Source organism: Rhopalosiphum maidis, chromosome 2 (genome assembly GCF_003676215.2).
Source record: "Rhopalosiphum maidis isolate BTI-1 chromosome 2, ASM367621v3, whole genome shotgun sequence".
Classification (NCBI taxonomy): domain Eukaryota; kingdom Metazoa; phylum Arthropoda; class Insecta; order Hemiptera; family Aphididae; genus Rhopalosiphum; species Rhopalosiphum maidis.
In genome coordinates this window covers 33,882,314-33,947,145 of record NC_040878.1, presented here as the reverse complement: position 1 = coordinate 33,947,145, position 64,832 = coordinate 33,882,314, and the positions used below count along the sequence as shown (strand labels likewise).

The window sequence follows — 64,832 nt, the reverse complement described above, 5'->3', positions numbered from 1 at the left end:
AAAAGAGTTAAAATATATTTAAATATTTGAACGTAAATATAAATTAATAATTTAAAAATTTGATAAAAAATTCAAGTACAATCTACCGTAGGTAATTTTTGAGTAACAACATACAAACAAAATTTTGTTATAAAATGAATTTGTGTAAAAATTCTATTTTTCCTTATAATAAAAAAGTACTGAACATTTTATTTTAACCTCTAAGTCTCCAAAGTACATATTATATTTAATTTACTATATCCATATCCAACCACCCCCAAAGTTGAAAATTGAAGAATTTTGTAGACTACTTATCGTTTCGTGTACCTACACGAAAAAAACCCCGTATCATATATTGTAAAATCAATAGTCAATACATTTATCGCTCTGCTCAGAATCAAAAATTGGTCCGGGGGCCCCTGAGAATAAATGGTAAATGTATTTTAAAAAGTAAAAAATAATTAAACAATACATATATTATACTAAAAATTTTCAATGGAAACTAAGACTGTAGTTTATATTAATATTAAATAACAAATCAACAAGAAGCATTAAATAAAAAAAAAAGGTGAAGGAGATAGCAGATATAGAAGATCAGGGGCATCCAAATGCGAGGTTAGATTATTATGAAATGACAAACAGTAAAACTGTTTTTTTACAGTGAAATCAACGCCGGATTGAGACTTTTTGGCCTACCGAGATTTGAAATTTCAATCGGCCCATTTATAGGGGGAGATTTGATTAAATTTTAGGTAAGGCTCAAATTGTATTATATATGATAAGCTACGAAAACTTCAGCCATAATATTCAATAATTTGGGGGTTTTGAAAATGTATGCTTCCCCATTTTTTGGTTACTAGCCCAAATTTTACACGGCCCACCAAGATTTTTTCGGTAGCTCGCCGGTTCAATCCGGGCCTGAATGAAATGTAGTTTTTTTTTTTTTTTATAATTTTGTATGAGTTGGTTTAATAATTTTTGTTGTCTTTTTAATTTATTATAATGGAAATATTTTATAATTAATTGTGTATACTTTGTAATTGCATATAAATTTCTCGTCAAATAAATGGGCATAAAATAATTCAGCATTTGTTGATTTTGTCAATTTGGAAAAAGCTTCTGACCAGCCTTTAGGTGAAAAAATTGATCATTCGTAAATTATAATCAATATTTATATTTTTTAAATAATCATAAAAGTATCCATCGGTCAATGTATGCAGGCTTAGTGTTGTACAAGTCAATACATACTACTTGCCTACTTAATATTTTCTGATTAATTTTTATAATCAGTTTCGAGTTCAATAAATCTTTCAATTGTGTCTTGCGCTTCACCATGCCTGTGATAACGACAACTAATCTAATTTAATTTCCATCTATTGTAAATTTGTAACATACAATATGCATTTCTTATTTTTTTTTTTTTTAAATCAGTAGCAATTTTATTTAGTTAGAATTCAATAGCAACTTAATTACATAATTGTTTATTGTTTAAAAACTTTTTTTACAAATTATTATCTTATTTATCTTTTAGCAAATAAAATATTAAAGGAACATATTATTATATAATAAGTTACTTACTTATAATAATAAATCGAAAAAATGACAACAATTATTAAACTATTAAAACTACCAAGAAGCATGAAGATTTAATAATAGTTATATGCATTTTACAAATTATAAAATATAAATAAATATAAATGGAATATAAATTATCTTTATTACTTCTTTAAGAAAAATACATAAGTTATAAGTATAAAACGGTAACAAAATGTATTTTGGGAAATTTACAGTACATTAAGGGAGTATGTATTTATCCTAAAATTAATAGGTACCTATTGTTCCATATCAAGAACCTAAAATAATTAAATAAATATAAAAATGTATAAATGTATTATGTATAAAAAATGAAAGAACTAGGTAAGTTATTATCAATTAACTAAATTATTAAATTATTTATTTATTCAATATAGTTTGTATTTTTAACAAAAATAATAACAATATGTAGTATATATAATTATAATATATACATACCTATATTATAGTTATATACCTACAAGTAATTTAGATGAGCTATGATATTACTATATTATAATATAGGGGCAAGGACGCTTAGGTCTGTGTATGTATAATATATTATTTTAGAATTTTCTAATATAATTTTTCACCTTTACATAAATTAAATAGAATTAATACTGCAGTATAATAGTTTACTATATAATTAATCAATATATTTTTTTTTATTTTTTACAAAAAATCCATGTTAAATGCTTGTCGGAGTACTCGGAATATAGTTAAAATTGTAACTTATTGAGTTTTAATTGTATCTTATTTCTTATTTCAATTAACTAAAATATATTATAATATTATACTTAAAATTGGCGTATGTATTTTAAAATATATTTAAAGTATTGGTCATTAGGAAACTGGAAAACCATATAATTGTTACAATAACCTTTGATATAAATCTAATAACTAAATAGAAACAAATATAAACAGCGTTTATATGCCCGTACATAATATTTTACTTATTCAGTAATCCCATCATATCATTTTCTACCTTATTAATTAGAATTGTTATTTCACTCAATTTATTGGACGCGTGACATATTATCATTTATTTTATTTTTTAAGTATTATTCCGTGTTCAACATTAATTTTATAATTTATGTCCCGTGAGCATAAACTTGGTTATCATGTACAATTAATTAATTGGACGTGTTTAGTATTTTTAATATAAAAAATATAAATGATGACAAAGATCAAGGAAGCAATTTTCTCATCGAAGCAGAACAAATTATTATTGAAGTATACTCTCTGTATGTAGCCCAAGCTAGTCTAAGAAGACTATTAAAGTATTAACATTGATGATTTAGTAGGTTTAAATCAACTTTTTTTTTTTAAGCTTTTTAGGCTTAAATTAAACACTAATATTGACATAAACTAAATTATTATATTTATTACGAAAAAATACATTTTATTAAAAATAAAGTAATGTTAATATAAACTTAACAGTTAACAGTTAACAAGAAACGAAAATAATGTTTTGTAATACGAAATACGAATACGAGATGTATTACTGTATTAGACATTAGTAAATTATATTATACCTACCTACTTATTACTAATTACCTATTTAAATAAATATAATATTAATGATGAATTATAAGATCGTGAAATTGTGGATTATTCTCTGGTCACTCACATTAAGCAGAAGACAATTAACAATGTTACACTGAATAGTGGCGTATATAGAGGATGTTTGGGGGTTCAAACCCTCCCTGAAATGTATGTTTGGTACGGACATTGATTTTGATTATATAATTAATTGGAATTTAAGAACGGAAATTTTTTTTAACCCCCCTGAAATTAATTTCTATACCACTGCATATGCCACTGACACTGTACAACTGAACTGTCTGGACTTAATGTTTAGTTTAGTTGTGATTGGTAATTGTAGAAAAAAAAACACACCAAGAAAATCTGCAAATTCAATAAAAAAAACTAAATTTGTATTTGACAGCGCTATCTAGCGGCATATATAAATAAAAAAATATAGACAGATTCAGATAATAATATAATAGTTAATTATTAGTTATACATTTTTAATTAATGGCACGAATGCACGATGTAAGGAACTAAGGAAAAATTTTCTCTACTCCGTAGTTTCTGATATTAAGTATAATTTAATAATTAATAGATATTAGGCATGTCGCACGTATACAGGCGTCAGGCACTCAGGCCAGGTCCCCCGCCGAAATAATTTCGAGTGTCGAGGAAAAAATTGTTGTATAATGTTGCGGCACAATTTGTATTGCAATATATTTTGGAACCACCCCCCCCTCCACAGAAGTTTTTTTTGTATACGTGAAATAAGGACTGACAACTCGTGGAATATCATTCTCGGTGTAAGACATTTTTAAATTTTAAAATCCTCTTACTAGATATCTAGATAGCTAAAATTGAAATACATATCATAATAAAACCTTCAAGGTACTTTAGATAGTTAAATAATATTCTAACCTAAATCTAACCTTTTTTCGAAACAATGACAGTCAAAATAGGTATCAAGAGGTACGAAATATCGACAGACCAAAGTTTATTGTTATTAGTTTATTACCAAAGTAAGTATTGACAAATTAAATGTAATGTGACCAAAATACTACTAATAATAGTGTATTATATCCAGTCGCGAACGTAGGAAAAAATTTCGGGGTGGGGGGTATCTTGAAAAAATGTATATAATTATTATTCATACTATTTATTTATAGGTCAGGTAATATTTTTTGTTCCTGATATTTCGAAAGGGGTTTAAAAACCCAACCCCCCTGCGTTCGTGCTTGAATATAATATAATATATTATTTTTGTATATAATATTATGAAAATTGAAAAGTATAATAATGATAAATTAATAATTAGGGTAATAATATAAATAAATATATTAAATATATAAAAATTTAAAATATTATTCTGAATTTACTAAAGAATTATAACTTAGATTTTTTTCTTTGATATCTCTTTTGCAAATTATTGTAATCTCACTGAAATTGATTAATTATAAAATAATTTTTTTTTTTAACTATATTTAATATCATTAATGATGGTATTTTTATAAATCTGGCTTGTTCTATACTTATTTTTATTCTTGTTAATTTAGAAAACCCTAAATATTTAGCAATCAGGTTACTAGAATAGTTAAATATAATCTAAGAGCTATTAAAGTCTTAAGTATTCGGGATTAAATCTTATGATTTATAAATTATACTACCGTTATTATTTGCTGAAATTAAGAATTTATTAAGATCGAGTCATTTTAATTTTGAAATATTTGTACTCAATTTCCAAAGCAAGAAATATAAATGTTTTTATATCCGATAACTAGTGTAAACTGTAAGACTAAAAACACTAAACAATAATACAGAAGTTTAAAAAGCACTTCGAAAATCAATAAAAGTGCTGAACTAATATACAAATCATAATTACAAGACATTTTAAATTAAAATTTGCAATGAAAATTAAATATTTATGTCTATAAAATAATTATATGCGTATTGAGTAATGTTCAAAGGTTTAACATTTTAACAATCAATATTTTTGAAACTACAACAAAATAACTAAAATCGTAATTTTTCGATTAAATATTCAATTTTGTCAACATTTTATACATACCTAATAAGATAAAATGTATGCATTTAATTTTCGATGAATTTAAAAGTTTATACGTTTATAGAAACAGATTGAGAGCAATATTGTAATACAATATTTACTATTCCAATATAAACCCAAAGAAATGTTATTTTTATTAAATGTTTGATACGGTTAGGATGATAAGGCTACAGAATTATGCCAATTGTGATAACATGAAGTGAAAATTTAAGGGAGTGATAACAGGCGTGTCAATAGTGAAAAATAAAAATAATAATATTAACTTTCAATTTAGGTTTTTCCATATGTCTTATGTCCTTTTCTTAATTCTTATACTGTTTTAAAACAAATTGTGACTCAAGAAAACTTACTGTATATTGAAGTAAGAATTGTTTATATATTAAATTATATTATAAAATCAATATCTATTTGAGCAGCAATTTGACAATTTTTTAATTACCTTTCATTTTAACTATTTGAAAAATTATTAACAATTTATAACTAGTATTATACTTTATTTACTGGGGGTAAATAAGTTAGTAGGTATGTAATATTATTGATTATAAATAGTAAATAGTTGTATTTATAATCAATGGTATTATCTAAAATAAAAATGAGCGCATAGAATATGTAGTAACTATTTTTTATTTTAACACTTTACAGTCAGTTAACATTATTTTAATATTATTTTACTACATGGAAGTGTTCACATTTTATTTTAACTTTATAATTTATAAATAAAAGTTCATTGCATAAAATAAGATTTTATCAATATTTATAATTTATAAAAATTTAATAATACTTTAACTGTATACTATTATATTTTTTTATATGCAACACAAGTGCACAATTCATATTTTTAATGACTAAGTTTGTTATATACTTGATAATGTAATGTACAATTGCAAATTAATTATTTTGTTTATGTTATAGAGAAATCAATTTGAAAATAATATGGCCTCTAGAAGTCTTACTGACATATTTTTGTTAATGCGGACAAATTCCATCCAGAGTAGGGGAATATATTCATTTCAAGGATCTAAACATAATGATTATGATACAGACAGTGATGAAGGTATGAATGACAAAGCAGCGTTAATGGAAGCTGGTCGTTCTATGGTTAAAACAAATTCTATTGAAATGCGTTCTCAGGAAAAATCTCCACCAACATGGATTGGATTACTTGAAGATGCTCAATATTCTATTACCAGGTTTTAACCAAATAACTCTTTTTTTTTTTTCAATAATATACTTAAAATTATTTAATCTTAGGTTACAGAACAAATTAAAAGAATTACAATCATTACAAGATGCACAGGTATTAAGGCCTACCCTTGATGATTCTAGTTTACAAGAGAAACACATCCAAGATCTCACATTAGATATTACAAGAGTATATAAATTATTCATATATTAAATACATTTTATTAGTTATTAATACTAAATAAAACTTATAATATTGCAGATATTTGGTTCAACAAAAAAAATAATTCAACAAATCCGATTACATTCAAGTGGATTATCTGGTAACAAAGAATCCCAACTTTCATACAATGTGTCATCTGCTTTAGTGTCATCATTACAAAATTTATTCAACGAATTTCGAAACTCACAACAAATTTATCTTAACAGTAACTTTAAATAAGTTATATAATTTATGTTATTATTATAAATACTTAAAATACTTATATTTTTAGAAATCAAACATAGAGAAGCTATGTCATCACAAATGTGTTTTGAAACCGAAGAAAACACTTCAAATTCTGATTTACTAGATATGTTTAGTAATGGTTCATCTAATTCTTTTGGACAACAGTTACAAATGCAACAGTCAAATCAAACACAAACGTTTGCTGCTATTCTTATTGAAGAAGAAAATGCCAAAATGGCAGTTCAATGGGAACGTGAAGCAAATCAGATATCCAGTTCTGTTCTTGAACTTAATAATATATTTAAAGACCTTGCACATATGGTTGTTCAACAAGTTAGTTTAAATTTCATAGTTATTTTTATTTAGTTTCTTTTAATAATATAAAAATCTAATTGCATAATTGGTTTCTGTAGGGTAGTGTTTTAGATCGAATAGACTACAATATTGAACAGACTGAAATCAGAGTTAAAAAAGGTGCAGCAGAGTTAATTAAAGCAGAAAAATATCATCGAAGTAATAGAAAAATGAAGTGTATTTTAATTCTAGCTCCTATTTCTATTATGTTGTTAATTCTTTTGGATATAACAAAATTTTAAGGTATTTATCTTATTATGCTTTACTCCTTGTTTACCAAAAGTACTATTTATTATTTATCGTTATTTTAATATAAATTTATATGATGTTATTATGTTTACAATAAATACAGTTGAAACAGACTGTTAAATATATTATTGTAGCTTAAATGTATTTTGCTTAATTTTAACATTATATTAATGACAGTTCGTGCCAAACTAAGTTAACATTTTGATCTAAATTTATTTTTGTTTAATTATTTCATATAATTGTTCTTAAATGAATTATTTTATTAAAATTTATCTTATAGAGTATATTACAGATTTATTTTTCTTCTATAAAATGTATTAAAACTGACTTTTGTAAGAACTATGTTAAAAAAATTGTGACTGTTTTTTTGTTGATATTTTTTAATTGAGGTATGAACTGTTTAAGTATTAGAAACTTTATATTACAATTTCAAAATTTTAAACTTATAAAACTGTATCAAACATGATACATACCTAATATACAATTGAAATAAAAATAAAACATGTATATACATAGCATTAAAAGAACCCAACTATTATTAATTACATCATGTCTATAAAATTGTAACATAAATATTTGGTGAAAAATTCAAGTCTACTGTTTTTTATTTTTAATTACATTAAATAGTAAAAAAGATTTTATGTTTTGTTAAAACAGGTTTCACATAAAAATTTTGTGTTTCTTGATTATTTTGATAAGTACTGAGCATTTTTTGCAATAAAACAATTTGCTATTAAAAACCTCTTTCAAAATAAATCAATACTTAATTACTCCAAAAAGTGTTAAGATAAAAAATAGTCACTAAGAATCTTAAAAATACATTAACTATTATATTTAATTTAAATATTCTTATAATTTGTAGAGAGGCAGGGTTGGTTATTAAGTCATGTCAACAGAAAATAGGTACTTACAAATAACCTTCACTAGTTCACTATATATGTGTTACATATTATTATATTTATTAGTAATTTACTGATTACTCATCAAAAGACACCAATAGATAATTAAATTTTCCCACCTTAATATTTAATATGAAAAAACAAACATCATTGTAAGATCAATACATGGTACCTTCCTATAGTTGTTCCTTTCTGAAAATTGTATTACTTATAAATTATAATTAATACCAATTTTGTTTAAAACTAATGTTAATGTGTGTTTTTGTTTGGTAGTTTTTTATAATTATTAGGAAAACTCTAAAATGCCTAAAATTCAAAACTTTTGAATTTTGTTTTAATTTTATATAATAAAATTTAAAAAAACTGAACCTGTCACTATGTATGATATTTGGCAGATGTATCATACACGTTAAGTTCTAATAATATTTAACATAGTCTATATAGTAAAACACTTATATTTTAGTTGATTATAGATTATTGTTGCTACAGTTAGTATATATAAATATGTACAGATAGTGTGTCCATCAACCGTACAAGTTTATTAGTAAAATATTCTAAAATTATTCTAATTATTAATTAAAAAAAGTTAAAGTAATATTCCTATGAGCGTATCCAGCACGAGCATACTTATATAATATTCCAATTATTTATAAATATTAAAATATAACGGAATGACGACATCACCTATATTGTATGATATTTATTTATTATACTTGTTGCGTAGGTACATGAACCATGAACGGATAATCGATGATGTTTTTTTCTCGTGCTACAAACCTCGAGTCCTTGATATTATCCGTTGAATGACATTATCGTGACTACCGCGGGTAAACTTTAATTACGTAATTAATCCATACTTATATAAGCGAATGTAACTTGAAAACGGGGCCAAAGGAATTTCTCTTTCTAACGACTAAAATTGTATGTATTATATATTGTTATTTCGTTATATCTTCCCAAACATTCAACATCACGGATCTTCTGCAGATGCAGAGGCCGATTAAACGATAGATGCCGGGGTTCGGTGGTGGCTACAAAGATAGGCTCAAAACTAACCGAAGAAACTTAATAAAAAGAGGAATAAGCGCACAACGAGTATGTAACTGAACTAGAGAGCTATTATGAATGGAGCTATACGCGCTGTCGACAGGGTGGTAGCGGTAGCATTCATGACGTCTGTGTCGCTGCAGGAAGAATCTCCGAACGTGTATGCCTAGGATTTCCAGTTGATGGTAGAAAGCCCGGGCAAAGACGACGCCAGTCTATGGATACACATACTGATACAATATATAGGACCAGCAATGAGTAACCGACATGACCGCTGCAACGCTTCTGGAATCAGTTCTGCGGTGGCCGGTGGGCAATCCACGGACGCTAAAGAGAAAACAGCCGAGTCCATTAAGGTTGGCTGGATTATACATCTGACAGTGGAGTAAGTTACAGCAACCACGGCGGTATTATCAAAGGTGGGAGAGACTCGGTTTTGGGTGAACTTCAAAGTTCCAAGAGTATGATAATGGTAAACTCATCCTATTAAAGTAAGACTGTACAAGAATTCCTTCCTAAGATCCTTATTCAATACCAATTTCGATCCGGCATATAAAAAAAGGTATGCAACAGTTCCATCCACGAATCATGGACCATTATCAAAAAAAAAAAAAAAATACAAAATATTAGTATAGTTCTATAGTTTAAACCAGGGATGGGCAACTGAAAGATATTAGAGGGCCAATTTTTAGACAATTAAAATGTAGCGGGCCAGAGTATAGAGCAAAAAAAAGGTCGTTCAAAATATGTATTTTAATTTATCATAGAGTATAGAACTCTAGATGATTGACTTTGAAATTGTATGATGTAATTTGGAAATGTAGCGCGGGCAAGATAAAAAAGTTCGCGGGCCGCCTGCAGTTGCCCACCCCTGGTTTAAACCAAGGATAGGTAGTTGGTATTCAACCTTATTTTAATGTCCATGCCACCTTTTATATTATACCGTATAAGGACACACTCCCACCCCTTATAAGGTTGAATTATACTTAGAATATATGATATTTATTATATATACGTCATAAATTTAATTAATTTAATGAAACTAATGCAAGGATATTGGATCGATATAAATACAATTTTTAATCCTTAGTAAATTTATTTTTATAAAAATATAAAAAACTATTATTCATATTTAAAGTTTTCATGTTAAATTATGTCTTTTAGGTTTAAAACATTTTCACGCGTTTCTTGAAATATTGTCGCGTGTTCCTAAGGAGCAGTATGCTCAGGTTGAGAACTGCCCCTGGTTCTTGTTTAATCGATCATAAATGTAATAATAATAGTGTGTAGCACTATAGCAGGGGTCGGGAAACTTTTCGTAAGAAAGAGCCATTTTTTCAATAAATTACAAAACTATGATATCTAGGGAGCCGCACAGGTTTGAACAACCTTTTTTTTAATTGTGGTGTATAAATTATTATTTTATTAGTACATATATTAGAATAAAGATAGTATTATTATTTTATTGAGAAAATGGTAAGCAATAAAAACAATATAATAATACGTCTTAAATTTAGAAAATATAGAAAAACTTTATTTATCACTATAATAATGCGGGTATAATATAATTTATATTTTACGGATCTCGATTGATAATTAACCAAAGAGCCGCAGGTTCTCGACCCCCTGCTCTATACTATAGAGGGGTCAAGTGCCAAATTTTCCCAATCAAGGTTTTGAAAATTTTTCACGTGCCCAAAAGAAAATTCATTTTTCTTAGGATAAAATAAAGTTACCGATTTATTATACATTATTTTATTAAGTAAGAACACATATTTTTAGTAATTATAATTTTTAAATGTATATAATTTGTTTCTTTGTATTTCTTTTAACAGTTATAATCAAAACTTTATAAACAGCATAATTTTTAATTATTTTAATTATTCACGTGCCATTGAAATTTAATCAACGTGCCACCTTTGGCACTCATGCCCTAGGTTCGCCATCCCTGGTATAGAGTATACTGACGAGCTGCCTGCCGAGCCGGAGCCCAGTATAAAATAACGTACCTATCCAACGAATCGATAATCGGTGCAGTGGTTCACCGATTTTTTTGCTCCGGAAATCCGCGCACAGCACTATTGTTCCTACCACCTACATATTCACAAGTCGTCGTCGCTATTATCGTCTATCAACGGTCACCAATCACCATCTACCATCGCGCACAGACAATCCGCCGTCTGTTGCAGTTGGGTGACACCAGCCGGTCTCGGTCGTCTTGTGCCGAAAATTCACGTTTACCCAAGACCCGCCGTTTCATTACACACCACGCCTTGTAAACATAGGGATACTATCTGGTTTTTATTTCATTTCATTTTTTAAATTAATTATCGTTGTTGAAACTATATGTTTTATTGATTCATTTATAGCATACCTATTACCTACTTATTAACCTATATTTGTGTTCACAAAAAAATTTTGTTTTTCTTTCACACATTTGTTTTGTATTATGTATATAGGTACATTTGTTTGAGCAGGGTAGTAATTAAGAAGGAATGACGAAAATATTCTGAAAACCAATGCCCCAAATAATTATTATTTTTATTATTAAACAAATAAAATAAAATTCGTCTAAATATTGTCTCAAAACAACGGTCTATCCCTGATTCACTTTGTTGACCAATCCCTTAAAAATCAACATCTCTTATCAGCCTACTCTGGTCCTCCTTTATTTCCTTAAATTAAAAATATTTATTTATAGGTACAATGCAAGGAAAATATATTATACAAAACTTTTTTGTATAGTAAATAGATATTATTATTAAATTAAATCTGAAAAAATAAGTATTTTGTTTTTTATTTTATAATGGGAACCCCTAAGTTGAATGATAATTTTTCTGCTACATAATATGTTGTAAGTATTATTTTTATATTTTCAGTGTTTATTTTAAAGTTAAATACTTAGCCATATATATAAATAAATTGAACATTAATAATACATCAATATTACCTTATATTAAATTAATTTATCCAACTCGGATTGTTGGAGCCGAAGGGGGATGTTTTAAATCACTAATAACCCGTACTTCGGTAAAGGTATAATTTATTGTTAGCGTAAAATACAAATACTTAAATAAATAATTAATATTGAAAATTAATATAAAATATTATAAACAATACATATGATAATTGATATAATATAATTCTATATGTGTGAACGCTCTACTAGCTATGACGCTACTAATGGTCGATACAATTTAGGTCCGTAGTAGTTATACTGACCCGACCGTGAGAAGACACAGATAATGATATTAAATAATAATAAGATAACGTTTAATTGCCGTAATATCGGTCTGTCGAATAGTTGACATTAAACGTTATATCGACTTCAACACCGATTTTTGTCTGTATGTATACATAAATATTAAATAGTAGAAAAAATTTCGATATTCAATTTAGAAGCGAGTTTATGATAACAAATTTGGATCAAATTAATACTTTTAAAAGATAAAAATTGAATCAAAACATTGAAAACGAATTTTTACAACATTTTTCTAAACGTCTGATGCTTAGTTTTTGACAAAATACAATATTTACGTCGAGTAAAAAAACAATTTTCTTATTTTGGTTTAACTCGAAAAAAAAATAACCATCTTTGCATAGATACTTGAAATAGTTGAAATTTTTACTAGATGATAATAATATAATAATATGGTAAAATGTTTAAAATATCTTGACTCTTTTTAAGCAATTTATAAAAATTTGACATATTTTTATTTTTTTTCTATAAATATCGATGAAAAAATATTCTATATACATAAGTATGAGGGTATGAACACGTAAAACATTATTATATAATATAAATGTTGAATACAAAATCATAGCGTTTTGTAAAGTTCATAAAAAAAAACACTATAGTGTTTATAACGTGACTATATCACGTCACCGTCATAAAACCGTCATGTGACCAGATTTCCTTGTCTGTTAGAGATAGTCCAATAGTCGTCATATATGTATACGATATACACAGATGTACTGTGATAGCTTTTGTTTCGTTATTAATTCTTATTATTGTTCATTAAACGGTACAGTGTATTACTCAGTGTTTTAACCGACGTTACCATGACAGGCGCTTTGGACGATCCACGGATTAGGTGAATTGATTACGACGTCTACAGCCCGTTGTGCGAGCACACATTGATCGTCTAACATAGCGTTTCCCAAACTTTTTCTCTGCTGGACCCCTTAAATTAAAAACAATAATAAATAATAATACTAAATTGATTGCTTTATTTTCTGAACTAAACTTATTACATTCTCAGACCCTCTCTGGTATACTATACTCGTACGTGTGGACAACAGTTTGGGAAACGCTGGTCTAGCAGTCCAGCGAATGCCAAACGCATCTGGTTTCAACAAATTTAGCTCGGTAAATATTATTTAATTGGAGTAAACAAATTGTAGATAGAAGAACAATATATCAAAACCCTATATAAATTGGTAATAAACATAAAACAAATAGTTCTGTCTAAACACATTTTCATATCTATAAAAATATCTTGAACTAATTTAAATATATTAATGCATATATATTTACTTTAAAGGTAGGTAAGCAATTATTTTTATTTATAGAACCGAATTTTTCTGTCGATAATCGATACACATTTTATTTTAATAGCATTAGGTATATTATAGGTCCCTCCAATAATTGTTTAAATCTGTTTGGCTGTTTAACAAGTAAAATAGGTAAATAATTAAGAGTAAAATAGTTATTACTTTATCAGGTTAAACAATGTTCTTAGATTCTTTATATAAGAAAAATACAATATTTTTTAGACCATTTTATACTAAAGACTATCTCTTTCAATACTAAAAGTTATTTTTACAATATATATAACGCTGTAAGTTTCAGTAGTTATCGGTTCATACAATCTTTCTAAAATGAAATTGCATGTAAAACGAAGCAAATATTAAAAATGTGGACGGCCGTCGGCCATTTTTTTACCCGAAAATGGTAGATATCTAAACTCTAAAGACTCAATGGTCAGTGTACCTATTATACATATTTCGATAAACTTTAAATCTCCTATGAAAGTTAGGAAAACTGTTTCAATATAAGAAAACATATCATACTACTGGGAATAAGATTCCACTTTGAATATTGGCATATAAAACTTTCAAAGGCACTTCACTTAAACAAATACTGAAAATGTCACCATAATGTATGAAAATAAATATAAGTAGCTGAATTTAATAAATGTGTTTAATAAAATATTAATCGTATTATCTAAATATAGAAGCATAATATATTACATACATTATTAAGTTTATAATAAATATAAGCTATCGTTACCCACAATCAAGTTCACAAGTTCGAAAAACGTAAAAAAAAAAAAAAACAAAAATAACAAAAGTAAAAAACGAATAATTCGTCGAAATGTTTTCATGATTTAGGTATATATACATTAGGTGTATTACTTTTTTACACTATTTATAAATTTGTATTATTTCTTCAAACACACAAAGATCCGGTCCATTACTAATGGACCAGTAATGGTTCATTATTTAATATTTAATCATCATCACGTCAGCCTTAGTCTGTAGTCCGTACAGTTACTTACCAGTTACTAACAACGAATTCGAAAAACATCATGATAAATATAATACAAATATTGAAATACCTAGTCAATACTTGGTAGTATTCATTTTAAATTACAAAAATCATTACTTATGTCTTATACTTAGAATTGAGCGAAATATTATCTAGATGATAATTCAAATAATTTTCAAATATGATTATTTAAATAAAAATGTATTTTTTGTATATAAAATACAAATATATTATAAGATGATTTATATTTATTTTTGTACTATTTAGTATACTAGGTCTAGGTGATTCTTCTATTACAAACTATAATCGTTACTTCAAAAAGTATTGATGTTTTTGAAAATATATTTTTATATGGTTTCTAGTTGTTACTTGTTAACCGCTCTAATTCCACACATTCTAAAGCAGAATATTATATTATTATTGTTTTTTTTTTCATTAAATAAGTAAAATCCACAACATTAATGGCCATTGGACAAACAGTATATTAGTAGATTAACATGATTGTTATAAACACTATATTTTATACATTTTAAGATTTTAGTATTGTATATTAGTATTTCGATAATTCGACACATAGAAATCGAATTTAAGACACGTAGTTTATGAAATATTATTATTATATTTTATTAAGCATTCGCACATTCACATGCCATTCATATTTCAAATACCATGAAATTGTAGCTTGCAATTGGATATTAAAGTAAAATATACCTATTATCGTGTATAGCCATATAGGTAGAAGTATACGTAGATTGGATTTCATATTTTTTTATAAGTTTAAATAAAGAGCTGTTCGGATCAAACTTCGAATATACTTTTATTCAAATCTGAACGCACTGTATTTTGAATGTAGAATAATTTACTTATTTATTTATTTAAAATAAAGAAAAAATGTATACACTTAATACCTATTTGATAATTTAGTTAGTTCTATTCACGAGTACATGTGAATGTGTGACAGTTGTGTTTGATTTAATTTAAAATATCAATTTATTTCAATATGAATTCCTTGGAATTGCATGATTTTATAATTTCAATACAATAGTTAACTGCAAATACTGAAATGTATGAAATGACAGATTCTGTGTTCATTTTAGGTGGTAAGTTTTTTAAAATAAAATCTAAAACGGACAAAAATAAATAATTGCTACATGCGTAATATGTCAGTCACGTTGTGTTGAAATAAAAGGATCATTATCTTAAACATCAAATTTTAAATCTCATCTCAAAAGAAGACACGATCAATCCGTTCTTCATTCATATGAAAATTATATAATACAATTTTCATATATTTATTTAGCAATAAAACGATATTAAAAATTAACGATTCTAAAAATGAAAATTCAGTTAGTATAGATTATAGAGTACATTGTGATAAATATACGCAAGACCAATTTGAGAAAAATATAGATAACTAATTTTATTATAGATTCAATTGTTCCATTAAGAACTGTAAAAAACCAATTTTTCAAAAAAATATTTGAAAATATTGAAATCACTAAAAAAATTAATATTTTTAGCCGATGAAATCTTAGGAGAAAAGTACACAATTTATTTGAACTTTGAAGATACTAAAGCAAAAATTATCAACGATACAAAAGATATAAAATACGTATGTCCCACAACTATGTTTAAAAACTGATATATGGTCATCAAAGAAAATAGGTTTTTTGGACGTGACAGTACGTTGGATTAATGTCGATAATTTCCAATGGCGATCATCAAGTTTGGCTTGTCGTAGATTTCAAGGAACACATAGCTATGACAAAATTGCTGACTTATTACAAGTTATACATTTAGAATACAATTTGAATTCCGATAAGGTTAGTATATTGTATAAAATATATTTTTTAATAATGTTATGTGTATTCTACAGACACTACAGCAAAACCTGTTAATAACGGACAGTCATGAAATCATTGTATAATTTTTTTCAATATATTGTTTCAATGTTACAAAAATTATTTTATTAATAAAAAAAAATTATTTAGAAGTATGCGATAAACAAAAATTTGAATGTTTAAATATTTTCAAAAAAAATTTAACTAATAAAATATGTTTTTCTTATGAAAGAAATGTCAAAATTTTTTATCATTATATTTCCCTTTGTTATCCTTTGATCCAAAATAATGATACTGGGAAAATAGAGTATTTATTTGAATTACACCACACAAATATTTATTTTGTACATTTTCAAATCCACCACTTATACTTATTGTTAAATTATCATTTAGAGAGGGTGTAATATATAGATACCTAGCTATAACCAATGGTTATTAACCATACAGGTATATAATATATATTTATATAAAAAAAATAAGTAAATTAAATGACAACTATAATTTAAAATTTCTCTTATTTTAAATATACTTCTTTTACTTAAAGTGTTTAGGATTGAAGAAACAAGTTAATATTTATAACAACAAATTTCCAAATTTCTAATCGCACATACTCAGTTGTTAAATATACAGGTATATCATATGTACATTGGTATATAGGTACTATACCGTCTTAATTTTACTTTGTATAAACTATAAATATAGATTTTATTATTTTTACTTATATTTTTTAAATTTATTTAATTAGTAATTACGAGTACCTGTGTAATTAGATTAGAAAATTTAGAAATATCTATTATGTAATTGTGATGTGAACTATGGATGAGGCTAGCCCAGTAGCCCTCTCCACCTTTTGATCGGTTCCTAATTATTGTAGTATTGCACTATTGCCACTATTGCTGTTTAGCAATTTCTTACTATTTGAAATTCAGGAAATCTAGAATGAAATGTAACTTGTATGGAATACTAAATACTATATACACAACACGCACTTGCTTGTGGTCGTGAATTATGATGATACACGTGTTTACTTTCTCCTAATCCTAAATGATATTAAAAACGAGTGTTATTTGTTTTCAATTCTCGCGAATTAAAAAAAAAATATGAAATATAAAATATGAACCTATATGATCGTCGAAAAATTAATAATTACGTATAGAATAAATACAGATAATAACTTACCTATATTCGATTTTAACGGGTGTTTACGATTTCTTCATTGTCAATATTAAAATATGGATAATAGTATACAGTATACATAGTATGTTGCATTCTACTCTGAGCTGTCCAAACATGATATTATTGTAATTTTATTGGTGGGTATATTATTATTTCGTAGGAAAATTGTTGATGTATTATATTATCTACGAAATTAACTGAAATATAAGATATACCTTTTTTATCTAACCTTATATAAATATTAAAAACTTGCAGTAAGGCTATATGTATTTTAAAACAAATACAATCGTTTTACAAATGTCTCTTATTAATTAAAATTAAATCAATGTGGTATTGTTGGTACCTAAATCGAATAAACCTGCAATGTTTGAAAATAATTAATAGTTTCAGTTTGTGTTCACGCGTATAAGAACTAAGAATTATTATCGCTGCTATTTTCGTTTGGCAGTAATTCAATAAGAAACCTATATTTATGGGCTGTATAAAACACGAGCGTTTGACTTATTATTTATGGTTGACTACTAAATATTGAATTTCATTTGCTAGAGCCTAGAGATGACCATTGATTAAGAACTAATTTTAAAATTTGTATTTGCATAAATGAACATAGTGAACATAATACAAATTATCGTACGTTATAATATGAATTCAGATGATGGATTTTTATAGTGTGCACATCATAATTATAGTCTCATATATTGGTATCAATACGTCGTAAATATATATAGTAATTAAAATGTATGTATAAATTATAGTACTTATATTATAAAGTGAACAAAACGGTACCTATTTACACTTATGTTTAGGTACTAGTACGTGATGGAGACGTACGCTCGCAGGTGATATACAGAATTGGTTCTCGGATAAAGTACAGGTGTTTACAAATTGCAAAAAAAAAGAATACTTAACACTTAACAACTATTATCATATAACTGTTTTAGTTGAGGGCGAATGTAAACACTCGATTTTAATGATATGAAACTCTCCCAGGTTTCTTTTAGTATTACCTGAAAGGTATATTATATATTTATATACTTTTTTGGTATACTTCTATATTGCTTTTACTCGTGTATAGACTGACTGGGAACATGTTAAATCTTATTTAGGAGTATTAAACATACTCCCAAGTCTGTGTGAAATGAGAAGGATACTGATGTTGAATGAATATACAAAAATTGTTCAATATAGTTAATAATAATAATATACTTGAAAAAATTAATTTTGATATAGTTTTATTTTCATGATGGAAGTTCATTGGAATTGATTTGCAAGTTCGTATGTACACCTATAGATTACCTGGAACCAATTTAGTAATTTGGCCCCAATTCGTTAGCATCCACTCGTAGACTGTAGATAATGATTATATATTATATAACTAGGTAACTACTATTTTAACGTATACTATTTACTAGTGTAATATTTCCAGTCGTTTGGTATAATATATGTATAATGTATTGTGTTATATTCAGATATATATATAGGTATACTTATCATTAGAATTACTATTGCAAACTTCTGTATGACAGCAGATGGAGAATATGGGAAAAATTCATAAATTTATAAATCAGAAAATCTTTGATTGCGTCCACATAGGTAAATTTAAATGATATGGTATTAAAATTATAAGTACATTATAATTTATATTATTGTGACGTTAGGTATGAATAAAAATAATATTTATACGTATGCACTATGTATTTTTTATGTATAAATACGAATTAAATAAGGATGTGGAATAGATGAATTATACAGGCTATACAGGTGAAGTTATCAAGTTATGTTTGTCTTCGGTACATAAGTAATCATCAGATATTTCAATAAAATATTTGTACTAGGACTAGATAAAGTCCCGTCCAAATTGGACGCCAGAGAAGAGTGTGACGTTTAAGTTTCATTGTATAAAACTGTTAATTGTATAAAAATAGTCATCCTTCAAATTGTATGATGTGAATCGATGGATATAAACTGGAACAAAATTTACGCTATCACTCTCTTTTGGCCTTTTCATAAGAACTTGCTCTATATATAGTATCTCAAACTGTAGTGGAACGACAATTATATAACACAATAATTAGCGTTTATTGTTGTATATTTTATATTATACCTTCATAAAATTTTTTATACAATTAAATGGTTATCAAATTATACCTGTTCAATGATTGATTACATGATAATTAATTAGTTAAACGTAACAGTCGTAATACGAAAAAAAAAATAGAAATTGATTTAGGTATTCAATTAAAACAAGCGTAAATAGAAATAATTACTCTCTTAAAAAATATAAACTTCTAGATTTTATATATTTAAATTTATATTCCTGGCTAATAACACTTTTTCAGTATTTAAATAAATGTTTGATATTATAGGCAAATTGTGTGTACCTATTTTATTTTTTTCACTATTCATAACATAACTTTATATTTAGAATTTGAATCTAAAGTGTTTAGTAAAACAAAGTCAAATTATTATGAAAATCAGAAAATGTACATATAAAATTATGCTAATATACCTTTGTTAATCAAAACAAATCTAAGTAATATACAGTACCTATATGTACATAAATGGATTTTAATGATTTCAAAGAATTTATGTATACCGTCATATACGTCTTATAATATAATTTGGTATTATATTTTGTATGTATATTATATAGAAAAAAAATTTGAATATCTTTAAATTTAAAATATTAATGAAGGGCTTCGGGGCTTCCTGTAATATATATAAGCAAGTCCATTTTTTCGGAAAATTACATTTTGATCGTTTTGAACGATATGTCGATATATTTTTTACACCAACATATAATTCAATCCAAAAACGAGATACTATATTGTATACCCAATTGATTTTATCGAATTATTATATGTTGATGGACTTGTCTTGGTCACGACTCGCCGCGATATTAAGTGCAAAAAGCAGATAAGTCCGTACTTCTCTGGTTATTTACTAACGGTAAAATGTGAAAATGTTTTCCAATAATAACCCATTAAGATTTGCTTATAGATTTAATTCCGTATAATAATTAGGTATATAATAGTAACTAGTAAAGTAGTAAGTTTAGTAACCGATTAAATTAAAATACGAAGGGGTCGAAAAAATCATTGAAAAAAAATTTGAATTTATCTAAATTGTATTAAAATAGGATTATAAAATCAGTGCATCGATTATAAATACGTCGCGTTACCGGTTTGTTTAATACATAAAATATAATCATTATAGGTATAGATAAGATTTTCTTTATATATTTAGAAGGATACCGCGACATTTGCTGTATCTACTGATGTGGAAAAAAAGAAGAATAAAAATTCACCATGCACCAAAACCTTCACCCACCAGTTCTATATTACTAAAGGTTGTAAATACGGCATGTAGTTTTCGGTGTAGGTACTGTATAGTGTTACCCACTGCATGAATAATGTGAGTGGGGAGATACGACCGGCACGGAACGAGCGGAACTCGGCTACGGACCTACCATCAGTTTATGTTGAACCCGTCGCGATTCGTCCTCGTTTATTCAATTCGCACCGCTGGTTCGTGTTAACAATGCATTTTCTTTATTGAAAATAGACTAGTCCGCGAATCTAATATATTCAAAATAGTTGTTTTGCTTATCAGTTGATTCCTGTTCGTGTGAAGTGACTTGCAACGGCAATCGGCAGGACAGATAGTTTGTCACTTCGTTACAATAATTATTCTTGCGGAATTCTTATCATGTGAGTATCATTTTAAACATATGAACATTAAACTATAATATTTCATTGTTTTGTCGTTACAATTGTGATAAACGTGTTGGTTCCTACATATAATGTTTTTACTTCTGGTAGATCTGTTGAAGTTATGTGTTTTTGTTTTACCTACATTGAAACTGCGAATACCAGTTACATTAGAATTTTTAATTTTCGCAACTCGTTTTTATATTTTATGTAAATTGATCGAGTCATGACAGTTAACAATTAAAAAAATAATAATATATATTTATATATTGTATATACATATATATGCATTGTGTTTAGTAATAATATAGCGCAGTGGATTGTGCATACAAGAATTAATAATTTAAGATGGAAGGTCCTAAGGGAATGAATATATTAATATAGGTAGGTATTTATTGATAATTATTAAATTATAATAAATTTTAATATTAAATAATAATTATTAATTAAAAAAAAAAAAATCATAATGTACTTTAAAAAAAATCTATTTTTTATGCTTTTAAGTTAAATCCGATTAATAACTTAAATATTAATATAATACCTTTTTTTTAAATATAATTAAGTAAATAAATTGTTATTATATAATTTATGAATATTGTCATTCAATTATTGGTGTTTTGAATTTTAATAACACTTATAACTAAATTTTAAATAACTGTTCCAAATAGTTACCCTTATTTTGTAATGTTAAAATATGTAACATTAAAATTTAATGTTCAATAATAATTTATAACGGATGCAATAAACAATTTAGTTATATTGTTATTTGCATGTAAAAGTATTTACAATGTACCCATCATATAATTTGATGTTTCGAAGTTCGAATTACATTATTGTTCTTTTTTATAATTTTTATACAAGATAATGTATAATTTAAAAGTGGTCGAGGGTGAGATTACATTTTTAATTCATTTTTATTGTTTCACGTTGCAATAGTAAATATTTAAATATAGGTACGTAGAAACGCGTAAAATAGTGTTTTAGTTCAGGTACTCTCGCTACCACGCATCCATAAGTGTTCGCACGTAACTATTATAAATTATAATTATATATACCTACCTACTTTAAACTATCGGCAGTATTAGTTAATTGATTACTAACGGATGGTGGATGGTCAATCATAATGATAATATATACTCAAACGGTTTTTATACCATATGAATCTCTGCTATCTAAAGTTTCGAAATGTTTCAATACAAATAGCACGCGTGCATCACGTCCTATATAAGTATATATAATGTTTTTCCATGCAATTCACGCACTTTTTTGTTTGTTTGTTGTTGTTTTTTTTTTGTTTACATACATGTACCTAATGATATTACGCGCGTATAGGTTTACAATATTATATCCACAGAATAATGAACCTTATCGATCGAATCCGTGTATAATATCGTTACAAGGTCCTGCATACTGTTGCAGTCGCGTACCACAAACCCAGTTTTATCCGTCATAATTATTGTTATATACCGGCTTGCATTATCAAACTCGTCGTGTATGAAAAGTATAAAATGACTTTTTATCGGGTTTTATAATACTATTTAGACCGCGTGTGTGCCTATATGCACGACTATGCCGACATAAAAACTGACGACAGCACTGACTTTTTCGTGTGTTGTGTGCGGATGACGCCATCGTATATAAATGCAGTAGGTACCTATAAACATAATGTAATGCAGAATTGGCGCGTACAGGTAATTATGTAATTACGGATAATCGCGTACAATAGTCTGTTTATATGGAACACAATATGATATTATTTATTTAAATATTATCTAAATACATTGCCCATCTATATAGCTTCCAAGCGCATATTTTTAATTTGCATGACCTGTACCTATATGTTATTTATAATATTATGTTTTAAATTCGTTAGAAATCGAAGATTCCGCTCCATTACGATTATCCTAAGCATTTCCCACGATAGGTATATAATATATATGTGCACATCGTGATCCTGGCTGCGGGGGTATCATATACCGTAGTGTAGTTATGCAATATTGTTCAATCGGAACGTTACGAGAAAGACGCTTCAGAAATGAGGGGAAAACGGCTGAATTGCGCGTGGTTAATATTATTATTTTATTGTATCTAAATACGTTTACCTACGATGGGTACAGATCAAAACGTCACGGAGACAACCTCACGTTATTTGAAACGAAAAGCAAATTCCATTGTTTTAGACTGAAGGTCGGCGTTTAATCCGCCGCAATTACAAGCGCCAACAATTCCGCAACTAGTAGTCTGTACAACAATATTTTTATTAGTACACTTTTAATTTTTTATTCCTAAGCAGAATTTTTTTTTTTTTTAGAAAGAATATTAAATTTTCTTCGATAAAAGAATCGGTATACCTTACCCAAGTTACCCATATAGTAGGTATTTATATAGTATCTATGACTATGTTTTTCAGGAATCTCAGTATATTTTTTTGAAATCGAAAAAAAATAATCAATAATATTTACCTATGCCGGGCTATGCTTCTTATTATGGTATTAAACTATTATTACTATTATTATCAGGTGACGGGCCTGCTGCTGCGATTGCCTCGCGCGCGTTTCTATGTATACGAAATAATAACGGTTATTAACGCCAATATTGCTCGACGACATTTTACGGTTACAACACTGCACCGGCCACAATAATAATGTATAGATAGCTGTTTAGGTATTTTGTCAGTACTACACGGTCTACACGGCTGCACTTTCGCCTTCGAATGTAATTATTCAAAGAGATGTGCTGCTGCAGTATTTGTTCGTGTCTATAATAATAGTTTGCAGTTTTCAGGGGCTGCTATACTTATAGGTATAATGTATAGGCATTAGTACGGAATTCTCATAGTACCGATTTAATAACAGTCATAAATCGCTGTGACTGTCGTTATTGTTGCGTTTAAAATTTAACAGCGTACACAAACAATCGAATTACTTCAATTACTGCATTTATATATCGGTAAACTGTTATTTATATTAGGTACTAGCGGTAGGTTACCTATATTTATCCACTCGGGATGAAAAACATTATAGATATTAAGTACCTACATTACATTTTTTAAATTGTACAATATAATATTGAGTACGACCTGCAATGACTAGGCATGCGTATTTAAACAAGAATTTATGTATATCTTGGAAAGTAAAGACTTAAAATATTCAGTTATATTTTACGTTACATGTGATAGATATATATATATACAATATACTATTAAGTTTTAACGTAAGTAGATGATTTAGTACTTAGTAGTTACTGGTTGCTTACGAGTCCGACTACGCGGACGACACTATGACAGGCGACAGTATTGTTCTGTACGCAAGGTTTGTGATGGGAACAATAGTATATCAACCTTGACCGCCGTTGTGTGTATTGTATAACAACGCCAACAGCTGTCTCTTGTAAAGGGCCACGGACCTGCAGTCAAAGTTGTAGTCCACGTGTAAAGACTGTAGACAGTTATATAATTACCAAACAATACACATTTCATTAGTTGGTTTGTTGAACAATTTATAGGTTAGTTAGGTATACTTGAATTAAAGCTTATTAACACGAAGATATGATGACATGATTTACCTGTTTATGTCTCGGGAAAAATCTTATCACCGTGAGTATAAAAATATACTTGCAGGTTTTAGTGCATTTTACTTACCATACACAATATGATAATATTATTTGATATATATATATACCTATATATACGCGTCATTAGCTTTTTAGAACAAAGGATAACACTATTTTTTAGCCAACGATACTAGATTAAATTATATTTAAATAAAATATTATATTATATTTTGTGGTGTATAAGTGACCAATATGACTAGGTACCTACTTACATATGCGTATGTATATATTGTAATAGTGGGATGTGAATATGGACAAATCTACATACACCCATACAATAAATAATACGTAAAAACCATCTTAGTAGGTCCTAGGTAATATTATGATGTGTATATGGTGTATCTATACGCCATTAATTAATTTATTAATGTATTAATGTACGTTTTAAATGTTCATGAAATATATACTATATATTACTGAAATAGTACACTAGTCTTCTTTTCCGTTTAATAATTCCTCGACTTCTTCACATCGTCCCAATTTAAAACTGTTGAAGGTACTCAAAAATTTATATTAAACCAATAATCATCATAATAAATTATTTTAAGGATAAACGTACAGGTACGTAATTGAAAAATTATCTGAAGGTTACACAAAAGAACAAATCATTCCTAGTCGTCGTTTTAACGACTTCGCGTGATGATTTCATTATCCAAGTGATTAAAATGCATCGAACAAACTCAGACGTATAGGATTTGGCATAGCATTCTCTATAACTATAATCTCTAGGGCAAAGTTAATTAGTGCCCGTTCACATTTAAAAAATCAGGTTACAGTAAAACTATATAAAGTGGAGAAAAATGTCGAGACGTATAGTTTGTAGTTCGTGATTTGTGCGAAAGCAAGGGCCTACATAGTATTTATGCGTGTAGCGTGTGTGGATTGTAATTTTATTTAATAAATATTTGTACGGATTCACCTTGTTCAGACGACTCGACTGATCTATATAATATATACATAATATCTATACATAAAATATATATCACGATATAGAATATTATGTCTGCACATGTACACTATACAGTTATATACGTATTATAATATATAGGTACGCTTTAAGCATATTTGTTTTTGTTTCCGACAATGAGTTTTAAATAATATATTTTACTGGAAGTACTTAAGATCGGTACACTGGCCGCTACAAAAAATAGTGGTCTCTATAAGCATATAGTATAATATATCGTAGCTGTAAAACAGGTTATATTATATATTATACACTTATACACTGTTAGAGTCTGCAGTGGAAAATATTTCGACTCATTTTATATGTATCTGTGTATATATAATATATAGGAACACCTAAATAAAATTAAAATACAACAGCTGCAGAATGTCTCGTTCAGCGTCAGGGTTGGATAACATTTTTGTAAAGTGCACGCGGCTATTATGGTGTAAACTGTACCTAAATAAACTGTGTCTGTGTGTATACACAATAATATACAATATATTAAAATATTGTTATATGCGTAACAGTTTATTTTGTGTAGCACCATGCCCCTTTTCGGTGTGCACCTGCCAATGACTGTGCGATCCCTATTTTTAATCGAAACGTATATAATTATAATGATATTATGTAAGTGACTACTAACTACTATAATAGTAATATATAAATATATATTACATACCCACATTGACGTTTTACAGACAATAACATGAAAACGGAACTCGATTTATTCTCAGACCATGCGTATAAAAATATATTTTCATGTGCACAGTTGTGTTTCTAACGGGGTTAATAATCATTGTAAATAAAACCTAACCTATTCTATAATTTTACGACGTAGTAATAGATGCTTTTTCCCGAACGACAGCGGATATATTTTTTGTACAGACACCCGATGGCTATATAGAGATCACTAAACCATATCGTAATTCGTATAGTACACACACCTAAAATACAGATCTCTTAAAATATAGATAGGCGTTCGGTATTCAATCAATACTGTTGTATTATAATGCTCAGATGATCGCAGCGATTGTCATACAGATGCTTATTCATATAATATTCGTATAAGGCTACAACTGTATAACAATGTAAATATGTAAAATCATATATTATTATACTATGTACACATGAGTACCCATAATCTTCGCGTATGGCGTTCCCATTTTATATCACATGTACATAAATATCGATAAATATGTTAGTGAGGTGAAGATATATAGTCGGATTATGTATAGTCTCCATCAAGTATACAGTATAAGCTAATGCTTAATAGATACACAGCGTAGTTCGTTCAAATCGATGTGCACTGATGCGTTTGATTTTAATATATATATATATATATATATATATAGAGAGAGAGAGAGAGAGAAAGATTATGGGAATATTATAGTAAATTTAACTTGACCCGCTGCAGTATTTGTTGGTTTGCGTTTAAAACAATGAAATTATCCCAACAATACAGCGCAGTATATATGTATTATTATACTTATATATGCTGACTCAGTGACACTGCAGTTTTAGGTACCATGCATCTTATATTTTATAATATTGTCTCCGTCTATACGTAGGTAACAAATGTATGTATTTTCTATGCCATTACAATACAGCAACATTTTGCGTATGTTAAAAAATTTAAATTACGCACCAATATAATATATTATATTATGTACCTAGTCAATATACATTCCAGATGATCATCCATCCGAGATTTTATATGTTATGGTCCATACGACGTGTCGTTCGGCGTTCCTATTACATTACGTGGTTCAGCATTTGGCTTCAATAGTTCAATGTTATATTAAGTATACCTACATACACTTATTAAATTATTAAGATAATAGTCCTTCAAAACTACTCACTTTATTAAAATAGTATAGTATTTATTTGAATTGTAAAATTTCGATTGTTACAAGCATGGGCAATACCTACAGGCATGTATATACTATATATAAGATTTTATGAAATCGTGTATATACAATATACATATTTATGTATTTTGTAATTGGTTATAATGTAGCGCATATTTACTTTTGTTATTAAAATGTATATTAAAATATGTATTTTTAACTATAAAATAACGAATTTAATAAGTTATCACATTTCACACCTATATATTCATCTATAATACATTATATATTGCCTATGTAATGAGCTGTAAAATAAAATTTATATTGTAAATAAACCTTATTAACTATAATATTATATTAATGTATTATACTATATGGATACATGTTAATACTTAGTTGTAAGTATTAATGGTATTTGTGATAGGTGTTCAGACAATAGATTTATTCAAGCATTCAAAGATAACGATTATAATAATGGTATATGCATATATATATTATATATATGTTAGAAAAGAAAAAAATAACGGGTTTGACTATGGGAATTAAATTATAATTTTTATACTTTTGTACTGTATTATTAAACCCTATAAATATGATACTAAAGTCGTTATATTGAATTATCATATATATATATAATTTAAAGACTTCAGTACTTTTAATTAAGAAATGTACCTATCTGTTTTACATAGATATATTTTAGATTTTATCCTTGCTAGAATTGTTGATTACAATTAATTATGATATATATACTATTGAATTTAACTAATTTATTAGTTGGTATTATATTAATTTTATTACAATTTACAAAACAAAGTCCAGTATGGAAATTGTTTAGTAAGTATACAGAATACAGAAAAGAACGTAAAATGTTCACTATTCATTGATTAAGAAGTTAAATAATAAGTTAATATAATTATAGCACATTTATCAATATTGTCTATGTACAACCAAATATCTACCTATATTATTTATTTATATATAAATATATGTACATAGTTATGACCTAACTTAAATTGTTTAATTAATTTTGAATGTTAAAGGCTTAAAATAATGTTACGTATTATAAAATATAGTATTAATATAATTTAAAATAAACAAATCTCGTTTATTAGATGAAATCCTTAAACTTTAAGAATAGCTGGATAGGTAGTAGATACATAAATCATATATATTTTATAAGATGTCTTAATTTTTAAAATCTATTGTGTAGTTCATAATATTGTAATAATCATTTATTTTTATTTTTATGTAATATACTCTGCGGACTTTGACTATATAGTGTATACATATATATAAATAAAAAATAGGTATTATTAGTATTATATAAATTATAATTTATAGTATAGTAAAGAGTAAATAATATTCATATATTACATACTTATTAGTACTTACAAAATTATACCTACCTACTTAAAAGTTAAAGTATATTCAATGGCATTATTATAATCATTGAAACGGAATGTGAGGGTGTAGATTTGCATCCCACAATAATAATAAAACTGTATTATTAGATAATTATTTTTAAATCAACAATTTTTCTTATAAATATATGATTTATATATATAAATATTAAACATATTCAATAATATTTCTTGTAAATTGTATAATGTATGTATTGTGATAGGCAATAGCCGATAGGTATACAAGCATGTATCTAATTTACATTTTATAACTGTAAATATTTTAATACATGAAAACAATAATTATGATATTCATATTATAGGAACTAAAGCATTGATTATAAATTTAAATTCAATGGTACTACGGATACATACAAACTACCATAATACATTGTATTATACCTACCTAATACCTATACAAAAAAATTTACATAATATATGAGAGGCAGTCGGTAGATACACAACCGAGGTCTAGGATCTATAAGTTATAAGTTATAACTAGTAACTAATAACTAATATGTAACTAATAGTAATAATTATTAATAAGTCAAAGTAGAACAAAAGATCAATATATCGACTTATATTTATATTATATTTATTATTTATATACATTACTATTTATTAGTAATAATAAATAAATAATTTAGTTATACTAATTTTATATATTATACCAGCTAGAGCTATGACTCATATAAGTACCCAAATCTGTGTAAGTTTGAAAAATATAGTTTACCAGAAAATCATTTTATTTAAAATTAAATCATATTGAAAGGTAATAAGCTAATAAAAATATAAATTTTACTTCATATAATAAATGGAGAATACACTATACCTACCTACCGACCTAAGACATAAGTATAAGACCCATTATACATTAAAAATTATTATTATCCAACTGGTTTGCGCGCAGTAACGACGTTGAATGGAGACTTAAACGCCAGTGATTTTTTTTATAATATATATATATTATATTACCTATATATTTATATTTAGGTACCTACTCGCTGCAATAAATACATCACGCGTTGGTCATCGACTCTCGGTCGTATCCGACCTACTTAATGCATTTATTTGTATAAATCTACGGTTTTATGCAATGTGTACAAAATCGTTTTGTATGTCGTGTTTTTTGTCTTTCGTTTTTTTTCTTCATAAGGTCTTATCGAATCATCTCTTCGATCACGCCGTAAGCCAGTTTAATCGGCCAAACCTATGGTCCGAAAAGCGGTCCAATGACCCGGCTCACGTGTACATCAAATTTAATATGCAAGACGTGGACTTGTGCACCACTTAATATTATATATTTTATACAAAATTGTTATACGATAAGTCGGCGCCGACCAATACGTACATCAGTACATGTATCAACATTATAAAATCCAAAATGTTGTAATGATTATCATTTATTGGTATAAGTACCTACATAATATAAATAATAATAATGTATTATAATAATATTTTATACAAAAAGATTATTTACGTAGGTAGATATATTCTTAAATGTAATTGTGTCGTATATAATTTTAATATTAAAATGCATATAAGTAACCTTGACCAAATTTCGTCCGAATAATTAACATTTGTGTACACAGGGAAAGTGAAAATTCGGTGTACCTAGCTATACCAATATTATGTTTTATATTAAAAGTAATTTGATATTTTGGTTGCAATCATTGTATCGTGGTATTATTGGTAAAATGGTTTTGATATTGCACACGTGAAAGCCAATAATAATAATAATATGTATAATGTATACACTATACATAACCGTATACTGCATACTTTCATAGTTTCATATAATAATCATACACTACAGTAATCATTAGAGCATGTCAATAATTCCCCTCGATCTTCAGCACGCGCTTCTATTTATACTTATGAATTAGGAGTTAGGACTTTTAAGAGTTCTGTTAAATAATAAAAAAAATAATTAAAATATTTGAATAGATTTTAATAAAATTAGTTTTTATAAGAATATTTCTTTAATTATATATATTTTGAATGAATATATACTGACATGTACTTTGTTATTTATTACAATATTCTCAGGATAATGTAATTATTAAGCCGACAGCAGTGATATTAGAACTACGACAATATGATGACGAGGTACGTGTTGTATATTATGACATCCGGATCAAATCGATAAAAATAATAATCATATTAAATATATGTGTATATATGTATGTATATATATATATTATTTAGTCAGATGCATACGGTAAAATCTGATTTTTTTTTAGAATCCAAACAGTGTAGTCCGTTCAAAATTTCAAATAACCGCGAATAATAAACATAATATACAATCCGTATAACATAACAGTATAATATATACTTACTATTATATTTTTTCTCGATACCACTTTTAAAAAATTTGAATATGTTTTTTCTTATTCAAAAATGGTTAGCAATAATAATACGAACGAATAATTTAAACATAGTTAACGAATTTCCTTCATATATACTGTCTTACTATTGTACTATATATTCTATATTATAGGTTTTTTGTAAATATGTTAAAATATAACATTGAGGACATTTCCGTCTTCGCTATGGTCAGGTCACTGTGTTAATTACTTCTCGGACCATGGCTAATTTTCTAGTACTTATCATCGTGTAGGTACATCCGGCGCAGCTCAATTCGATTAACAACAAAACACGAACATGAGTTAATTATTTGGTTACAAAATCATTGAAAATATTATAGGTATGATAAATCGTGTAGCAAGTATTAATATTCATACTAAGTTTGTGTTTTATATTTGGTATTTTGTATAGTGAAAAATAAAAAGAGAAGTATAAAGAATCGTTTATACTTATACCTATATTATGAAATATAAATACTATATCGATAAATTTATAACTAACGTAAAAATAAACAGCGGAAGTATAGGTATTACTTTCGTTTCTCTTACCAACTTAATTATAGTTAAGTGATAATAATTAATATTATTACTGAATACTGATAATAATAAGACTTATCATGTCATAGTTAATACATTTCTAAATTTGGTTTTGATGTAAACAAGTATAGTACAGTATAATGTATATATGATATTTGTATAATTTGCATACAATATTATTTAAGTACAATCATGAAACTAAAATTTGAAAGATTCATTAAAAAGATATATTTAAATTATTAATACTGTATTACATGAATAATAAGCAAACGAGCAATATTAGCAGTGAATCTATAAAACAAACGAATATATCTAAAAATTGATAGAATTGTTATCTATTATAACAATAATGTAAATTAAAACTATAGCAATACTAGGTATGTTATATTTTACCAAAATGATACAAATTTATTTTATACTATGCTTCTGTCTATTATTGTTACTATTTTAACTGAAAACTGAAATGAAATATTTTTAATCAATAAACATAATGGACATAATGCATTAAACCATATTGATAACTCAATTTAAGGTTTATTAAATAATTGTATTGAAAAATTTAAAATGAATAAATTTAAATAATCGTCATAATTTAATAATACAAAGTACGTATTAGGTAGGCTCTAGCATGTTAACTTAAAATTGTAGGATACCCGTGATTTATATGAACTGAAAAATTGCTGATATAAAATATAAATAAGTAACTTTTTATCAAACAAACGAAAGTGTTGACGTGCCATTTTTTATAGTCTAATTTTTTTTAACGTTACCTATTCCTATTAAACTCGTACTTATTAGTTATTATTTATGTGCATATATCAGCACTGATCCGAGTTTTTGTAGGTTAAAAATTACGATTTACCTACGCACATAGTTTTGTAATATTACATTATGTACGTATATATGGGTATACCTCTAATATATAGGTATACGTTTGAGTATTTTCACAGAAAGGTTTCAGAAACCTCATAGCTCATACATAAATAAAATGAAATATTGTACTTTTTAGTTATTAGGTTACTTTGTCAAAGCCATCGTTTCAAAACCTATGCAGTGCTGCATATAGGTGCATTGATAGTTGATACCTCTTGTTATATACGTAATATATGAAATATGAGTAGCCTATATAGATATATAAAACGCTCAGATGAAAATGTCTTGAAAATTTTTATGGGGGATTTATTTATTTATGTTGCTAATTAGAATATTACATAATATACTGCTTCATTATAATTGTTTTTATTTTAAATGTCTAAACTATATAAACGTTAGGTTAGTATGACATGTAGTCTGATTTAGATATAATTATATGATTCCTTTGTGAAAATAAAATAAAATAAAACGTTGAAATATAAATAATGTATATTTTGTAAGTACATATTATTAACATATTATACTGTGTGTAACAGGTTTGATCGAATAAAAACTGTAGTAATAAATCATAATACACCCTTTGTCGAGAAAAAATATGAATGTTTTCTCATTGTGCAAATGTATATAGGTATACCTATAATTCATAAATAAATAGAAATACAAACGGAGTGGACAAGGTCAATGGCTATATAATATACTACATTAGGTGTCAAGACCATACCTACATCCATTAGTCAAGTGCTACTTAATAACTGGACCGTCTCAAGTTGGCGCAGCACGCGAATGTAAATTTTTTCTTCGGATCTTAATTTTGTACAATTAGCTGCAAATAGGAGCGATCCTGTGTAGAGAGTCCGAAGAGAAAGATTAATTATAATAAATATAGATTACTATCCAATAATACTGAGTTATCAAATAGTATGTAATATTTTAATAATGAGCTATTATATACTAACGTCCAACATCAACATATTTTATTTAAAGGTTAACCTTTGTAATTAATTAATTACAGCAAAATTATTGAGAAAATAATTACCTAGGTACTACTCTGAATACCAGAATATAATTCTAAATTCTTGAAATTTTGCACGTTACATTTTCTCAGTTCTCAGCCGGTTCTTACAAAAAGAACGATTTAATTCCAGAAATTTACTCTACCAATATAAATTTATAAAATATTCCAAATGTTTTCACATTTTTTAAAAATAACGCAGCTGAGAAAGTAGAAACATTTGATAATTTTACATTTTTATTTAGTAACCACAAGACTTGATTAGTCCAAAGTGTCATAACTCATAATTGAAAACAATTTATCACTAGTAAAGAAATAGAAAATCAGTTAAAGCCATCGATTTATAATATAGGTACGGTACACATTAGTAGATACGTACGTCGTACATTAGCTGTACACTTCTTCCACCCATAACTTAAATACTGCATGGAATACTACAGCAATCTTATTCCGTACCTGCTATAGTGCTATACTAATCATAACTACAAATCTGTGAGAATGAGGAAAATATGTGAAACAGGTAGTAATACATATTCGCTTTCAAATCTTTTAAAACATCAATTTACATAAGTAAAATTTATTAAATATATTGTACATTATTATATATTTATATAAGTAGTCAACTGATTCACAGTAACTACATTTTTGTCAGGCAATATGAAATTAATTAGTATATATATTAAATTCTTTAAAAATATTTAAATGTACCTATAATATATATTCAATTAATTTTTATTAATAACGTAGGCATACAATTTGTATATATTTTAACTTTATGTTTTCAGAGTTTCTAATTAACTATTTAATATATACAACCGATTAATATTATATGAATTAATTAGTTGATGAAAATAAGATAATGATAGTTTTATTTTAATTATATCTAGAAAACTGTTAATAAAAAATTTATTTAAGCTATTTTAACTTATTACTGATAGTAAATTAATGAACTGTTTGATTTTTAGATAGTAGGTAATATAAGTTGTGTATATCATAGGTACTTATATATTTATGCTGGCACCTACTGCAATTATTTTATAATAAATTACTAATTCGGTTAAACAATACTATTGATTTACTAATTAGTATTTAAGTCTTAAAAAAATTTGCTGTTTTGAATTTATTTTGGATCTATAGAAATATATTTGTTACACTTTTTATTAGAAATAACATTGTACCAATAACTAAATATAAAGTATAATAGCCTAATATACAATTAATATCTATTAATAATTATTGTGAATATCTCAGATCTTTAGACTTTGAGATAACTCGATCTACGAGTAATATATTTATATATGTAAATTTTAATGTCTATAACTTAAAATATTATTTCGTGTGCATATAAATATAAATATGACTAAATTTATTTATTTTGATTGACGACTGAAAATATGTCCTTTTTTTCGTTTAATTTGTCGTACCTATAGTGAAAGTCACCAAAGAACGAAATCGTTTTCCACGCTGCACCGGACGTTTAATTGGTTTCTGCGACTTCCTTAGTCCTCACATAGTAATATGTATGGTCGATTTCCACTACGGGATGTCTGATTTTTTGCCGAGTATTCGTAAATTGTATAGATTATACTTGACGTACCTATTTAAATATATGCGAACGTCATTGAAATATATTTTGAATTGTTGCTCTTTCTCAGCCTCTTTATGCATCATTGAAAATGTTTTAAACGAATAAATACTATAAACGGCATATAATGTATATTATACAGCATGGAATGAGATGCACTCAATGTTATAATTACATAGCGCGTAGGTACGTATGTTGTATATTGATTATACTGTCATTTGTGCAGAGGAAATTAAAATGACAAAGCATCTTAACGTTAAACTTCAAAAAATACGATAATTATGTCTGTAACATACAACATAATTATAATACATGCTATAATAGTAGATATAGTAGGTATATTATATTATGTACATCAGTACATCACGAAATCAATTGGTTATATTCGTTATAACCATTTTTGTGTTACCACAGAATAAAACCGTAGGTAGGTAGCTATTATATTTATGCAACAACAAATTAAACGTGTAATTCAATTTGTGAGTAAAGGTTATTATTATTATTTTTATCTTCTATTACAATATAATAATATGTTATGTATCTATATTCTATAGATCATATTTTAATTGTACCTATCACATCGATTAATTAAAATTGAAAATGCATTACGAACGTAAAAAACGTACCTATATATTAGGTAAGTTACGTACCGTACGTATACTATATATACTTTTTTTCGTATAAAATGTGTATACCACGGGTATACAAATTTGTGCATGTCTATAAATTTATTATAACTTACGTATAGATACGTCATTTTCAGTAGCAGAATTTTGTTTTTTTTTTTTGGGGGGGGCAAAACTTTTTATATTATTATATACTATATCATGCATAATTTTGTTAACACAATACTTAGAATTTGATGTTAGGCCTTACAAATATAGTATAACTTTTAAGGGGAGGTCTGTTACTGATCGTTTTTAATCGTGGTGAAAATTGAACATGTATATTATGATTATTATATCAAATACGATTTACTAAAATATATCGTGTGTGTGTGTGTTCAATTGATTAATAGGTGAACGGTTTGGCATCGCTGGGAAAATGAACTTGAACAAGCGCCGGTTGATATTCTGCACGTTTATTTACTCATGCGCCGCCATCGGTCTCATTGGCGCTGGCCTGGGCTCTAAACGATGGGTCGTAGCATCAGCTCGGCGTACTTCCAACACCACCGAGTCTGTGGGCCAAGTCAACCTAGGGCTGTTCTACGGCGATAAGTACTTAAATATCGGTTATGGACTGCGGACGTATAGCGTCGATGGTAAGTAGTACACTCACGTACCTACCTACTATGATAACAATATTGTTAATAAATTATTTTTGAAAATGCAATATACAAATTATAAAATATAATTCAGTCAACAATATAAAAATATCTTACGATGTAACCTACCTACCTACCTATATAGATATATATTAAAAAGCTTAAATAGTTGTTGGCTGTAATTTAAATACATTATATATTTATATATAAGTACATTATAGCAACTAGATATTACACGTAAAGGATGATAAAATTATCATTACCTACTTAACAATTTTTTTCTTCTAAATAATAATTAAGTAATTATTAAATTATTAATTTTTAATGGCACCTAACTCAACTTAAGCCATATTTATTAATTTATGTTTTGCCATTTATATATTTAAGATTAAGAGTATTTCCCTACAATTTTCTTCTTTAATAACCAATAAGATAAATATATTTTGGCTGCAGCAGATTATAATATATAGGATCTTGTTTATTTCTACGTAAAATTACTGAATTTAATTAACAAAATTGATTTTGTTTTTTAATATAATTCAAATATAAATTATTGTACACTTGAAATTTTCACCAAATATTCATATTAGAATTTATTATACATGATATAAATTTCAAAATATTTTAACTATTCATTATGTGACTAAGTTTAATTTACTAGAAGTTAAAAAATATAAACAAAATTTGTTTTTACATGATTTTTCCTTACTATTTTAAAAAGTATTGAAAACTTTGACCCTTTTGGTTTTAATTTGAAAATTAATTAATTTCTGGAGCTTCTGAAATTAAATTAGGGGTACTTTATTAACAACCTCGAGCATGCTTCTAGTTAAAATTATGTACATTCGCCGTTTATATTACCTATATAGACATATAGTATACACCTACAACATACACTTATAAATTTATTGACCTATCTAACACGTTTAATATTAAACCTTGTCAACAATTTGGCTTATATTTATTATTTTTAAATAATTTAAAAATGTGGGTTCTATAATACAATCTAGCATAGGTACTTTAATTAGTAGGTAAGTACATATTTATTTTCTTATTTGTACTCCTGTGTCTACTTTAATGTATATACATTTTCGCGATAATACTTATACGTTATACGGGTATAGGTACATATATTAATATAGTCATTGACTACTGTACCATTAATATAACACAGGAAAAGATACATAGTAATCGATCGCAGTACACTACTATATTATAGGTAGGTCGTAGGTAGGTAATCTACTATATTATATATAATATTGTGGGCATAAAATAAATGTCGAACTATATGTTGTCTAGGGTCTAGTTTTACATATGTACTATCACTATCTTGGATTATGTTCTCATAATATAGTGACTAATAACCTATAGGCGGATATATAGACTTGTATGCATTATACTTATGTGTATCCTATAGGTTCATACTTCAGCACTTGTTTTACGTATGTGTAAAAAACTAAATTTCATTGTGAGGGCTTCAAAATAACCGAATGAAAGTAGAACAGCTAAAACATAGTTTTCTCATATAGGTATAGCATTTTGAGTAGCCCACACAACACACGAATTCGAGATCCATAATTAGGCATGCAGCCATGCAGGTGCTTCACGAATGAATGAAGCTTGAAAGATTTGTAGGTACGTTTCACTCTAAACGCTCACGCAGTCGTTCCACAATGAATTCCGTGCAAATGTCCTGACACCTAGTGGATACATGATTACATGGGTTGAGAGAGTTTATATGCTACCAAATCATTGTGTATATCTATATGTGTATAATATACATGAGAGTAGGTATTATACACTTATCCATTAGACAACAAATAGCTAGTCGTCTCACGAAAGTCGGGAAGTCAATTAGGGAACTAGAGAATTCGTCTGAACGATTCTATGCTTAAAAGGTAAAAATTGTACGGGTTTTTATGCTTTTAGTGTTATTTTTCATGTATATGATAATGCACGATTTATGAATGTGCATGATATGTAGGAATACAATATGTATGACTATCACGATATTACACAGTATATTTAAATTCATGTACTAAATTGTATAGTAATGAATTAATAATTATACAGTTATTAAATTGCTTATGGGTATTTGAATAGGTTCCAAATATGTGTTAGTGATGGTAGTATGGTAGGTACAGTACCTAAATACCTTAATAAGGTACCATTGGGATTATAGGTAGCTATATATAATACATTGGAACTTACTTTTAAGAGTAATTTAAACATATCATCTATATATATATATATATATAATATGGTAACTATATAAATCTTGGTACCTGATACCTATACTTCAATTTGTATAGTATTGAATGATTGCTCTGGCTAAATTTTACTGGGGGTAAAACACAAATAGGTATAAAAAAGTACAAATACCTACCACAAACACGAAAAAGACAGTGGTGTCTTTACTAGCTCCAAGTATAATTTTATAATAATTAGTAAATATACTAACTATATAGATACCTAATATAATATATTATGCAATTAGTTTTTGGTAAAAATTAGTTCAATCTAGTATCTACTGATGATTAGTGACTACCGTATTATACTATTACCATTGATTTTAAAATATTTTAAAACCAATGCTATTACTATATACAAAAATAAATTATTAATAGCAATACAAACACTATCTCCTCTCATCATAAATATTTATATTATGTAATAAATAATGTTTAATCATTGCAGAATTCAAATTTAACATGCATCTATTGGCCATTGTAGTGACCTACCTACTCAATGAAAAGTACACTCGATATCTACTATATATAGTTGAGAGTCTTCCTTGTTTTTTTTTCAAGATTATTATCATTGAATTCCGTACTTATATATATAAAATAAAAGAAACTAACACCAGCAGGCATCAGTTGTACCTTTTTAATAAAATATAATTATCACATCGTATTTATCTAATTATAAATTATTTCATTTTTAAGTGATCGAAATGATGAAAATGGATCCGGATATTATGATGTATAGCCTTTGGGCATTGACCGTTATTGGGGTATTAGCCGGCCTCGTTATGGCCGTAGCTGCAGCAGTATTCGCAGTCATAAATTCTGCCATCACTCCTATATCTGCGCTAGCTGGCATACCGGGTCTTTACTTTTGGAACATCAGTGCAAGTAAATAACCTTCCTTCTACTGTTTGTGTTTTTTTTTTTTCTGACAGGTTTGCATCTTTTTTTTTCCAGTGTTTTTCCAACTGTTGGCCGGCAGTTTTTGGGTTGGTCAATATTTCCAGAGGCTGCAGTACAATGTGATGAATAAAGACGATCGACGCAATAAATGGACATCAGAAGGAAATGCTTCACTGGGATTCTCATTCTGGTTTGTTACACTGTTTTTCATTTTTCTATTTATTCTGTGGCACAATTAATCTCAATAGTTAGGTGGGACAGTAATGAACTAATGACATTAATTATAAAAAATATAAATTACAACTGTACGAACACTTGAAACACTGTAGTCGCAACGTGTGTTGTCGACGTTCTTTTCTTCAACCGTTACCTACAAGACACAAAAGGCACGACTCTCTAAACTCTCTCACTCTTTTCGAATCACGGGGAAGGCGAGACAAGGGACTGAGTCAACTGGATGTACGGGTCGGCAACAAAGGCTTTTTCTATTCTATTTTCCGATGAATGCACACACGTATATTCATATAGTCTCACTACCATATGGTTCACCTTTTTATTTTTTGTAATTTAAATATTATTTTTTATTTGAAATTTAATTTAACGCCACCATTTTGCAGTTGTTGTCCGTTTAATCTATTTTCGGATAATATTGTGTTCAACTTTCAACCACCCTCACTGTAAAATAAACTGTAACTCCGCGCGTTCTGCGCCCCATCTGTATTTAATATTTTTAAGTTAAATATAGAATGTACATTTCATTAATGAAATTTTAAATTCGGTGTTTATATTTGAACTCGCCTAATTTCAGTTATGGAGTATTAGATATTGTATGTAGTTATAGATTGTTAACTTGAACATAGGAAAGATAACTGTTGTAAAACTTCAAACTGAATATTTGGGGGTATACTTAGAAATTAAAATGTCTGTAATTATTATATCTAATATAAACTAAGAGCCAGATTTTAGTTAAAAATTCTAAAATAATGTTTTGATTGTTTAGGTTTATAATTCTTGCTTCCATTTTACACATGCTGAATATTTTCATTGTGTTCTGGGCAACCAGTAATCGTTCAAGAAAGTCACCATCGCCAATTATTGAAGAAAAAACCAACGGAGCAATCATGCTGTATTAACATTTAACACTGTATAATTGCCATCAATATCAATAATAATTTATAAATGTATTTAAGTGTAAATAAATTGTCTTTTTTATACTATGACATATTTTTGTAAGTTACGTTTATTAAAATTATACTTAAGATACATTTACAGTCTATACTTTATACTGAATAAATTATAATTACAAATATTCTAGATGAATTCAACAAAAACATTGTAATTATTGATGGAAATGTTTGTTAATCAGATATTTCGATCAACTAAATTACATTTTGTTAATTTTACCTAAGATACAAACAATAGTTTGAAACAAATTAATTCTACCTTTTGTCTATCCCAATACATATATATTTATTTTTTAATTCAAGTTTGAACGGTAAAATCAGAAATTTAAGGGTTCAATTTTGATGAAATAATATATTTGTATTATGTATTAAAATCAATAACTCTTGACTCACAATACTTGTTTTTGTATATTTATTTAACATTTTCTCAAGTTTTGTATGTATTGTGATTACTAATTACTGATTATTATTTGCATTATTCCAAAAACTTGTAACATTAAATAATATATTAATTGTTGTAATTTCTCTAAAAATAATAATAAAATAAATAGACAACATGAAATAAAAACATGGTTACATAAACATTTGACATTTTATTTTATTTCAACAAATTAAAAATATTAACAAAAAAACCCGACTATTAATTTCATGACAAGTGCCATCAACAAGTCTAACCCCAAAGTTAAATATACAACAAATTATTAATGAAACTAAAAAATAGTAAATACCTATTGACTATGTGTTAAAGTAAAGGCAATTTATACACAATACACAATATACTGTTTGTATGTGAAAACTAAAAATTAATATAACTATTAAGTAATAATATTATCTTAATAACTATAAACATTTTCAAGATATTTTTAAAAATATTTTTTGTCAAAATAAAACATAATTATTAGAAGGCTGAAGATTCCCAATAATAAATAAATAAATAATAATTTTTTCTTGTTCATAATGTATTTAGTAGGAATCTAAAACAATAATCAAGAGGACACTACATCTATTGGTGATGTCGTTTTATAAGTGTATAACTACTATTACTATAGTAAATTTGTGTTCAATAGAACCAACTTTTTAATTTTAGCTTTAATATTAGAGTAAATTACCTTATTATTAAAGTTAAAGGTAAAAATATTATTTAAGAAAACTTAGGTTTCTAATGAAATTATTAATAAGCAAGTTATGAAAATTTAAAAATTATAAATTTTGCATTGTTACAACTAACTTAAAAATTAAAACATCAAAAACCTATGAGATAATCTAGATAATATTCTTACTCTTGAATTTGATAATAAGTTTATTTAATATAATATTAAAGCTAATAAAAAAAATCTGGGTTAACTGAACGAAAGATATACTATATTATAAATTTGTTAGACAACATAAATAGATGCAGTGTACACTTATTAAAAATTGTATTGATTTGATGTTTTAAATAGAACCTCTACAAATTATAAACACAATTTTATATTGTCATTGCTTATATACAGCCTTCGATAATTATAAATTATAATACATTAACCTTATATTCTAATTTATTAGATTTTATTACAAATTAATATTTGAATATGTATCACATATTCTGACATTATGCAATCATCATGTATACTAATTTGATCATAAATCCAAATTTATCAATTGACACATAAATAATCCAGAATACAATTTTACTAAAAGAAATATCACTTTTCTATAATATGTAATAGAATAGTGCCTTTACAACTTCATGTCTATTAAAAACTGTCAAATCAGTATATTAATTTACAAACATAAACCTAACATGATAAATTCCTTATTTTGTTGTTAGCAATAGTAACACAACAATAATTCAATAGGTAAATACATTTTTGTCACCCAATTAACTTAGTTAATAGTTACACATTAAATCATTTTTTTTTTTTTGGATTTGGTAGAATCAATAAACAGTCTAAGTATTTTCAACGTTCATATTTAACATAAATACATGAAATTAAATGTAAAAATTTCGATTATTCTATGTTTTAATTTAGTTTTCCCAAATTATAATTGAGTATATTTAAACAAAAGCATGATAAACAATTAACCACCTAAGTAATAAATAAAATATGTTATTTAGTCAAAATCTGTATACTAGAAATAATTAAACTATATAATTTTTGAGCTAAAATTATATATTTTAAGTACAATAAATCTAATTTCATCTTATTTATTTAATTTAAAGTGAAAATACCATTTTATTATTAAATGTATTAATATAAACTGGTATAAAGTATTGAATAACTGGCAGTGCTTAATATAAGTTGGGAAATAGTGTAACCATCAGCCAGTTTGTAATCATTTTTAGTAACAATTAGAATATTTTCTTAATGTTATGTAAATTTTTAGATTAAAATGTATTTAAAAAAGAATATTAAACATAAACTAAATTGTGGACGTATAGCAATTATTAAAATAGGTTCTTTGTTAATAAGACATCTAATATGTTTTAAAATAAAGATAATAAATAATTAATAAAATTTTAACATAATGAACTAAGTCACTCGAGTCTTATGTCAATGTGTTGTCAATAAAAATAAAAAGAAAAAACATCATATTAAACATAATAAGAAAAACTTGACTAGAATTAGAATAGTCTGTTACAAACTCTAAACGTAGTTAAAGAATCAAATGAAATATAATTTTAATATTTTGATTTAAGTAATAATAGACTTGCGAATTGTGATTAGATGCGCGAGCACAAATTTAATTAAGAAAAGTAAATTTCAAAATTATAACAAAACATTTTTTCAAATTTATTAAATAGATACACACAAATTATACATTACATAATATATAAGTATGTATTAAATTATCACGAATATTTATTATTAATATAATAATAATTTTTTAAACCTACAATGCATTTAAATAAGTTACATATTTATTTTTAAACTATAAAAATATACCTATATTATATTTGATAATCTTTTCATTTTTTTTTATATATAAATAATAATAATACATAATCTATTAATATTTATGAAAAGATATTTTTCAATATTTTAGTATAGTTTAAATATTTAATGCACAAATTAACTCAAATTCATACTTATTTCATTATATTCAACTTTTTGGGAAATTTATTTAAATGAAAATTCCTAATAAATAATTTTATATACTTTAGATAAAATAATGGAGCAGCTCAAATAAATATTAATAATTTCTTTGAACCCTGTTAAGGTACACATCAAACATAAACAAAGTTTAATAATATGACTTTTATAAAAAAAAATCTAATAGTGATAAGCATAATTAATAATAAAAATATTGAGATTTAAAGTTTTATTTGTACATCATGAAATATTGTAAATATAGGAAACTCACTACACTGGCTAAGCATAAGCTATTCTTGTTCAGATTCACCTTCACTTGAATAGTCTTGTATTGAAATAGGCCGTGAAAATGGCGTGATTGTCATTTGACTAGAAAATAATAGATTAAAATCAATTATTTTATGATTAAAAATTGTGTTTAAATTGTTCTTACGCTTGCTTTCTATAATAGTTTAACCATTCTTCAAGCATTTGAGCAACCAACAATGGTCGTTTGTGCAAACGCTGTCGAGCTAATAACAAACCATTTTCTGTTAAACAAACGTCTAACCATTGTTTTAAAATATTCTCTTCATGACCCATCTATAAATTAAAGATTACACAGATAAATAAAAATAGTGGCACTAAGAAGTTAAAAATTTATTAAAAATTTTACTTCAGATTTGGTAACAAAATGTATTGGTAATAATTTGTGATCATGATCAACAAGTGGCAAGTATGTAGTACTCTTTCCCCGAGGTAATGGTTCAACAGGCACCAGTGAAGAAAAATGCCCTCGTGTATAAGCTAAGGTTATTGGAGATTTAATACAAAAACTTGATTCCCATAAAAGTGGCAAGTAAACTCCTAAAACCAAAAATATATGTTTACAATTGTTTCAATTTCATACCTAAAACATTTTTAATAATCAGAAGATATTTCTGAATAGATAAAAATAAAACAGTATTAATAAATAATTTATTCAAAATATTATTCATTTTGAAAGATATTAAATATTTCAATAGTGTATTGTATAAATATAAAAATTACTTATAATTAACACGTTGACTGCCCTGTAGCCGCTGGCTGCCACGCCATATCATTTGTAGGAGGCCATACGGCAACACAGGGGGCTGCCGTAAATTAATTTAGATTTATATTATTAACTTTTCCGCAATGCTACAACATAATTATCTAGGTCTAAAAAATGCACTGTGACGTAACGGGAATAATTGCAATTTTTGTTGATGTAATAAACATTATTTTAACATTTTTTTTTTTCAAATTCAATACCTAGTATATGTACAAATTGATTATGACACTGAAAAATGTCCTTGCCGTACCCATGAAAAATATTCTTGTGGCCGCATGGCATTCAACGTGTTAATTATAAGTATATAATATAATTATTAAATGTATTACCTTCAAAATTTGTATAACCTAGACGATCGCCACGATAATTTTTCACATATTTAACAGCATACACAATAATTGGTCGACGCAGCACATGAGCTAATGCAAATACATGAAGTTGAGCTAAGCTTGACCCAGGTCTTTCAGCTTGAGATACTAATGCAGCCCAATCTTCAGCCCATTGATACTCATCTAGACAAAATTCTAACTGTTTAGCTTGCCATGCTTCATACTCTTTCCATCTTGGATAAAACCTATATGAATTTTAAACTATAAATTAAAAAACTCAAAAATTATTTAAATGCTACTTACAACATATTGCTTTCATGTAAACAATCAGCTAAAGCTTTTCTTAATATATTGTCTTTATCAAAAATACCCCAAGTAGACTGCATTAAGGAATCCAGCAAACAATCACCAGCTGAACGATTCCATAATGCATATAATCTAGAAAATAATCCATCACAGACCTCAGATGACCAGTTAATCACTGGAGGGACTTCTTCAATTTCCAATTCATGTTGAACATTGCGATCAAGAAGTTCATCAAGTAGTTGCCTTTGAACTGGTCTTGGAAGTTCTTCAATTTCTAGAAGTTGAAAAACGTTTTTAAATTTTAATAAACTGTTACTGTTATATTATATTTAATTAATTTACCATAAGGTAGGGAAAAAGTTGCAAATTCTGTAACAAATGGACACGGCATTAAGGATTTTCTTACACGTATTGTTGAAAGGAAATGTTTTCCTATCTCATCTGCTAGTTGATGAGCGACATGAGAAGGTACTCGTTTTACAGTTGTTGAACTACTAGTAGCATTGATTCCATTCAAAAGATTTGATAAAATTTCTTCACGATGAAATCTGAAAATAAACATATGCATATAAAAAAAAATATTAACATTCAAGTATATGCACATAATAATTTTAAGCAAAATAATATAATAATAATTATAAACACTGCATAAATACTATTTACAACAGAAATTCTTAAAACAATAATACAAGTAGGAAAACATATCAAAATAACAATATAATATGTTTATTTACAGACTTTTAACTAATCATAATAATTAAAAATAATAATACTTTACCTAACAGCAAGGTGAACTAATGTGTGACCAGTATCAAATGCTGAAGGTCTATTAAGTAGTGTTACTTCAGTTGATGTCAATGACCTGGTTGGATCACCACCTGCGTGTAAATAAGCTGCAATAGGACTCCAGTCACCTTGAACTACACCTACACAAGCAGCGAGCCAAGCTCTATCATAGTTGCTATTAATATCATCCAAGCGACGTCTTGATGAAGATCTAAAATAAAACAATATTTGTTTATAGGTAAATTATTTAAAATTTTAAAAATACATCAATGAAACAACAATTTATAAATTTTACTTTAATAAGCTAGGTAAATTAATATTTAAATCAAAAATAATTTATAAATAAACATTAAACAATAGAACTAGAGTATTTGTAAAAGCTGACTCATTTACAATTACATTTCTTTATATTACATGTAATATTAAATTAATTTCAAAAAATTGTTATTCTTGAGTATCTGGGAACACTTTTATTTTTAGGGCTGAAATAAGTTTAATAATAATAATATATTTATTGTAAAGAAAACAATAAATAAATCACCCGAAGGATAATAAGCACAGTAAAGTGAAAAGCAAAATCATTAAATTAAATTATAATGAAATAAAATACATATTATTAATAAAATAAAATACGTATTATTAATAAAATAATAATATATATATATATTTATATCAATTATTTAAATTAAAAATACAAATGTTTAATTTAGAACAAGAATAAAAATAAATAAATAAAAATTACTTATTTTATTATATAATCTTAGTAAGCAACACATTAGACTATAACTAAAATAATTATTTTTTGGCTGAGGTATAACAAAAGAAGGATTAAAAGTGGAATTGAAGAAGGGAACGTTAAGGCCATTTTTTTCTAATAATTTCAGGGCAGTCAATATCACCATTTAAGAGTTTATAAACAAAATTAATATAAATTACTAACCACCTGGTCTTTAATTCTTACAACAATAGCGATGTTATTAGAATTATGATAAGGTACTAGGTTATTAATTTGTAGGCATAAAAATCTTAAAAGCTTCCCTGGACCTTTTTTAATTGATTAAGCTGATTAGGGTTCTATAAAACCATACCAAATTCAAGTGAAAATCTTACAAGTAAATAATATAGTATTTTAAGACACATAGTTAAAATCATAGCAGATACGTTTGATAAGCCCTAAGAAACATAGACCTTTCCTATACATTGAATTCATATGGGCGTTAAAGGATAAATCAGCTAATGAGATAATACCTAGATCACATACTTGATTGACAAAATGGAGAGAGATACCATTAATGTAATATTGAGATTTAGAATGGAAACATAAAATCTGAATACATTTGAAAGAATTTAATGACATACCATTTACTACTTTGAAAAATGATCTAAATTATGTTGTAAGGAAACTATATTGTTGAATAGGCATAAATAATTTCATATTATCCGTGAATAGTAAAAACTTCCTAGAGATGAAACAACTATTTAAGTCATTAATAAATAAAAAGAAAAACAATGGGAAAACATTATCACCTTAAGAAACACTCGACATAGTATTAATTATATTGAAGACAGAATTATTAATCTTGACTAATTGAGAACGATCACTTAAATATAAGGATAGCTATGATCAAAATGGATCCTTTATGACTAGTTTACACAATTTAGATAGAAAGCTGCTATAGTTCACTTTAAAATTATGTTATAAAACTATTTTTATAGTAGTTAATTGTTATATTGTGTTATTAAATAAGTTATTAGTAAAATAGATAATTTTTCATGCAGAACAAAAAATAAATAAATGAATAGTTTAAATAAAAACAAAATGACATTATGTAAAATTATAAAAATAAACTAACCTTTTTAATGTACAAATATTTGAATCTGTATTAATGGTTGCTGCTAGGTCCTTCTCTGGAGATTTGACTCGTTTTGTAATGATAGTAGGAGGTTCACATAAAGAATGATCAGGTGACGGAGATGTTTTACGAGGTCCTCTTGTTCCTATTAAATAGATTTAGGCATACATTAAGTTTTATAATAATTTACTAAAATAAAAATCTTACCACACATGATGCATTTAAAACTTTTAGGCCAATTTTGATATGTACATGCACTACAGGACCACTTGGCAAGTGCTCGTGTTTCTAAACTAGATGAAGCTGCTTCATTTTCTGGTGAATTAGCTCTATCACTGATCTTCAATTCATTGTTGAATTGTTCGTTAAGTGCATCAACCAGATTACTATCTAGTAGTTTATCACAGTTATCAATTTCTCCAGACGCTAAATGTACAACAATAATTAATGAATATCTAGTTAATAATAATTATATTATAATTTAATTTTACCTTCAATTAATTGAGATTGAGGTTCAGCAGGAAGTTCATCTCTAAGACTATATATGTCCTGAGCTTGGGACAACTGCAGTTTGGGTCTCCTACACATGACACATTTTAGTGATGAATGGTAATTATCATAAGTGCAGACATCACAAGACCATTTGGAATTGATTTGGGTGGTCATTATTGGTTTTGAATCTTTCAATTTATATTATTTAGATTCAAAAATAATATTTATTCATAACACTGTAATTTACAACAAACAAATTAATATGAAAATACAAAAAATTATGTACAAAAATAAATAAAGCAAATATTTTAATACAAATATGTGTTAAATGGTGTCCTACATTTAATAAAAAAAAGGTTTTTTGGTCTATAATTACGACCTAGTTAAAATAGATTAATAATTCTATATTTCAAAATCAAATTGAAGGTTTGGCTCACCGCCGTCAAAATGTGCCCGAACATTTTGCGACTTAATAATATCGTTTTTATGACATAGCGAAAAGGAAGAATGCGACACGATGAACCATAGCACTTACTTGTAATGCAACTGGATAATGATTTGATGCCAAGATCGTAAGTTATACGGAGACAAATTATAATGATTATTGATTGTGCGTTCAAAATTAATAATTCAAAATGTATCACCGAAATATTGTAATAATAATATAATTAATAATAATAATAACAACAACTAAAACTAAAAAACAAAAACAAATTTACTAACAACCATTACCCACGGGAAAGGGGAAAATTCTGAAATAAATTAAAAAGAGAAAGACGACTATGATTACGGTGATAAGATGTTTTTGTTCGTAAGTCCACATACTATAGCTATAAGTATATATATACCTATTATACGATTATAGTAAAACGGGAAAAAAGATACAAAGCAATCGGCCGTGTCGTCATTACGCACCAGATGTTAGAAACGTGCCAACAGCTGATATCGCCGTAACTCGTAATAGCTAGATAGTCTATTGTACATTTGGTACATGTTATTAATAAATAATTTAAGTACTTACTTTATTCACAATAGTGGTTACCGGTCGGCAACCAACGGCCCGCTTCAAATTCTAGAACATTCTATAAATTTTATTATTTTAAAGTTTTAGTTTTAAAATTTGTTCATAGTAAATTATTTAAGAATATAAAATTTTTATTTTTATTCGGCCTACGAACTTTTAAATTTGTGAATGTGACTAAAATCCTAAAAGGTTGCCAACCACTACATTATATTGTAGTACACTACGACTATACAATTGACAATTTTATAACCAGCGGCGGATTTACAGGAGGGGGTGTCCAGGGGGTCTGGACTCTGGACCCCCCAGACATTGATATATACATATATAATTATACAAGAAAACTAGATTTTGTTTTGTAAATTTTGAATTTTAGATCCACATACAATATAGTACATACCTACATAAACACAATATAATACAATACATTTGTTTTTATAAAAATAATACATTTGAAATACACATTATTTTTTAGGATACCCTCTAGAAAAATTTTGAAACCTGCCACTTTGTACAACAGTATTATAGACACGTCACACTACAGTACTACAGTATAGTAACACTAAAAACTATGCCCATGACTCATGATGATCTTACCCACATTAAAATTATTAACGATTTCGTATAACTTATAAAACTAGTAACTACTTCACTATAGTTATTCTAGTATTTCAGTCAGTAGTCACGCGACTTATCTGTATTCCATACGACCATACTTATGTACAACTAACAATTATACAAGGTACATATGCGTCAAATTCGAGTCCTGAATTCCTGATTTACGGGGAAGGAGAAATAGAAGAATCCAAAGTTTCGTCCGTGATCCATTTGACCACTTACTGCTACAAAACTTGGCATAAATAAATTATTTTTTGATAATTTTAATTTCTATTAATCGAGGATAAATCCAACAATTTAGTTAAAGATTTACTTAATTTCATTTAAAGTAACTTATTTATTAACGTGTGTTTTATACGTTAATGTTATAATATAATTGAAGAAATTACAAAATTTCAAAACAATACCTAATATAATTTTTAGATTCTAATGAGCGGTGATTAATATAATAACTAATAATGTTTATTATTTACTTTACAACGATATCTTTTTTTTTCCTGTCTATTATCATATTCTGGGGAAGTAAAAAAGCTTCAATTTTCAATTATGGGAGTTATTTTTAGTAGCGAATTAGATGTAGTTGGTCCTTGGTGGAAGGGGGTCAAAAGTCTAGTTATTGTTTGTTTATCTATGTGTTAGGTATATAATTAATTAATAAGTACCTAAGTATATTATTATTACCTATATAAAAACATAATAATTTGTTAAAATATTTCTTATTTAATTGGACTTATTAGTCTTTTTGTTATAAAAATTAATAATAATACATTTATTTTTTATCTAATTACAATTTGTACATTTTTGTAATTTTGATTTACTACAATAAAATAATAAAATTGATTTTGTCAAACAATTTTCCACTTCTCATATTTTATTTTAGTTTTTTCACTATTAAGAAAATGTTACATCCTTTTCCAAAACACAGTACTAACTAAATCCAATTTGTTTCCAAAACACACAAAAAATAATAAAAAACTTATAGTTTTAAAACTAAAACATTTATTACTCTGTTCAAAATCTAAAAGGATTTTTTACGGGGGTAGATATTATAATTTTCATATACCCTGATCACCCCTGTAAATACACCACGAGATCACAACAATAGATCATTACTTATAATAGGGTCCTGGTATATATTTAAATTTTACCGCCTTTAATATGCGTTTTTGATTACTATCAGTGCTATCAGTTTAATTTCACAATTGATAACTCGCGATCAAATTATTCTGTTTCTACTTTCTATAATATTTATATTTTATAATACCGTCAAGATTAAAATTTACTATTAGTGTTTTCATCATTTTGGAAATTTTTAGTATTTATTTCGGTTAAATATTAATTAAATTTTTTTTTTTTTTAATTTTTCATCATGAATTGAAATTATAACTAAAATTTCTATCAAAGTATTTTACTTAAGCATTAGTAACATATGATACACATTTTATAGTGTATGGTAATTTTTTTTCATACTTAAAATAATTTTGTGTAAAAAATAAAAGTTGTTAATTATTAATAATTCAGGTTAAAGTCAAAAATATTTTAAATCCAAAAGAATAGTTTACCAAAACCCAATTCAAAATGCCAAAATTGGAATTGGGATGTAGAGTTGAGTTAACTGGAAAAAATGTACAAGGCAAGGTAGCTTTTATTGGACAGACACAATTTGAAACAGGAACTTGGATTGGTATAATTTTGGATGAGCCTAAAGGCAAAAACAATGGCTGTGTTAAAAATCGTCAAGGCGTATCAAAAACTTATTTTGAAGTAAAAGACCTTTATAATATTTAACTTTTATAGATTTTTAATTAAAGTTTAAGTTTTTTAAAGTTTTAGAGATTTGTTACTAATTGTAACTTATAATCCCTTAAATATGATAAGGTATTATGAAATTATTATTAATTTAATCTATTTTTGTCAACCAGTGTGAAGAAAATCATGGTATATTTGTACGACAATCACATCTTACACTTATTGATGAAACAGGAGCACGTTATGATATGTCTGCTAGCACAGAATCTTTGGTCCCAAAATCATCTGTCAAATCTAGAATTAGCAGGTAAAATATATTCTTTTTTTAAAAATTATTTTATAAGTTAAATTATCTGTTTATTACCTACCTACTTATTTTAATTTATATGGTTTAAATACCATTTAGCTTGCGAAAAAAAATTGATACAAACACGTAAGTTTGTTTTAAATGTTTAAAAATGTTTGTAAGTGTTTACGATTTATTTTTTAGTTCTAGGCAGTCATTATCGGGTTCAAGTAGACTAAGTTTGATAGCCCCTAAGAATAAGGATGATACTTCACCAGTGTCCCGTACTTCTTCCCAGTCATCATTGGTTGGTACAAGCCGTACACCATCACAGTCATCAATTGTTCTTCCTTCTCGTACATCATCACAGTCTTCAATGCCTGCACCATCTCGTACATTGTCACAAACATCTCTTGCTGGAGTAGATTTAACACCTAAACGTTCATCTTTTGTTGAGGTATTTTAATTTTTAAATGTTTATTTAATAATTCCTTATTACTACAAGTGTTTAATTAAACATTTTAATACATCTTAAAATGTGCTTTCCTATAGGTATTGAACATTTTGATGTTTATTTTATTATAGTTGTTTACCATGTTTTATTTTGATACATGTATGATTGTTTAACAAACAATAGATGCTAATCATGTGAATTACACTACATATTATTTAGTAACATAAATATGTATATATAATATATATATATTACATAATTTCATTACTAGATAATATTACGTGTACTGTCTTATTTAATTATAAGTTTTAAAAAGTAATGAAATTTAATATTAAATATTTTGAATAGTCGTCTGAAATATTTTTGTTCCATTGTATTCTTTAGGAACCTTAAGTATTTTTAAATAAATTATGTTTTCAGCGAACACCCAGCAATGAAAAGACAAGTCGAATGTCTAAACTTATATCACCAAAAGTGAAATCGGCTGTTAAAACGCCAATGACAAAATCATTGACGTCATTAAAAGATGTGTCTAACTCTGAAGTAATTTTTATTTTTGTAAAAACAAAAGGGGAATTGTAAATGTTCTATATGGCTTTTGATTTAATAATAATTTATTGTGCTTTATGAATACAATTTAATGTATGTTTAGGGCTTAATATAAATATTTGAAAATATTTTAAAATTATTATATTGTGATTAAATTCAAGCATTTTAAATAACCCTTTTAATACAGAACAATCATTATCACAGTTAATCTTTTGTTTTTTAATTATAAGTGTTTATAGTGTATTATATTTATTATTTTTAATTCACATTTAGAATTTGTTATATTTTTTTATAAATATTATTTTTAAAGTTTAGGTTAGAAGTTTGATGTAATAGAGCATATCTTGTAAAATTAAGTTCCAGTCATATAAACAATAAGTAATTATAAATAAAAAAAATGCATCTCAAAAATTATTATTTATACAATACATATTTCGTTAAATTGTTCTGCATCAGAATAAGCAGATGAACTATATAAATTTAACATGATTTATAATAATATAACATAATTAAAAATTTAATTTTACTGTGATAATAAGTGTCCTGTATGAAAATAATAATTCTGTATAGATGTTATACTTTCTTTTTTATAAATTAACTTTTTCCATTACTTAAAATAATCTTAATGAAAATAAAAATTAAAAATTATTTGTTTTTAACTACCTACACCCAAAATAATTATATAATAATCATTTATAGTTTTTACATTTTTCATTTCATTCATTACAACTTAAAGCTTAATTTTTATAAATTATTTAGTAATGGAAAAAGTTAGGTAAATGTAATTAAACAAAAATAATTAAAAATACATTATAGCATTGCACTAAAATAATTATTGCACATCTTTTCAGCTTAATAATAATATAAAAATAATTTTAAAACTTGATATAATATTTATAAAATATTATTAAAATAAACAACTAAAAAATATTATTGTTGCATTAGTAAGGTAAGATAGGTGCTCATCTGGTTCATTCGTTTAAATGTTAGACAGTATTATATTATAAATTTTGATTTAATTAAAAAGTTACTTAACTTAAACTTATGTTTGTTATGATTCTAAGTTTGTTTAAGTATTTCAATTTGGTCCAAATTTAATTAAAATTAATTGTTTTGATTAATTAGTTATCATATTTTAAAATAAACATTTATCACATTTAATCAATTTGTGAATAAGATTGAATACTTAACTCAAAATATTTAAAATATTCATTGTCATATGTGTTACTTATACTAAGTATTATTTAGATGATAACATAATTGTAAATTAGTTTATATTTGGTTAATATTTACAAGTCAGTTTTTCACTTATCATCTTGTTGAGCTGTTAATTATCTCTTTATTAAATATTTAATGAAATTAAATGAATTAATTACCTCAAATGTTTTAGAAAAAAGGTTGTTTTATAAATCATGGTTTATAAAGTTAAGGTGATGGTTTTATAATTGTCTTATTTTGAATATATAATGATTATTCCAAAAACAAAGATGCTAATATTATTTAAAATTGTATTAAGTTTCTAATTTAACAGAAAGTGATAGATTTAGTATGAATTTATTAACATCCAAAAACAATCAATATCTCTTTTCATGCTATTTGTTCATTATTGTAGGTACTGTAAGTTTTTTTTCTATGTTTGCATGTATTATATGTGAATATATTAATGTACAGAATGGAATTAGAATATTCTTTAAAATATCAATATTATTTAATATTTGTTGTTATTATGAATTTGCACGTTTGCTTTTGTGTTATTCAATACTGATTATTATGGAAATAAACTAATAACATTATCTTATTGAATATTTGATGACATAGTCTTTATACAATTTTATTTTATTATTTAATAGACTGAATTTGTTGAAGCCCTTAAACCACATTATACACCTGGATCAGTTGTTACACCAAGCAATATTTCAACTACTCCTACCCAAAGACCATCTTCTAATGTGGCTGATGCAGTTGAAATTCAAAATCTAAAGGATCAAGTACAAGATTTAACGGAAAAATTGGATGTAGTCAAAAGTAAATTACATATATTTTTTGGTGGTTAATTTATATTATTATATTTTATTTTTATTATATAGCAAGATTAAAAGAAAAATCTCATGATATTGATATGATGAAACTGCAGTTGGATCAAGCATCAGAATTCAAAATTAAAATTATGGAATCACATTCAGGATTGAAAAAAGAACTAGAAAAGGTCAAAATGGAAAAACAAGATGCTTTAGAAGGAAAAGACGAGTATAATGAAATGGCAGAAACTTTAGAAATGGCAACTCTTGATAAAGAAATGGCTGAGGTTAAAGCAGAAACTCTTCAATTAGAATTAGATCAAGCAAAAGAGCGCATTGAAGAATTAACAGTAGATTTAGAGCTCTTAAAGGCTGAGCTGGAGAAAGGAAATGAAAGTGAAGAGGGAGGAGATGGTGCCAATTCTTTTAAAGTCAAGCAACTTGAACAACAAAATTTGCGTCTTAGAGATACCCTTGTCAAGTATAAATAATATAATTTTATGCTATTATTATTTTTAAAATTGTTTCTTTTTATTATGGCGCTTATTTAAACTTTAGATTAAGAGACTTATCCGCCCATGAGAAACATCAAACACAGAATTTACAAAGAGAGATCGAAGAAAAGACCAAACAATGTAATGATTTACAAAAATCTAATGATAAGTTAACAGCTAGAGTTGAAGAACTTGTATCTCAAGTTAATGATTTGCACGAACAGGTCTTATAATAATTTAAAATTTTAGTTTAATTGTATTGATCTATTATTAAATATGTATAGGTGGATGCAGCTTTGGGAGCAGAAGAATTAGTTGAGCTTCTAGGTCAACAAAAATTGAATTTAGAAGATAAAGTGGTAGAGTTAGAAGAAGCAGTGACTGATCTAGAAGCTATACAAGATATTAATGATCAACTTCAAGAGGATAGTAGAGAGTTGGAAATGCAATTACGCGAAGAATTAGATATAGCAAATGCAAATATTAGAGAGGTTTGGAATAGTATTAATAGTAAATAATTTTTATTTATTTATGATATATTTATTTTAAAGTGTGTCAAAGAAAAAGAACGAGCATTGGAAAGTTTAGCTGATCGAAGTTTAGTTATTGTAAAATTTAGAGATTTAGTTAATGAATTACGAGAACAAAATCAAGATTTACAAACTCAATTAATGAAAGAATCTGCATCAAAAGATGAAGTTCGGTCATCAATCCCAGAAATGCTTGACTTTAAGGTTAATTAAAAGCTAAAATATTTATAATAAGAAAAAATAAATAAAAATATATTATTTATTAGAAAATGTTTGCTGAAACTAAAGCTCATAGTAGAGCAATTGATTTGGAATTACGTAGAATGGAAACACAAGAAGCTCAGCAACATATACAGTATTTGTTAGCTTATATGCCTGATTCATTCTTGTCTATTGGAGGTAAGTTTTTTTACTACATAAGTTTGTATAGATATTTTCTGAAAACAAATATACTATTTTATTTGAGCATCATTTAAATATACTTTTGTTTAAAATTATATAATATTTATGATACGTTTTAGATACTAAATATTTAAGTTTTTTGTTTCTTTTTATACTTGAGTTAATGAAAATTTAGAAATTATTCATAAACCTAATGAATTTATAGATAAGCAATAGTTAATATCGAAAAATAACATACTTTTTCTGTTGGTTTTATGATAAATTATATAAAGTGATAATTTGATTCCATAATTCTATCATTTTAAATCAATAAATATTAAGCTTGGTCACACTTTAGAAGACATTTTTATTAAACACTATTGACCTAACCTGTATATTTGTATTCTTCAAGTGTTAAATAAAGATTTCAGAAATTTTAAATAGTTAGTTTCATTAAAAATGTATTGTTTCCATTTTACTAATATATTATAATCTACCAAAATTTTCATTTAGCAGTACCAATTTTGTATTAGCATAAATATTAAGGAGAACTGATCTATTATCAAACCTAAAGGTAATAATATTACCTGTGTATTTACCTTTAAGTTTGACAATGATAATAGATCAATTTATTCTAATATTATACATTTATAACTAACAACCACAATTAAAGATAGTACTATCTTTAAATCTGCTAATAACACAAAATTGAGACTGCTAAATACAAATTTACTTTTGTAAGATATAGATAACTCATGCTGGCATGATGTTTTCTCATAATAGTGTTTTATTTCATGTCTAATATAATTTATTTAAACACACCAAATATTTATTATATTATACTTTACACAATATTTTTTTGTTTTTTATTAGGTGATTATGATGCAATACTATCTCTATTATTATTGCCACGTATGATTTGGAAAAGTGAAATACTTATGACACATGTCCGTGATAAATATCCCGATGTTCAAGAAATTACTAAAGAAATTCTTTTGAAAGACCATTCTGTGGAACAATTTGCAACTCGTTCTCGTTTATCATTCTATTTATATAGTTTGCAGGTTTATATTTATACATTTTCAATTAAATTTTTAGTATGATTCTACAAATAATCATGTTTATTTTTAGACTGCATTAAGACAATTTGTTCATGGAATGAACACAACAACACCAGAAACATTAATAAAAATTGGTGAATCATACCCAGATATGACAATTCAAGAAAAAGTTTTAAATGGATATATTGAAATGTTAAAAATTGATCAGGTGATTTTATATTCCTTGTAATAAAATCATGCCATAGATATCTAAAATGTATTGATTGTGTTTAGTTGGACGAAAATGTCAATACAGAAAACTTGGAAAGATGTGTTGCTTATTTTAAACATGTGTATGCACCTCTTATACAAGATTTCAATCCACATTATGAGCATTTATTGTTAGACAACATATTGGTTTTATCAGCAGCTTGTAACACCATTCAAACAGATGCCAATATAATAAAATGTGTCATACAAGTAATTTTTATTGAAATAGTTAAAGTTATTATATTATTATATGATGTTAGTTATTTTGTATTAATAATTGCACCTATTTATTTTAGTGTGAAAATTCCTCAAATGTTCTCAAGTTATGTGATGATGTATCAGTTGCTTGTGAAGTAATACATCAACATTTAAAACAAATGAAAAAACGTGCAGATATTAACAGTGTTATAAAAGTAGATTTAAGTTCTTGCATACAATATGCAGAAAAATTAATAACTGTTTTAAGAGAGACAGCTAAAAGTGCAGTCAGTCAAATCTCATTAGGAACAGGTAATGTTAAAATAAAGATCAGCTTAATATTCAACTTAATATCATAAATACTTTAGATGATAAAAAAATAAACAGTGAAAGCATTATGCAAGTTATGAATAATGCAGTTGAAAAAGTTTTTGAAAAAGAAGAATTAAGTAAAGGAGTGACAGTATGTTTGAAAATGTGTATATCGACTCTTGCTGGAGAAATTGCTAATGCTGCTCAAGTTATTCTAGAAGCTGATTTGACATTACCCACTACTGATAAGTCTAAAGTATACTCACAATTTAATCGTATTATTAATTTCTAAATAACAGAATTAAAAAATTATTTTTTTGTTTTTAGAATATTCCACCTATTACTGAACGGGCTAAACAAATTAAAAGTGAACTAGAAGAAACTAAAGCTTTGAGAAATACAATTAAATCTAAAGAAAACGATATACTTGAGTTAAAAATGGCTCTTCGATCTAAACAAGAAGAAATTGGTGAACTTAATGTTAGGAAAGAATTAGCTGAAAAAAAACTCTCTACTACTATACATGAATCAGAAATCTCTATAGAAAAACTACAGGTATTATTTCTAAATAATAAATTATTTATGAAAACTAAGAATAATTTTTTTGATAATATTTAAATAATTTATTATCTATTTTAGAGAAAATTAGATGAAACACAACAACAATTAAAAAGAAAGTCAAAAGAATATGAAGAAACAATGGATCATTTGCAAGCAGATATTGATTCACTAGAAACAGAAAAGGGAGAACTTAAAAATAAACTTAAAAATTTCTCAAAGAAAATTCTCATTGAGGGTATAAACAAATCTGCATCAAGTAAGTTCTATATTTTTAAACTATAATTAAAGTATAATTCATAAATATGTTGCATACTAATTCAAACTTTTTTTTTATTAGTGACTGCTACTGCAAATGATAGTAATAAACCATACCAAGAATCTCCATTCTTACTTAATGAATTAAAGTTAACTAAAATGGCATTAAAACATGAAATAGATCAAAGGGCCAAGCTTCAAAATAATTATTGTGAACAATTATTTTCTCAATTAAAACCATTGCCTGTAAGTCAATAAACTCATTTTTATTTATTGAATAACAATAGCAATGAATAATTATTAAGGCTTTGAAATTGTAAGGGTTTCATATCTGTATATATAAAACATACAGATAGATATTATGAATTAGGCATCCACTACGAAAAGATTTTTGAAAATTTAACTCCTAAGTGGGTTAAAAAGCGTAAAAAGGGGTAAAAATTTAAAACGATTTTTTGAAATTAAGTATATATAAAAATAATTATTTTTCTAGCATTTTAAATTTGCACAAAATGTATTTATATAAATGATAAATATCAATGTTAATTATTTTATTATGATATAAAACACTTCGTAAGATATTTTTACTCGTATTTTATTATTATAAAATTTATTAGTTACACACAATGACATTTTTGTTTATTTTAAAATATTATCTATTTATATGATAAACCTATTTTTACTATTTTATGGTATTTATAAAAAAAATGTATTACATTTTAAATTATATAAATTGATAAAAATATAAAATGTGGTTTAAATATATATTATTATAATAATTTAATACTAATAATATAATAAATGTAATATTTTTAGAAAAAATTATATCAACCTACTGTTATACTAAAAATAAAATAAATAACTAATAGTTATATGTAATAGATAACAAAAAACATACATCATGAAATATCTTAAGCCAGAGGTTCTCAAACTGTGGTACGCGTACCACTAGACTAAAGACTACATGGTGGTACACAGAGGGCTGTTTTTGGATAATAAACCCATTCAATTATGTAATTCATATCTAATTTAAAAAAAATAATTATACTGTAATTATAGTATTTTACTGCCTTATTATTTAAAAAAAAATGTATTTAACTGTACAATTTGGATCTTGGATCGTTATATTATTAGTCATTAGTGGTACGCGACTGATTGATAATATTCCTAAGTGATATGTAAAAAAAAAGTTTGAGAACTGCTGTCTTAATTTATATAGGTTTATAAACCATCTTGCTCAGAATCATTTTTTCATGTACAATAGTGTATCATTGAATAAAAATTTAATACATCCATAATACTAACTCACTCGATACTTAATGTACAACAGAACAGTACCCACTTGCATACTTCTTTTTAGTTCATACTTCTCTTCAGTTAATTAGATGCTAAATTGTTAGCTAGTTTTTTGTTATATATTTAAATATTATACCTATAAACTATTTTTGTATATTTAACATTTTTATGCATATTTTACAATTTATTTTGTGCATATTTTGCCCTTTTTTTAGCTCCTTTAATTTCTAAGCACTAGTAATGATATATTTGTGCTAGAGAATAAATAATAATACTTATCAACTAACTTAAATATAAAATAAAAAAGTATTTATTTCAAGTTTCATCGTTGTACATAATAACTTACACTTATTAAGAAAACAGTAGTGTTACACTTAGAACAATATAGAGGTAAATAGAAATAAAAATGATTTATCTTAAAATATTTTTAAACTTATCAAAGCATTATACAATGCCAAATGCCTATATAATGCAATTTCGGTATTTTCAACTTGTGTATAAAAATCTAGTCCCATTGAAAAAACCCATATTATTACAGTGTATAAAATTTAATAGCTATATTTCTACTACACTACATTTATGTAGATCAGCAAAATACAAATTCTTTTTGGCTAATAATATTTATAATTTATAATTATTTTCATAACTTTAAGATTCATTTACTGAAAAGTAATAGAAATTATGGTTATTTTTAGGTGCCTAGTGAACCGTCTGATGAAGAAAAACATAGAGTAGTTAAACTAAAGAAATTAGGAAATGAATTATTAAATGTAAGTTTACATTTTTTAATAATTGTTATATTACACCTTGTATAACTATGTTTGTTTATGATTAGGATTTCCATAAAACATTAACTAATATAAATGTTTTGGATGTAACCAAACGTGTACCAGGCAGAAAACTTGTAACTGATGATAATATATCAGCTAAACAAGTTCTGGACCACAATTTACAATGGAAACAATTACAAAAGAGATTGGATGTTTTACAAGTAAGTATTTATTGATTCAGAAGTAATTACTAATGTTAATTTAATTTTTATTTTTTATAGGATAACTATAACAAAGAGATAATTAAAAGACAACATTTTGGTTGTGTTGAAACAGAAATGACTACTTTCCCTACACCAGCTTTGAAAAAGGTATAAAAAAAATATTGATGCATTATAATTGATATTTTCAATTAAATTTATTAATTATAGGCATTAGAAGAAGAAGAACCTGTATTAGCTGCAGAGTTTGTTATACCAAAACCTCCAAACTGGACTGGCCCAACAAATATAAAAGTTGAAATGGACACAAAAGTATTAGCTTCATTACAAAATCAAGTTACTAATGCTGCTCAAATAAATCCTCATGTTCGGTAAGTAGTTATAATTTTAATTAATCTAATAAACTCAGTAATTTTTGTTTTTATTTGTAAAAATAAATAAATAAATAAAATAATAACTAAGAATTAATCTAAATATAATATATTTTACAATATTTATATTACATATACTTGTTTAAGACTCTAAGAGATTAAATAATTGAAACCAAAAATTATTTAGATATTATCAGTTTTTTCTGTTACTTTAGTTGTATGTAAACATTAAAATGCAATCAAGATAATTATTATTAGTATCAATTGTATTCTGTAAGATATTTCATTGATGGTATGAGTTTTATTTAATCTAATATTGTATTATTAAAAGTCCTAATTTTATTATTTTATTTTATTAATATTACAAAAAAACGACCATTTTTAGTGTCCAAGTAATATCTTAGCAGTTATAGATAACTTAATATTGATGCAAAATATAATTTTAATTACTAAAAATATTAATCATTATTCATTAATTACTAAACTTTAATAATCATTGTATAGTTATTTTTTCACAATATAAAAATAATATCAATTATTAACTTATAAGTTATTAAAATAATTTTTTTAAATCAGTTATCATTATTAAGTATGTGAACAAATTATATCAAATAGTTGTATTTAAATATATTATATTAATTTATTTAAGTATATAACAATAATATATTATACATGTTAACAAGACCGTGGTCAGAAAAAATTTAGGGGGGGTCTGAACCTTGCAACCCCTCCCCTGCCTACACCCTTGAATGTTAATGTACATGTAGTTGCAAGAAGTCTAAAATTAATTAACTAAATATTTTGTATTAAAATATTAAAACTTTAAACTTAATTAACGTTCTAAAAATTTCACTTTTCTTCTTCCACTCTCCTGATTACCATAAGGTCATAATCTAATGTTGATCTCTTAAATTCTTAATATTTTCTTGACATTTTCTTTTTAATCGCCTTTATAACCAAGGCTAGTTTCTTAATCTAAATTTTTCAACATTTTTATTATTTATTATAATATTAATATTATACAATTTATTATTGTGATACATTTTTAAATTCAAAACTCCAATTAAAAATGTTTTAAATTAAAAAAAAAAATTTCTTTTACTATAATTTAAATATTTGAATTTTCAAAATTATAAAAATGCTTACAATCATACAAATACTGGTTTCAATGTCTCATTAGGCTATTTAAAAATTTTGAAACCATTTTAACTATTGATATTAAGTTTGTAAAATGGAACCTAATTAAAATATCTATAAACTAACCTAACCTTTTAAAGAATTTAATATCCTAATATTTATATTGAAATAAAATTATTCAAAACTAAATTTTTTATAAGGTACATTACATCAAATTATCTAAGTAAATTACTTCAAGTTTAACAAGTAGATTAATGTTTTAAAAAATCCAACACAAAAACTTTTTAGTTAAAATTTTATAATAATTGTAATTAACATTAAATTAAAAAATATTTTTTATTGTCTTTCAGTTACAATTTTGCTTATACAACTGAAGAACTACTTGGAGCTAATTGAATAACTCTATACTAGAAATCAAGTATATTATTTTATTTTTTTATATTATAAATTATTATAATGAATATAATAATATTATTATGATATTTAAATTTTGTTTTAATGTGATACTGTACACTAATGATTAACTTATTTTGTATCTTATATTATATTATTGAATTAAATATTAATATTTGTAAACTATACATTTAATAATTATTAAACAATTTAATTTAATTGCTATAAAATTATAAATTAAAATAAAAATCTTTTTAGTTAATTCTTATGATGACTTTTTGCAATAATTATGTATTTATCTAAAGAAATGTTTATATTTTGTATACAGTATACAGTATATGCTATTATATAGGATGATTTTTTTTTTTATCATACATCACTCATTATTTCAAAAACTGTTTACATTTTTCAAAATATTTCTTTTGTATAATTTACAGTCAAAATAAAATAATATATTTTAGTATTTTTTTTTAATTTTACTTTTTTGAATCATAATATACATTTTTAATTTCATAATCTGTAGCAGAATATGTTTTGGAATATTTTTCGATACATAATAATCGAAATTCTGATGAGTAATTTATCAGTTATAACTTTAGAAGTATTAAAGTTAGGGTA

General features: G+C 25.9%; 4 protein-coding genes across 9 annotated transcripts; 3 read left to right on the top strand and 1 right to left on the bottom strand.

Moving 5' to 3' along the window:
* Positions 1-5,369: 5,369 nt before the first annotated feature.
* LOC113553650 (syntaxin-16-like) lies at positions 5,370-7,439 on the top strand. Its single transcript, XM_026957094.1, has 6 exons — positions 5,370-5,504; positions 6,056-6,333; positions 6,395-6,515; positions 6,588-6,753; positions 6,820-7,106; positions 7,187-7,439. Exons 2-6 carry the CDS (start codon positions 6,077-6,079, stop codon positions 7,367-7,369), a joined length of 1,014 nt encoding a protein of 337 aa, XP_026812895.1. The 5' UTR covers positions 5,370-5,504; positions 6,056-6,076; the 3' UTR covers positions 7,370-7,439.
* A 13,940-nt stretch (positions 7,440-21,379) lies between these two features.
* Positions 21,380-41,414, top strand: LOC113552788 (clarin-3). Its single transcript, XM_026955716.1, has 5 exons — positions 21,380-21,600; positions 36,797-37,042; positions 39,991-40,179; positions 40,249-40,384; positions 41,195-41,414. Exons 2-5 carry the CDS (start codon positions 36,823-36,825, stop codon positions 41,325-41,327), a joined length of 678 nt encoding a protein of 225 aa, XP_026811517.1. The 5' UTR covers positions 21,380-21,600; positions 36,797-36,822; the 3' UTR covers positions 41,328-41,414.
* A 3,060-nt stretch (positions 41,415-44,474) lies between these two features.
* Positions 44,475-49,996, bottom strand: LOC113552849 (ubiquitin thioesterase trabid). Its single transcript, XM_026955830.1, has 11 exons — positions 49,826-49,996; positions 49,290-49,526; positions 49,006-49,224; positions 48,799-48,943; positions 46,938-47,156; positions 46,502-46,707; positions 46,157-46,433; positions 45,854-46,098; positions 45,108-45,298; positions 44,886-45,034; positions 44,475-44,821 (listed from the first exon to the last, which is right to left on the bottom strand). Exons 2-11 carry the CDS (start codon positions 49,462-49,464, stop codon positions 44,743-44,745), a joined length of 1,905 nt encoding a protein of 634 aa, XP_026811631.1. The 5' UTR covers positions 49,465-49,526; positions 49,826-49,996; the 3' UTR covers positions 44,475-44,742.
* A 2,246-nt stretch (positions 49,997-52,242) lies between these two features.
* Positions 52,243-64,329, top strand: LOC113551384 (dynactin subunit 1). Of its 6 annotated transcripts, none has more exons than XM_026953598.1 (25): positions 52,243-52,377; positions 52,451-52,693; positions 52,852-52,985; positions 53,085-53,111; positions 53,169-53,421; positions 53,839-53,961; positions 55,818-55,992; positions 56,055-56,466; positions 56,544-56,703; positions 56,764-56,970; positions 57,031-57,213; positions 57,276-57,408; positions 58,264-58,454; positions 58,522-58,659; positions 58,725-58,910; positions 58,997-59,210; positions 59,267-59,466; positions 59,538-59,765; positions 59,850-60,027; positions 60,109-60,272; positions 62,018-62,092; positions 62,158-62,313; positions 62,374-62,463; positions 62,524-62,684; positions 64,172-64,329. In XM_026953598.1, the coding sequence occupies exons 2-25, from the start codon at positions 52,508-52,510 to the stop codon at positions 64,215-64,217; spliced, it is 4,020 nt and encodes a 1,339-aa protein (XP_026809399.1). In that variant the 5' UTR covers positions 52,243-52,377; positions 52,451-52,507; the 3' UTR covers positions 64,218-64,329. The 6 variants fall into 6 exon arrangements, with proteins under 6 accessions (XP_026809399.1, XP_026809403.1, XP_026809404.1 ...); XM_026953599.1 differs by having other exon boundaries at positions 52,260-52,382; XM_026953602.1 differs by lacking the exon at positions 53,085-53,111.
* The last annotated feature ends 503 nt before the right edge of the window (positions 64,330-64,832 follow it).

Coding starts and splice junctions, on each gene's coding strand:
- LOC113553650 (XM_026957094.1), top strand. CDS start 6,077: ATGGCCTCTAGAAGTCTTACTGACATATTTTTGTTAATGCGGACAAAT. Junction 6,516..6,587: donor TCACATTAGATATTACAAGA/GTATATAAATTA, acceptor ATAATATTGCAG/ATATTTGGTTCAACAAAAAA. Junction 6,754..6,819: donor ACAACAAATTTATCTTAACA/GTAACTTTAAAT, acceptor TTATATTTTTAG/AAATCAAACATAGAGAAGCT.
- LOC113552788 (XM_026955716.1), top strand. CDS start 36,823: ATGAACTTGAACAAGCGCCGGTTGATATTCTGCACGTTTATTTACTCA. Junction 40,180..40,248: donor CTTTTGGAACATCAGTGCAA/GTAAATAACCTT, acceptor TTTTTTTTCCAG/TGTTTTTCCAACTGTTGGCC. Junction 40,385..41,194: donor TCACTGGGATTCTCATTCTG/GTTTGTTACACT, acceptor TTGATTGTTTAG/GTTTATAATTCTTGCTTCCA.
- LOC113552849 (XM_026955830.1), bottom strand. CDS start 49,464: ATGACCACCCAAATCAATTCCAAATGGTCTTGTGATGTCTGCACTTAT. Junction 49,225..49,289: donor TCAATCTCAATTAATTGAAG/GTAAAATTAAAT, acceptor TTGTACATTTAG/CGTCTGGAGAAATTGATAAC. Junction 44,822..44,885: donor AACTATTATAGAAAGCAAGC/GTAAGAACAATT, acceptor ATTATTTTCTAG/TCAAATGACAATCACGCCAT.
- LOC113551384 (XM_026953598.1), top strand. CDS start 52,508: ATGCCAAAATTGGAATTGGGATGTAGAGTTGAGTTAACTGGAAAAAAT. Junction 56,467..56,543: donor CTTAGAGATACCCTTGTCAA/GTATAAATAATA, acceptor TTTAAACTTTAG/ATTAAGAGACTTATCCGCCC. Junction 58,455..58,521: donor TCTATTTATATAGTTTGCAG/GTTTATATTTAT, acceptor GTTTATTTTTAG/ACTGCATTAAGACAATTTGT.